General features: G+C 37.9%; 3 protein-coding genes across 3 annotated transcripts; all 3 read right to left on the reverse strand.

The window, feature by feature from the left end:
• Nucleotides 1–3,165: 3,165 nt before the first annotated feature.
• Nucleotides 3,166–15,748, reverse strand: LOC139726559 (uncharacterized). Its single transcript, XM_071637551.1, has 3 exons — nt 15,288–15,748; nt 5,211–5,438; nt 3,166–3,758 (listed from the first exon to the last, which is right to left on the reverse strand). Exons 1-3 carry the CDS (start codon nt 15,746–15,748, stop codon nt 3,560–3,562), a joined length of 888 nt encoding a protein of 295 aa, XP_071493652.1. The 3' UTR covers nt 3,166–3,559.
• A 22,372-nt stretch (nt 15,749–38,120) lies between these two features.
• Nucleotides 38,121–44,982, reverse strand: LOC139726530 (lithostathine-like). Its single transcript, XM_071637512.1, has 3 exons — nt 44,843–44,982; nt 39,471–39,668; nt 38,121–38,315 (listed from the first exon to the last, which is right to left on the reverse strand). Exons 1-3 carry the CDS (start codon nt 44,980–44,982, stop codon nt 38,129–38,131), a joined length of 525 nt encoding a protein of 174 aa, XP_071493613.1. The 3' UTR covers nt 38,121–38,128.
• Nucleotides 44,983–53,423: 8,441 nt separating this feature from the next.
• LOC139726531 (lithostathine-like) lies at nt 53,424–58,004 on the reverse strand. The gene is made up of 3 exons (XM_071637513.1): nt 57,877–58,004; nt 55,990–56,187; nt 53,424–53,610 (listed from the first exon to the last, which is right to left on the reverse strand). Exons 1-3 carry the CDS (start codon nt 58,002–58,004, stop codon nt 53,424–53,426), a joined length of 513 nt encoding a protein of 170 aa, XP_071493614.1.
• Between the last annotated feature and the right edge of the window lie 14,085 nt (nt 58,005–72,089).

Below are 72,089 nucleotides of genomic sequence, written 5' to 3' on the forward strand. Positions count from 1 at the left end.
ATTTCTCTCTAATGAAAGGAGTTTACCGATGATGATAAGCTTTTATTTTATTCTAAACTTGATGTTGACCTTGTGTGTGTAAAGGTCCTGTGGTAGCGTCCTCGTCTCTATTGCATCTTCTGGTTTGTCACCAGCGCATTGCGAAACTTAGAGAAGATTAAAAGTGTAGTATGTGTATGGCATCAAAATATTTTGAATTGAGAACCAGGATGACACAAATTGATAATTTTTCAGAAGGCATTGATGAAGTAAATCACTGAAAGTTGACAGACACGCCTGGAGATAGGGAGAATGTCAATCAAAGTTCGACCGGAGAGGACAAAAAGTCAAACAGTGTGTGTGCTGCTCCCCTATTCCCTGTGGAACCAAACTTTTCCCTCGGTTATTAAGTTTCTCTCGCCTCGCTTGGGGAGCTATCTTTCTTTTTCGGAGTTACGGAGATGCTTTATTCGACGGTGCTCTGTTTTTGTCAGTCGGCATCTAGTGTGAGGCCGCGAGCGGGCGGAAGATGCATTTTGTTGACTAGGAATTAACTAATTATCTGCCTCCTTCGCTCGTCGCAGCTTCCACAAAATTGTGCCTGTCTTTTGTCGCCTATCGACGACTCAAGATGGCGTGCTACAACTTTTTGTGGTTATTTCTCGGAAAGACATGAAAGAGGATTTTATGATCATTTTTCTCTGCTGAAAAATCTCATGTGTTCGAGTTCTTTCATTGTTTCACCACCTCCCAGGTTTCACACGTCACATTGGGCGTATAGTACCGATTATTCGTGTGTGATATACCGTTTTACTTTGTGTTCCTGTTGATGGTGCAGTTTCAATTATGCGAAGGTGATTCGCCTGCTTATGTCGATACCCAAATGAACTGTAATTAGACCTGGAAAACTGGATTTCCTTGTCCATCGGTACAACTTCCCGTAAACCTAAGAAACTCAGCACGAGCACTCCGAAACTGTTTGTGAGGTTACAACGACTGCATTGCCCTTAGACATATCTAACGCACAATATAGTGATTTTTTTGTAACTATTCTAAAAGCATGTTAAAAATAATGTTTCTCTAATCATACTTTGGTTCCTGCCGGTCAAAGTCGAGGAACTATTTCATTTGGAATAAAGTAAAATGATTGAGGATTTTATATTTCATCAAAAATTTGTATGAGACAACTATTTCAAAGATTAGTGGAGATTTTTTTTTGAATAAGATATTACATGTGTTAGACAAAAGGCTTATACTAAAGATTTGAAATATTCAGTTGTAGGCAAACCATAAAGCCACAAAGCAGAACATTTAGCGATGACAGTAAGTATGTACAATTTAATGATTAAGCTTCATTTTGTGTGTGTGTAATCATTTACGAGGTATATAGAAAGTTTATCTTTACAAATTACACGAATAGCCTGGAAATCCTTACTAACTCATCCATAGAATACATGAACATTAACATACAGATTCATACTTGCGTAAATGCATTAAATATGAGATATTAATGACCAGATAAGTAGAGATTTTTTTTTTTGAATAAGATATTACATGTGGTAGACAAAAGGCTTATACAAGTACTAAATTTTAAAGAGAAGAATGTTTTCACATGTAGATGTCGGGACTTCAACACGAATTTACTCATCTGTTGCCCATACTATTCCTCAGTATATGTAGTCTTGTGAAGAAGCGAGGAGACCATGTCAATCATGCATGTCATGTATGTCCTATATGAGTTGTATCTGTGTATCTCTTTATATGTGGGTTGTTTTTGGAAGGCAGTAGAAGAGGAGGGGGCTCATGATATGAGCTAAAAATAATTCGTCCAAAACCACCTGTTACCCTGGTGATGGGAGTATTAGCATGCACATGATTGGATATCCGATTGGATCAGTCAGTGATTCAACAACCAAATCCACCCTGGCTGCCGTAGGCTTTGGTTTGTTGTACGTAGTGAAAAAGTGATATTTCCTATAATTCGAAAATATGTACTGTTAGACATATGGTGGGGTATGACGTGGCGATGGCATTTAAGGTGTTCAGGTTAAAACAAGCGAATAAGCAATGAATTTAAACTCCCATACTTCGACACATTCACACACAAAAGACAAAAGCACACACACACACACACACACACACACACACACACACACACACACACACACATCTAAACACGTTTACTGTCGTGGAACAAACCGCCTCAACAATGACTCAGCATCAATTTTTGGCTTTTTGTCGAAATGAAAATGATTTCTTTTCAATATACAAGCGCCAATTGATTTTCAATTTTGTCTCTTCATGGAGTGTGCAATTCTCACCAATTCTTGTTCTACGTATCTCTTTCACGGCCCTGCATTGCTGATGTTTTATTTCGATACTCGTGTATTCAGCATTTGATATAGATTGTTAGATGTAAAATAGCTAGATGTATCATAATGATTGATATTAAAAAGCCATAGAATCACGACCTTCGGCACTTATTGATCAATGGCCAACATTGGGGTTGATTTCTGTATATTTTGTACGTACCGCTAATGTGGCTACTATAATAGGGGCATTAAGTTAACGACGGGAACAGATACGTATCTCTGCTATACAATCATGACAATCAGTGTCCAGTAAGAGTCCATTGGCTTAGCTAGATTGAGAGGAAAACAGGAGATGATTACATATTAATTTTTATCACTGGCTGATTTTATGTGATTAAACTCCACGTTTATCGATAAGTCTTGTGAAATGATCGCAAATTATACATGATATCTCGGGTGTGCAGTGGACGCAGGAAGAAGGGAGCACACAACATCGGTATACATTTCAACATCGTTTCCATTTATTACCAAAATGCAATGCACCGATAATTATTTTGCTGATTAATCCGTTACAAAAATTTATTTCACATACCATTTATTTACATCGATATAGACATACCCATATGCGTAAAGTGCGTAATGCGTAAAGTTGTCCAAAGTAGCTAGAGAAACTTTTGAATAAATGTTTGTATGAAGAAACCACGAGTTATAAGTGGTTCTATCAAGAATCTTTATTCCAAACGAATCCAGATTAACTTCATTTCTAAAGATCAGGGGTTTTTTTATTTCGGTTTTGAACTGAACGTTATTTTTCCAGCATTTTGAGTTGCAGATATGCATTTATGAAAATTCCTTTTTTGGATATTGCACATCTTGCCTGATTTCAAACACTCACTGACTGGTTACCTGCAAATGGTCACAAATGCAGAATTCAAAAAAAAAGGAGTAGAAAAAAAATGCTTGCGTCGAATAGATTTTGCCGGGTAGAGCAACACAGACACAAGGGGCTCCTGAACGAGTGTCCTCTTCCAAACTCGCAACCAACCACGAGCAAAACTGCAGAAGTTCACAGAATTGGATTCAAAAGCAGTAATGGTGGAAATGAGCCTTCAGTGCGGTTGACAAAGATTTTCGGTGTGCCAAATCCCGGTTGATCAACAGAAGAATGTCTTTCTTTTTTCCTCCCTGTGTCTAATTAGATATTTTCATTGCATATTTCGATAGAAAGACAGTTCGATAGTAGCTGATGGCGGCACGGGGTGTTCCAGTTAGACTTTGTATTGATATTGGCAGATGAAAGACACCTCGGTTTCTACACTCGTCGTCACCCAAGTGTTGTCTGGCCGGTTGTTAAAGCTATGCACTCCCTGTCGGTGTGCGTTCTGCTGCGGTTGGTCGGGCTTGAAGCGGCTGAAAATTGGGTACCCGCGTGTGTAGAAAAACTCCGTTCCGTCAGCCCAGAAATAGCTGCAGAGGAGATGCAGAAAGTAACGCCAAATCGTTTAGGCCTGCTTTACATGATAGAATACAACAGTTATCTTTTCCAACAGAATTGAGATATCATGATTCCGTGCATCAAGTGAGATATGCATAAGCTTTATTGTAATGTTTGCTGTAAAAACAAAAACTTAGAAATGTTAGCTACCGTAAATTGTAGTTTGAGCTTAGAAGTTATCGATAGAGTCTTCATATTAAAACTTGCTATTATTTTCTGTGGTGTAAGAAAAGGTAATGTGGGAAGCATTTATGTACATCATAACTACAGAATTATGTAAAGCTCCATTGCCTTATACAATCTGGGACTTTTAATCAACCAAATAAAACTGTACAGTGATGTACAACTGCTGAAAACCAGAGACTATTAATGTTTGTTTAGTGAAATACAGACATACGATGTATTGTCTCATATCTTATCTAATTGATTTGCGGTGTTCAGAGTGCATTATCATTATTATGCACTATATATTACTCGTTCTGCGGAACGCGAAGTAATGTTTCAAATTGACTTTTTTTGGTAAATACGAAATTTCCAAGTTTGACTGTATAATGATGATTGTAGTTGCTTTATCTCAAACTTGTGTTTATTAGCTAACAGGCCTTCTTGTTTCTGTGGTTCAAATCAAGTGAGATGAATCAGTATGGAAGGCTTGGAGTATGGAGACTTTATGGTCATTACCAAAGCAGAAAATCTGTATTGATATGCAACTTTATCAACATTTCGTGATTATGGAGTCACAAATTTGAACCCTTCCCCTTCTTCTTCTTCTTCTTCTCCTCCTCCTCCTCCTTCTTCTTCGTCGTCGTCTTCTTCTCTTCTTCTTCTTCTTCTCCTTCTTCTTCTTCTTCATAATCTTCTTTAATTCATGACGGTGATTACAATTAAAAATGATTGAGTAAGATTAATGGCAATCATTTGGAGTCATGGGGATGGAGTAATCGTAGAACTACTAGTAATAGCGTGAATGAATGAAGCATGTGTATAGAAGGACTGGATGTCAGCAATGGTGACGAAATATTACGCCTAATGACGATTGAGTATGAATAATGGAGACGAATTCTGAGTAATGGTGACGAAGGGGTAACAGCAGAGAAGGATATTGTATGAGCAATGACTATGACGTAAGTGAAATGAAGTTGATGTTATGGGTAGTGGTGCTGATTTAAGAGTAATGGGTGTAAAATAAGAACAATAGCAATGGATAGCTGTGAGTCATTCGAATTTAGAGTCTGATGGACGGTGATGAATTGCGATTCGTGTACACGAGTATACTGACGAATATGACGAGTCGCGTCGATTGGATAAGACATCACGAGAAATTACAACCAGGTTCAAGACAAGACAATGAAGCACATGAACCACATGTTACGGCAACAGTGATCAGCTTTCCTGATAAAATCGAGATCCTAGATGCGGCTTACCGGTTGCTCTCCGGGTCAGATGGCAGCTCTGCTAGACCCATCCAAATTTTATTGTTGCCACCGCCGGTGTACCGGAGCCAGTTGTGTTGGAATTTGTTATGCTGGATATCCTTGCTAACGATGAGGTGACCCGGGGGTGGCCGAATGTGACTGCCCTGGACTGCTGTAGCTGAGAATCTTTGGCAAACCCTGTTGGCCTGATCGTAGGGAAGTCTCTGCCAGAAGTACCTGAGACAGACATACAGAAGGACGGACAGACAGACAGATAGATAGATAGATAAATTGAAAGAGAAGGAGAGAGAGAAAGAACAAGGAACTCGTCATTTCACGTAACACAACACAAACCATAACTAGTTCGTTTTCAACGCCTAAATATTTCGCTCAGTAAATAGCAAAAATGTCTCTGGTAAGAAGTTTGTCCAAATTTGTAACATAAGTCTGAACACTTCTCTTGCTTATACCTTCTTATAGAAAAGCATCTATCATAACTATTTTTTTTTAACCCGGATCACACTATCGAATGAGCAATAACCATTAAAACGAAAATAAACCCTTCAAAGGGAACTGTTAGTATCATAAAATCAAGGTTTAAGATGTAACATCTCATAACAGACTCCAACTTGCGTTCTTTGCGTACGTTCCCTACTTTGCAGGGCTTAATGCGGATGTCAGAATTTTCCGAAGGCAAGGTAAATGATCCCGACCTGCAGAGGGCGCTATAATATAGGAAGTCGCGCTATTGATCGGGGGAGTTGTTCTTTGCGTCAAAGACATAATGATGCTATATTCATTAACAAAAATCGATTTTAAAAATATCAAAAGACATAGAATTCGCTGCAATGGAGATGGTTGTAAGAGAAATAGGAAGCGGACATCCATTGGCATTTGTAGAAAAGACTACGAAAAGTTGGTATAAGAGGGGAAATTAGGACCGAGATTTCGAGGACGAATTCACGGAGATCGCAAATATCTCTGTCTTTCCATTTAATGATGAAGATCCCTGTATCATTTTGCATCGACACAAAGATTAATCACCTGCAGCAGTTCTTGACTTGTTTTTTTTTTTCTCAACTAAAGAGCACAGACTGCATTCTGGTCTACGTTACTTTTGTACATAAACAATAATGCAATGAACCAGTGGGGTCCCTTTTCGGGAATTCTTCACCAGATCTTCATAATTTTTGTAGATGTGTGACATCGGAAAAAGAAACACAAACACATGTATAAACTAAGCGAAGGGTTAGTTACAAGACTGCCGGTGGTCAATTGACTACAATTAAGAATACAAATCAACAACTGCCTCTTGAAAACACAAAACCGTTGGAAGCATCGACCGTTTTACTGACAAGTCATATGTGAAGAGCGCCATCTACGTTCGTCAACCCGATGGCTGCGTCGAAACTTTCAAGAACATACATCAGACGTGATTACAAGAAAACAATAGTGTTCAACAGAGACAGAAGGTTAATCGCAGAGTAAAAACTTAAGAAATGATTCAGTGGCAAGTCTTATAACAACACAATGGCTTCTCTAGCGACTGAATGTTTCAAATTACGATGTTGGCATTATTCTTAAACTTAAAGGACAAGTTCACCTTCATTAACATAAGGATTGTGAGAATGTAGCAATATTAGTAGAACACATCATTGAAAGTTTGACGAAAATCGGACAATCCGTTCAAAAGTTATGAAAGAGGCAAGTCAAGTGCTCTTTTATTATGCGAAAAAAGTGAAAATATGTTGAATTTTCTTTACATTTTCTTTATACTGTTGTACGCATATGACTCACAAGCTGTAGTAGTCTCCTCATCCAGCGGTTCCAACACAAAAATTTTAAAAATTCATAACTTTTGCATCGATTGTCCAATTTTCCTCAAACTTTCACTGATGTGTTCTACTAATATTGCTGCATTCTCTCAATCCTTATGTTTATGAAGGTGAACTTGTCCTTTAAATGTGAAGTTCAGAAGTTTACGGTAGAAAATAGAACATTTGGTGCGACTTCTTTTTGTTATTATTTCATTTATATTATTGGCCTTTATTTTTATCTCAATCTTTATCTTTATCTCTTTTTTTTCAATGATGACGGCATAATGTTCTCTTGTGTTTTTTCTTTGCATCACAATATCGTCAAGTTTACATGAAGTGTTTGGTTAATAAATCGTCTAATTTCTGACATTTTTTAAGATACCAGTGAATATTCTGATTAAGTCATTAACAATCGTGGGGAAATTTTGATACAAGTGGGCTGGAGGGATTCTGTCATCTGTAGAACATGAGGCAGACGAGTAATCTTAATCATCTCTGAATTCGTTTTTAAACACACGATACGCAACTTCTTCAGCAGCCAGCATGATCAGACACGCAAATATTATTCCCAACACTGGTAACCATGCAGTAATTACCTTTCATAATATGTATTTATTTTGACAGGATCAGTGTCAGAATGATAACCAGTTGCGTTTTTTGCCGGAAATAGGTGAAGTCGTGAAGACATTTAAAAAAAAGAAATATCGGGAGAGAATTTATCATTCATGCATGGATGCAGTAGCAGACAAGAAGGTTGCACCATTCACACTGGATAAAGTCGACTCTGACTACAGATCCAGGGTGTAAACCTATCAATTCCTAGATCACTGCACCTTTAATTCATTTATGTTTAAATCTTGTCTACAAAAAGTGCGCTATGGCGCCAGGCTTGGTTCGCATGAGTCACGCACGCCTAAGTTTCCTAATAATCCCCGAAGGTTTGTATGATCATGATGATACGCGTTGATAATATGTGAACGCCGGCATGTGTTTGATTTGGTCGAAAGTAAGAGGCGGTTCAAGATATCACACAAGGTGAAACTTTCACATTTATCATAACATTTGGTGCAGAAGACTAAGTGGTCAGCTAATTTTCATGGGCAAATCTTTTCATCTTTCTTTAAAGAATAGTAAACGCCACAGCAGATTCAGGCGAACCAGACGAGTCCGGCTGCTTTTGACCACGTGTGTGTAGCTGGACTATCCTGATTATATAACTATTATATTACTATTTGCTACATCATGAAGAACGCCATACCGTCGAAACAATAACTTTACGTTGTGTAACAAAAAGCAGGGTGCGAAAGAGTCAGTTAACAAATAGTGACTTGCATAGATGACTGCATAATGGCACTTTCTTATTAGGTCCTGTGAGTTTTTTTTTTTTCACATTTATTTTCTTATTCTTGTAGCACTTAGTGTGACGATCTACGCTTTGTCGCATGCCATAATGTACACCGCCTGTGAAATTCATCGTAGAGGGGGTGATTCCTACTCTCGATCCTCCCGCCTTGAATGTAAGAGTGTTCCAACGTCCCTGATATAATCACAATTTTGCTTGCTTAGAATGAAACAGACTGAATTTTAATCTGATATAGCCTTACCCCTCCCCCTCCATTTCTATGGTCAACCCTTGTTATCTGTTTCAGATTGAGAAAGTAATTCATGTCCACTTCTTTCGGAGACGAATTCCTTGAAAATTTAGTCACGTGGCTTCATGTCATCATCAATCAGTAATCAACGAAAACCTGTGTTATGCTAAGCAATACTGAGCATAAGGAATGTAGAGACACAAGTTCAAGTTTAACATTACAGCTTCCTCACTATGTGTATATCTAATTAAGTTGAAAAGCAGTTGACTTATGTCACACAATAGATGAACGGAGAGCGTAGTTAGCAACATGGTATTACAGCCAGACGTTTTCCTCAATCAGAAGACTATCAAATCGTTCTTTCATTTCAGCAGAATTAATTTCAATTTTCTTTACTTTACAAATCTGGACTCGGTTTTCTTCTATCATATCGCACCTCGAGATGACGCATGTTGGCGCTTTTCATGTGTACTTCAAAACATTTTCCAATATCGTATTCTTCGACTTATGGAGTCGTACATAGTTGTCTTAACCTAAGTGCATTTCATTTATTATGATGTATCACATTCTTCGAGTTTTGTTTTCTTTGGATTATTCTCCAATAGTGACGCCTGAGTGTCTAGTGGCCTTTGCCTTTCATCGATGCTTTCAGCAGCGTAATCGGAATGTGCGAATGAGATGTGTTAGCAGCAAAAAGATCAGAAAATTATGGAAACTGGGGTGATACGATCGCAAAGAGAGAGGTCGGAAGACTGTGTCTAAACCTGCTATCAACCATCTCTGAGATTACAGGGATGTGATTCTTATCGCCGACGAAAGGAGAATAATGAAAGACTTGTCACTTTAGGCATGGCAGAACCCTTCAAAGGTGCAACCATTTGCTTGTCTCCTGTACACCGCCACGCGAACCTGTTTCCTATAATTTTTCGACAGCTAAGGATAGGTCGCGAAGATGAACCCCTCGTATGTCATTCAAAGTTCCACAAATACGTCCTGCAAAATGAAATATTTTAGGCACCGCTGTAGGATACTGTGTCCCATGTTTTCGCGTCTTCATCATCATCACGCGCCGTGAAGGAAGTAATAAGCATCGTTGGAATTTATGACCTCGGATGTGGCTGATTTAGGGGGAAAACATAAAAATGCCTTTCTTAGATTATAGATTGTGAAAGATACCTGTTCAAGACGCTGTGTGTCCACTGAGTAGACCTAACGAAAATTTACGCTAAAAATCTACGCATCGTCACCATTATCCCATTTTCTTCTTTTCTTCTTTTCTTCTTCTTCTTCTTCTTCTTCTTCTTCTTCTTCTTCTTCTTCTTCTTCTTCTTCATTTTCTTTAAGTCTTTGTAAGTCTCTGTTTGCCTAAATGAGTGCCTAATCAAAATCATGACCTCAGGATAAATGAAAACATGACACGTGGTAAGTACTGAGGTCTATGACGTCCCCTTTATTACTTTAGTTCTATGATTGTATGGAATGTTATATAATCATTAGGTTACATTGCCCTTGTAGAGGAGATATCTGGTGACACTGTCGCGCTACTTTCTCTCTGGGAGGAATTACAAATAACATAACCTTCCTCCTATAATAGAAATGACGTCTTAAAATCACCTCACAAAGTTGGGAATGGAAAATTCGAAGGAAACAGTTTCTATTTTGGCAAGTCAAATCAGGAACTGCTCTCACAGTGTGTTTCCCTTGATTCTTGGTGAAAGATGTTTACCCTTGGGCTCTAAATAGCAATATCTCGGCATAAATCTTTGTATGACATCATGCTTTTGTACATGTATCTTTTGCAAGCACTGTGGTATGGCTGAACTATGTGTAGCGTGTATAAGTGCAAACTAGAGTAATATGAACGTTTTTTTTTTTTGATTCGCATAATAGTTCTGTGCATGGTAATGAACATTGAACAAACATTATCATCGTGAATGCAAATTGTTACTCTGCCTTGTTCATTCCTCGTAATGATAGAACTTAACGGGTAATATAGTACTGAAATGCAAGAACTGATGACCCTCTTGTATCACACAAGTGGGCTGCTACTAGGTTGTTCTTACAGAACATTACAGCAAGAACTTTGTCATGTTCTCACGTACTCCCGCCACCCTCGCTCCAGAAAACGAGACCTTATCGACGTCAACCGGGGGCTCGCCGCCTCGCGGAGCTGCCTTCATTGCATTGTGCCTTCTATTCTAATCAACATCATGACTCAGGCACACTTGTCAGGGGGAAAGGGGCCACGGAGTTCGGGAGGTGAATTTTAGTGGTTAGAACTTTGGGCAAGTGACAAATATTTCATTGAAAGCCATTGCATAACTTTAAGCTTCAAAATCCTCCAAGAAGCTCTGATAGGCACAAGTAGTGATTGACTGAAATCAGCAAATTTGAAGACTTGGAAAAACAACAGGGTAAAAAAACAAAAGAACTCTGGTAAATTTGTTTGTAAGAAAAAACAGCCCAAGAAAAGAAAAAAAAACAGCTCAAAGAGTGGAGAAAGATCAGACTGATTTCAACGTTGAAAGAGGGAGAATGATAAGACAACGGATAGGAGCTGCGTCATTGGCCTTGAATTAGTCATATTTTTGATGCACCTTTGGCCTCTATATTACTGTTTCAAACTGAAACCGCATGCTGTGATTATACGTATAAGGCAGGGGCCAATGTCACTATATTTGTCTCCTTCAATCCTTGGGTCCAGTTACCCCATGTTGGTGTAGTTAGTGACGCAGGCCCTCTGCATTCCTGCCCCATCACACTTCACATACCAAAGATATTAATCCGCTTAATGTACCATACATCGGGTTCAATAGCAAAGCTAGCAACGGCATTCCAGTCTATTACATTATGACATACAACACCGTGACAAAAAACAAGAGCATTGACAGATTTTCTGAACTCGGTGTGTTATCTTTATCGTCATTTAAAATCGTTGTTTTGCAGCGTGTAGTATGATTTGCGTGTAGTGTTTACAATATGGCAGCGACATTTCAATAATTAAACCGTCAAAACGGGTGCTGTTCGTTATTCCGAAGGTTCGCTATTCCGAAGGGTCGTTATTCCGAAGGGTCGTTAATCCGAAACACGCAAATTTCCTATACCTACAGGTTCGTTAATCCGAAAATGAAAAAGGGTTCGTTAATCCGACAATTTGTGGCGTTATTCCGAAGGTTCGTTATTCCGAAGATTGGTTAATCCGAAAATGAAATTCGGAACAATGAACCTTCGGAATAACGAATCTTAGGAATAAAGAGCCTTCGGAATAACGAACCTTCGGAATAACGAGCTGTAACTGTCAAAACTGTCTATCTGCAATCAGAAATTTCGATGACTCGAAATGTTTGGCCAATGTCATTTTCTTGACTCATCTATGTCATCTAATTTATGCAAAGGACAGGATACGGATGTCGTGCACTTCTCTTTTTGGCGAAGGTTGTTGTATGTCAATCTGGACAGGGAGTTGTCAGCCATTCGTGCAATTTTCATGGGTTAATGGCTTAATCATAATTAACATTGGTGGTAATGAGTTTCAATGATTTACCCGTGCTCTCGCATGCAGTTCAAGAATATTTCCCTTCCACAATTACTTAAGATATTGCATGTACATCGGAAAGAGAGAAGAGTAGAAAATCAGAGATGGACAGACAGACCGGTAGACAATTAAGAGGAGAGAAGAGTGTAAGAGGGAGCTTTGCGTTCTTTTACTTACATCATGGAGGTTTTATACGAAAGATCTACTCAATTAAGTGTAAATCCTCTTCAAGGAAACACTACGCAATTCTTCCAACCCGGGTATTAGAAGTGATCTTAGCACCTACGCTATTTCATGGACACTTGTTGAAGAGAGATTAACAAGCAAATGCTGTACGTGACTCAAACTATCTTAGCACAGAATATCAAGGTAAGGGTAAAACAAACTTTTCCAAGAATGATAATGTTCAATTCATTTTTCATAACAGTAATAGTAACTGTAACTTTAAGATTGATAATAATAATAATAAGTTCAGAAAGTTGTTTTATCTATGTGTTTGAATGGACTTTCTAGCTTACAACAACAACAACAGGAACTGATTATTCACTACGTATTAAAAAAAATCGATTATGGTAAAAACTACAGAAAGAATGTTGATCTAGCGCAGAAACTCACAAATTAAACTAAATTTTCACTCAAGCCTTGCAGGCTCTGGACGATATCCAAAGGTTATTAAACTGAATTCTGGACAATATGAGGCACGCGCTGATGTCCTATTACCCAATAGTCGCCTCAAAACCTTGTGAGTCAGCGGAACAATGCAATGGTCTTGGATATTGCAAAGTCTGCTTGTGGCTAACCAACCCTATACGTCTTGATCTCTACAGCAGTAGACTGACACAACGAGGGTAAACTAAAGGTAGTCTTCTAATCCCTCTTCCTCTACCGCAAAAAGAAAAGAAAATGTCTTAGCTAAAGCTGACTCTAAACAGCTGAGTGTTGCCATTATGGGATGTCGGTAGCGCGTCTTCCTCCAGATCCAATGGACCCGGGCTCGATACTCAAGTCTAACTGAGCAAGATTGTGTATAATCCCCTCTAGTAAGAGGCAAAACACTTTGTCCCTCGGATAGGACATAAAATTGAGGTCCCGCCTCTGAAAGATCGAGTCACAACTCGAGCACGTAAAAGATCCCGCTTCATTCAGAAATGGCGAAGAGCAGGGTACATAACCTGATAAAGTTGTCCCACCTGACATCCAGCTGTATCCCATGTAAGAAAAGTTATTGCACCTAAATATGGGCTATCCAGCCATCTTCTCAGATGAAAAATGAAACCAACAACGACGGCTACAGCTTCTATCTTGCTCCTTCTGTCGTTTCTCTAATTCATATCATTTACATAATATCATCATACAATACCGTAAGAAACAGTTGAGTTTTATACTTCTAAACGGTCCCAAATAAACCCTGACAGATTGCACCTGGCTTATGGGAAATGCGGACAAGACAAACAACTATCCAGTTTCATTCACCAGAAATTTTAAGAAACATAATGCCGTGAAACGTTAATTTGTCAAACCCTTCTCGGTGTATCAATACAAGATTATAGCAATGCTGCAATACCTACACTATAGTCTTGCAGAATTCATTTATGATATTGCGTGTAAAGTTCATGAGTTGTCACATGGAATCGATTTGTTGTTGTTGTTGGTGGTTGGTCTTTTTTAAGATAAAACGCGTACAATTTCTGTTTGGTATATAATGCGAAGGCAGGGTGGAGAATAATCAGTCATTGCATTTACATTCAAGTCATCCGTTGTAGTATTAAATACGTCACACTCATTTTCATTACCGATGATGTTACAGCATCAGTGTAACGATCTCAGGTATGCCGTAAGGAGAAACAACACGTGTTTGATATTTTCTTGTCACTTAACTTTCCCAAATGTATATATTTCTTTTTTTCAGGGGATCAAAACTATTTAGTCCACGTACTATCACTATCAGGGCAAGGAAGTGAAATGACGAGAAATGATGAAAGTTTTTATACAGTTAAGAATGTTGAGATTGTTGAGAATGTTGTCATAGTTCAAATCAATGAGCGCTTTTGCAGTGAGTGCCAGAATCGTCCACACAGACATAAGGTTATCATAAAAAAAATGCTGTTCCCTTTGCGGAATTCCCCCAATCACAATGAAAATCCAAGTGAGAATAGCCGAGTAAGACGTGAGTGTCTTAAGGTCTTAAGAGGAGTCTTCCTACCACTAATTGGTCTCCCGGAAAGTGTAGTGTGGCATCCCCAGCGATAGAGGAAAGAGTTGCCATCTTCCCGCCGTTCAATCTGGTGTTCGTGTGATTAAACTTGTCTGGCACCCCATATAATGATTAAAGTGAGAACCATGACAGCGACCCACCGCGCCGCGGAGCATGACTCATGAAAAGTGATGATATCACAGACATTTTCTTCTTTCTACCACATGAATGCAAGGGCTCCATTTATTCTGAACATTTCAACATTGTCCATGTTTAGCGATCTGTCCTCCCTATTTACTCCTCGCGCATTTTTTCTTTTGATCTATAGGCCTAAATTTCTTTCATTCAACAATCTGATATCATGGACTTGCTGAAGATGTTAATTTCACAATATGATTCAGGGTTTTCATATTTACTATAGGAGACTGCGGGTATTTTTTTTTTTTTTTTGAGCATCAGATTGGATTTTAAGATGCAAGTGCAAACGTGCATCGTGGAGGGATATTCCCTCCAGTACGGGGATCTGAACAATTAAAATTGTGGGCATGATCTGTTAAATAACCACCTCAGATTATTGCACAAGCAATGTTCTCGCAAGATGGGAGCAGAGTCGGTTCAAGCTCTAATGCGGTCTAATTCACAATTTAAGTTAAAATCGAGTTCCTTATCTTATACTATACGAAACTTTTTATTTTAAGAAATATTTGACATATGAAAATGAAATATATGACAAATGCGCAATTCCCAATCCAATAACAATTATTAGTCATGGCTGCTTCGAGATTTTTTGGTTAGCAACTGCCACGCGATCCCTTCCCTGTAGGCCTAACTACTAAACTTTTTTGCTATTCCTTTCATGGAATTTACGGAGCTATGTCGATAAGACTTTGAACAGGATGTGATGATACGCGTCCAAAGAACTTGAAGATTAGTGCAATATAGACTTACTTGTAGCAGAAATTTCCAAAGTTAGTCCATCCTGGTCTGCAGCCGAGGAGCGGTGGGTTGTTAGGTCCGAAGCCAGGTCCTCCTGGACCGCCGCCTGCTGGGAATCCGGGTGCTCCTGGTCGGGCTCCTGGGAAGTTACCTCCAGGATTACCATGTCCCGGAAAGTTTGGATTGCCCTGTCCGGGGAAGTTGGGATTGCCCTGTCCAGGGAATCCACCACCTGGGTTTCCTTGCCCTGGGAAGTTACCACCGGGACCACCTTGTCCTGGGAAGTTACCTCCAGGACCACCCTGTCCTGGAAAGTTTGGATTGCCCTGTCCTGGAAAGTTTGGATTGCCCTGTCCCGGGAAGTTGGGATTGCCCTGGCCAGGGAACCCGCCTCCTGGGTTACCAGGAAATCCTTGTCCAAGCACATGACATGCTAAGCTTCCAAGTAACAACGTTAGCACAAGAGTTCCCATGACTTCTGCAGATTGTTCGCAGGGGTATGCCAACTAGTACGTTTGACTGAAGATAGTCACCGTGTCTTCTGAGATACACAAGTCCTGTCTTGGGTCTAGCTCCTTCGGTCTGCTCCTACTCGCGGTAGCGATCCAGACGTTATGAAGTTCGAAGCCTTGTAGCAGAGACGCGAGATGGGGATGGTTGACTCTTCGCGAGCTGGGAGGGGGGACAGTCATGGGGAAACAGGTGCGTCAGAGTGCTGCGCGAGAGTTGAAATTTTCACGACTTATTAGTCTACATGAGTAGACCCTTGTGAATGCAGATGCGCGCACCATTGTTTGATAAATTGTACTTTAAAAAAGTGATGGGTGTAGGAAGAGAGCAACCTCTCTTAGATACTATAGATGACTTTGCGAGGTATGTGCCTGTATATGCCCATATAGAATGCATGATTGCGGTGTATTCTAAACTTTCTTTTCTGAAATCGACTTATTCTAATGCAGCATTCCATTTAAATGTGACACAAAGATTTGTCCCAACTGTAGACCAACATAAGTGACACATTTTATACTGTATGTATATTATGTAATCATATTGGGAGGGAAGTAGATTCCCAGCGTCCAGAATTCAATGTGCCTCTTTCCGAAAAAAATTAACACTGTTCTTGTGGTCGTCGATAGGAGAGCAGTTATGCCTTTAAGGACAAAACCTGTGTAATTCATTTGCAGTGTCTGAACGATCACATACGCCATTTGTAATAGTTCAACAAGCACTGACATTTTAAACTCTTGCTATAAGGACTGTTAACTATAATGGACAAAAATTGAAAAGGCACTTACACGGTCTGCTCTGAGAGACTAGCTGTCCGTTCCCGGGGAGGAGCGTCGGACTCCCTAATTGGTTGACGGAAGGCGTGTTTTGTGAAGGGAATTCGCCAATCATTGCTGCCGATTTTGTATGAATATATGCAGAAAACAAATGAAAACTTTAGACTTACCATCGGTACAGCCCAAATGGCTCGCCATCAATACCCCTCCCCCTTCCTCGAAACCAGCCTAATATTCTGAAGGAGCTAATCCCCGCCATTTCTGCATTTCGATAGATCGCTTTTCTAAGTTTTGGTTACTAAATTTAGCATGGACAGGGCCACATCATGCACGCGACATATGATGCAGATTATGTAGGTCAGGCTGTGTCCTTTCGTCTCCTTTTCCCTTAAAATCTTCTATCGTCAGATTTTCTTGTCAGAATAGAGACTGTATTCATTTGGACTATCTATCCCAGCACCTGAATTTTAATCTCGCTACGAAGTTTTTGACGTTTTTTGCAACCATTGTTTGCAGCTATGTTTCAGGTAGTAAATTTGTGCAATTTTGCGAAGGTCAAAATAGGAATGAGTTTAGGAACATCTGAGTCATTATTCAGTGTGATACAAATCACCTACTGGATGCAGGTATTGTTCAAAGGACTCTTTAGCACTAAGACACTATATAGGTATCAAACTCAAAGTCATAAAGCAATCAAACTATTTCATAGCCGGAGAATGTACAGAATGATGATTATTAATGTGGGCGAAAATACAGACAAGTTCATAGTAAATATTCTATGACACCACATTGTCTGATCCGGATACTGGTGCTGCTCTGTATATGTGGCACCGAGATTGGTAACAGTTATACTGTTCTTGATGATTTTACTACTGTTATTGCTCTCTCTAAGAATGAAATTTGATTCGGAAATCAACATACTATGGAAATGATTTAGAACTAAACGTTGGGGTGAATGTTATTGATTATACATCAACTTCCCAAACAAATTAATGGAGCTGGCGTTTGAAAACAAAGGACAAACTTATTTTACTCTTACTTTTATTTTGATTGTCATATCCCATTCAACGTGACATCATGGATAAACATAATCGAAAGGGAAACCGGCCTCTCACGTTTGCTAGTAATATGCATTTCTCTGTCCGTAATTGATATTCTGCCTATTAAAAACAGCTTCATGAAGTAGTCATATTCAGAAGTGAAGTTATGAAAAACTCCCATTTTGTCATGGATAATTTCTAGTAACATACAAAATAACTAGTGAAAATATGAAAGAAAACCAAAAATAAATAGATAGGCCGACTAAATACAGTATTTTGGCAACATTGTATATTCTATGATAATTCCATCACGAAATGAAATTTGGAGTGTTGTATGCGTAAATTCACAGTAAAAAAAAAAACGAATGAAAAGACGAAAGTATTCTTACCGTGTTGAATAGAGTAACCATGGTGACGAGGTTCTTGAAATACACACTGCTTAAAGGTCTCGGCAAGGACATCATCCTTGTTATAGAAAACAACTCGATCAAAACACGGGTAGGGATTGGAAGTGCACTTATATAGGTCATTGTGCTCAATTTTAGATGCTCTAGCGACATTAATAGCATCTAACATATAATTCGATGTAACTCAGATACTTCGAAAATTCGATTTCCGGATGCCAGCGATGAGCCAGATTGGGTATAATTGTTATGATACACCCACTGACGATTTGAATGTTTTTCCGCTTAGAGGACTGGACTGGAAAGTGAGTGCACTTTATAAAACACTGCCAGTATGAATACCCCCCCCCCCCCCAAATATGGATTTCAAAAGTGTTCCTAGCCTGGACCCTTGACTCTATTAAAGGGGCTTTCCTCTGAAGTTTCTACTTCTCACTACCATGCTACTACCAAGACAATGCTTTCGAATCACTTTTTTTTTCTACTTATCTTTTTGCTTTAATGCGTTCCATATTTTGAAGTAGAACTTGACGCAAATTATCATTTAAAGATGATTAATCAATTGAAGCAAGGTACGGTTGATAACAAATGCCCCTGTTCAGTGTCTTTTTCTCGAATGCACTGTTGCTACCCCTGTTCAAATTAGCACTTTCTTATAGTCATGTTGTACGCATCAAACCCCCTTGAAAGATACACATTGATGCGGCATCATTATTGATGAATTTAAAATTGTCGTTTCTTGTCGGAAAATACAATGAATCGAGTCTACATGTTACGAATATAACTTATTGCAATTCATCTTTGCGCATTGGGAAGGCGAAGGGGGGGGGGACAATGGGATAGGTCTTGAAATGAGTAAGTGTAGTTCTCATATTGTGCTGTATCCTACATAGATTCCCTCATGACATCACAAACACCTTGAGTCGTTCGTAAGCTCTGACTCACATAGAGACTGTCTTATTGCTACCCTGGCTGAATATGGGATTACTCAATCCAACAGCTATGCTTTAACCTACGTGACCGCCACCAAGTCAAAAGAAAAAAAAAATGTTAGGAAACACAAAGTTTTGTTCCTGCGTTTTCTTCTCCTCTCTTGGGTGTGTCTGAGTAAGTTCTGCTTTCTCTTCCTGGGCCCGATGATATTCATGACATGGTGATGGAAATGCACTGATCAGCCTATCTTCCATGCTCACACTCACCATACAAGCGTCATTCAACAACGATTCGACTGACTTTACGGAGGGAACTCAGCTTATAGCAATCGAAGTACAGCGTTTATAGACCCTGCTTCTTCTGTTTTTTTAATGCTATTCCTTATCTCTTGTAACGAACTTGACAATGGCGTGTGGAAGACAATTCTCATAAACATTCACAAAGCCTGGATAGCCCGTGGGGTTGGCAATATCAAGTGAGAAAAGAATCAATATTCTTCAGCCCTCGTTGAGTTTATAGTATACGGTGCTGAAACATCAAATGAGAAAAGGGGCTAGGGGCTTTAGTCCACAGAATTAAGACAAATCAAAAGAGAACAGGGATCAAAACTACGGCTGATGTTTAATCATTCAAAGTAATGAATAAGGAAATGTATACATGAACACATTTGAAGATGGTATACATGGATAAATGGATATGAACAAAACCTACCTCGGATAGAATACGTAATGAAATATTTTCCTCCAACAGACAGACTCTTGCCAATCATTCTTGCCCATACAATTCCAGACACTGTTATGCCCATACTCCGTGATCAAGATGGACATACTGGGGAAACCATTTTGCCAGAGTTTTCTCTGTTCCTCCCACCTCTACCCCCTCTGTCTTTATATCGTCTCTTAGACTGCCTACACGATTAATATTTTATCCTAAAAGCCAATTGCCTATATGAACGCCAGCAACGTGTCATGTACAAACGCTATGGGAAACTACAGTTCGAGTCTCAAAAGTGTTTATTTTAGAATGACACACGTTATAAACTCACACACACATACACAAGCTCCTATATAATAAATATGTATGTGCTTGTTATTGCTTGTTTGTGTTGTGTGTGTTTGTTTGTTTCATTACGTCACTGATACGAATATGTGCTTTTCAGAATACATGGGTGCAGCACTGGGGAAGATCAGCTACAAAGGTGTATTTTCATTTTGTTTTGCTTTAACCAAAATGCACTTTGCAGGGGAAAACAAGGGACTCCCCCTATACAGTCTGAAAACCCCAAATAGGTTGCCTCACTACACTAATATCCGTGGTTTTATGGTAACCCTTTTTTGTCATTAGCTGGTATCCTAGTCTGTTAACCCACGAACGCCTTAATCCCCTCATTAACACTTGTCGCTTAGTGTGCGATTAGTGTTACATCCTGTAAAATTCTGTCAACCTGCTTTGCTTTGGAGGGGAGGGGGGAGGGGAGGGGATGTTACACAGGCAGCGGTCACTGTCACTTCAGGAAATTACGTCATCCTTGTTGTCTGTAGTGTTATTACTGACTTTCAATTTGCAACATCTAAATTGACTTCTCTAGACGCCGATATAATCTCACTTCAATAAATTCGAATTAACTTTGACTGATAACTTCCTAACTATGCGAATACGATTGCCGGTCAATTATTAGTCTCGATTTGAAGATCTCAGAAGTACCTCAAACCAGACGGATAAGCAAAATGAACAAAGTGCTAACAAAATTTAGAGCAAACCACATGAATCAGATTTAAGTCCCAACGCTGAAAAGGAGAATCCATAACTATTGGAGAAAATCAATGGGATACTGATTACAGCAAATGCATAGATAAATTCTAAGTTATCCATATAAGTATTTTAAAAAAAAAAATCCCCAGAAGAGAATTTGCCATGCATGTGAACCACTGATCACACATCAGCTGTGTGACTAGTTGCAAACCATTTCAAACAGTCGTATCATGATTTTGATCATAAGTTGTTTCTCGCTCCATGAAGAAAATTCCTCTTTTTACGGGGTCGATCTGTACATTTGTGTTCGTGAGATCTCCTCAAACATTCAATGTACAATACCGATTTGTGAAAAAAAAAGTTATAAAAGAGAATAGATGTTGCAGACCGGTACCACTTGTACTTTTTGCAGAAGAAGAACAGATGGGCCTTTCTTTTCCAATAACACAGGTATTTTGAAAAATTAGTTTCACATGTATATGATACGTATGCATATATAATGTTGTATACGTTGTACTTTTTCCCCTTGAACTTGTATCAACTAAAATGTGCTATTGGAAATAGAATCTCATTTGAATTGAATTGAATTAAATTTAAAAAGAAGAACAAGCATTTTTGTTCTCCCTTTAAGAAGCAGCTCTCCCAGAGTGAGAGACCTTTGATGTTCTTCTATAATAAGCTCATTCTATTACCTTGTCTGATCCTGCCATCGTCCTGTAACACACCATGGAGCTAGAAAACAAGTAGCGCCATGAACCCACCATGTTACCCTACGGGACAGTCTCCAGGCCCTGCTGGGAGAGCCGATCCCATCGCTCCAAAGTTCCGTTATCGTGGGGCCAACGTACGCAGTTCCGGGCCAGTCTGAGCTAACTATTGCAAGTTGTGATCAACAGGATAACTTGGTGACCCGTTCTTGAGTCTATACGTACATCCCTTTGCTACCTTGACGAACCCTTTGACCAATATAATTTGTTCGTCATTTTTAGGCCCTACATCAATGAACCATTATTGCCTGAAATACACAATACTGTCAACAATACCGATCCATTTTATTGATGGGGCATTCAAATTTTCGGTAAGCATGGAGAAAACTAAAACCCTAACGTTAAATTACTAGTTACTGTTACTATCTTTAGTGTAAGTTTTGTGAAATTCTAAATTAATGAGAAAGTATTTGTGCAAGATTGGGGAAGATAATTCTAGCAATCACCTGGAGGTGTTCCATCAATTTAGTCAGCGCTGACAATTTGTCAGTCTCTGACAATTTCAGCAAAATCCTTGGTTTTGATGGCTGAGATGCTCTGGTCACTGACTGTTACTATGGTTATTGTCAGAGACTGACAACTTGTCAGCGCTGACTAACTTGATGAAACACCCCCAGGAGTCAAAATTTGCGACAAGTTGTTGTTCTACATATGAATATTTTTTTTCAACACTGTTCAATTCGTGTTTATTTCATTCAAACAGATAAAAAACATTCAGACAAGATATCTGAATAAATTCAAATTGACAATACAAATGTAACAGAATGTGGAGACAGCAAGAAAAACAAAGTTTTATGAGCAGCTGCCACCATAACAAAAAGCATTCATGATAAAAGTCATATTAAGTCGAACATATATATGTGCATAGAAATTAAAACCATATCGATTACTTTTCTCGTCACTAAAGTAATCTCATTTAGAATAAGAATAACACGCGATGTATTCTTCTGTGAAGTTAATTACATTTAAGTATAAACTCAAAAACTCAAAAAATATTTGTTTTCTAAATATACCAGTTAATTCTGTTCAATGAAAAAACCCGTCATGTTTCACTTTTCCTTGAGATTTTGTAGTGTGTCCACAGACCTTTTCCATCCCTCTCCTTTTCCTTCTCTTTTCTTCCCTGCTCCTTTTTCCTCGTTCTTCGTTGTCCAGTGTCTGTCTGAGTGCATTTCCTCAACTCTGTTATTTCTGTGTATTGTGTTATTGTTGTTGTTGTTGTCGTCGTTCTGTTTTTTGTGTGCCGATTGCATATCTTCCTTTCCGTTCAATTTTCCTGGCACACCTGGCCCCATAGTGTCTGTGCCACAAATGTGATATGTTATATAGTTTATATGTTTGCATCCTAAAATCCTAGTAAGTATTGTTCATAGTATCAACATCATTATATCAATGAATAAAATGTACAATAGTATATAGAAGAATTTAAAATGAATATGTCTTATTGGTATAACAAATTGGTGCTGTTGTTGTTTTGTTCCAGTGTTCCACGTTCTACAAGCGTGGCTTTTTTAGTGGAACACTGTTTTCCATCATTGTGATTATTTACTATTTTTGTTGCCATGACAAAGTGCATTGTTTTTTTTTACGACATCATTCGTGTATAATATACTTTATATTGTATTGAAAAAATCCTTTATCGGACGAGTGTAAGAGAAATGAAAAAAAAAATGTATCACTTTGGATTATGTCAACTTTTTCTTTTCTTTTCTTTGTGATGATGGAAATAAATAAACTATTGAATTGAATTGAATTGAATTCTCATGAACAGACAATTGTCACCATGGAAACAAATGGATCAGAAGAAAAGCAAACCTTAAGAAGGTTTTGTGTGCACAGTGGATGAATCTGTCCCCAATTGGAACATTACCCTCTCGCGATCGCTACACAGTTATTAAGCTTTCCCGATATTGTGCAATTTCTAGCTGATTCATTTAAACTTTAAAGCATTTATATAAAAGTAACTCGAAAGTGGAGTTTTGATGTTGACGTATAATTCTTCAGAGCAATTGAAGTACACTGTGATGAACAAAGATCAAACATTCATTGATCTGTTTGTTTCGATTTCTTTGTTTCTTTTTTTCCTAATATAAAAGTAGGCTTATCATGTAGCAATGACGCATGCTGCTGAAGTTGAGTGCATGTTTGCATGTCGTCTTTCGTTTTGGGCTGAAAAACGTTACTTTAACGTCTTTCATATATAGTCCACTTTGTTTTCAGAAGTGTGTGATTTGTTGTTGTTGTGCCCAGCGTCCTCGTTGCCCAATGTCTCGATTTGAGTGATTTGATTTTAGTATGGGGAAAGTGTTTGGGCAGGAACACATGGACATTTTTCCCGTCTCCACAGGAACCTTCCCATCTGTGTAATAATCTTGTTTTCTTATGTAGTGTACTGTGATATCTCATGTTGTCGTTTTCTGCCTTTTGTCGAAATGTGGAATAAGAGATGATCTATTATTATAGAAATTGATACGATAGAAATATGATGGTGTTTATTGATTGTGTTTGCATTCATTAAAAAGTATTATCATCATTGATATGATAGCACTTCTTCTTGTTAGTATAAGTATTAGTATACATTAGTATTAGTATTAGTATTAGTATTAGTATTAGTATAAGTATTAGTATTAGTATTAGTATTAGTATTAGTATTAGTATTAGTATTAGTATTAGTATTAGTATTAGTATTAGTATTAGTATTAGTATTAGTATTAGTATTAGTATTAGTATTAGTATAAGTATTAGTATTAGTATTAGTATTAGTATTAGTATTAGTATTAGTATTAGTATTAGTATTAGTATTAGTATTAGTATTAGTATTAATATTAGTATTTTGTTTTTGTATTTCATTTGTTCCAATAAGGTATTGTATTCAATTTTCTTATGGTTCCATAATGCATAGTTCATGTTGGTTATGTAAGAGCTCCAAGAGCATCATAATTGATTTTATTTATAAGAGACCACTATTATGATTATTATCATTATTAATATTATCATTATTATTATCATTAGTAGTAGGTCCCTAGTAGTAATAGTACCAGTAGCAGTCGTAGTAATATTAGTATTAGCAGTAGCATATGACATTAACATTAGCATGTGTACTAGTATTAGTATTAGTATCATTATTGCAATTCAGTTTGGCCATGCAAAGTATTCATTCCCCTACCCAAGCAAAGCTTCCATTGATGTGTGTTCACTCACCTTCCACAAGTGCAATATATTAGTTGACAGGTGGTAATCCTGCACATTTAATTTTGCGCTCACAGCTTTCTATTGATTACCTATAGGTGAGAGAGTCTGGTGAAGCTGAAACACGAGTTGGCGCTCGTCTCCAATGTTGCCAGGTATAGGTCTATACATGGAACATGGTCTAGAATGCTTTGACAGAACATAATGAGGGGGAGCCTCTTCGTAGTTCCACTTTGCGCATGAGCAGAAAAATGTCAGTTACCATTATAGTAACAAGCATGATGGTTTTTAAACTCACCGCGATAAGCATCTGTGAAGCGATAATTATTCATGTAATCCTCGTGTATACAGCTTGCAAGCACATACACTAACTAGCAGCAAACAGTAAATGCCATATATGCCCAGTATTTGGCAATGATAAAAGGAAAAGTTTGTTGATGCACTCAGTGCTAAGCAATGAAATGGATGCTTTCTAAAGTGTTTATTGACCGGCCTTTCTGGTTACTTAGTCTACGAAAGTTCATCGTCTGTTCAAACATGAATGCGACAAATCGTTACGTCGGGCAAGCCTTGGCATTATGTTGCTTTTAAATCGAGTGAAGTGCCAAACCAAAATGAGAAAAAAGGAAGGTCATTTTCCGAAATGAGCACATGAGCTAATTACGAAATGGTCTATCCTTATGCAGGGACGGAAGTCTCTGTTGGAAATTTTGCAGTAAAAAGACAGAGAAAGAGGGAGCTAGGGAGGGAGGGAGGGAGAGAGAGAGGGAGGAAGCAGATCACAGAACAGGATGACGAAGATAATAGATAAGAATGGGAGAGGGGGAGAGAGATCTTGGTTTTATATTACATGCTGCCATCTCCGGTGAGTTATCGGTCCATACGCACTTAAAAGAATGAACCACGAAATACATATATTGAGTGAATGCAGGTTTTTTTTTCACTCATTCTTTTTTTGTTTTTCATTCCCAAGCAACGCACATGTCCATTACAAATGTCAAAATACTAGAAAAGTCCGTGTAACATATAGTATTACATATAGAAAGGTACCTTGTTTCATTAAAGACTGGAAATAAGAAACTAAGGGCTGCTAAACAGAACGTAAATAGTGCAGTCCTATTACTTTACTACAATACATAATTCATACAAAGCTTACAAAATAAGTAACCACAAAGTAAATTAAGCATGCAAAAATACACTTGTCATTAAAGCATTTATAATGTGGCACACACACGCAAGAACGTAATGTGTAATTGTGTGGTTCTCAATCCCTGTTGTTAGCTCACGAACATCTTCTAGTTGAAAATTGTGCAGCTTGTTGTGGTTATTGAAACTAAATGAGATGGATACAAAATCAATGAATACAGACTTGCTGTCGACGAATGGAAATAAATCAAACAAATGACTTCACGATATATTTACTCGTACTTAAACAATTAAAATCTAGATTGAATGACAAATAGTTTATTTTCAGTTTATCTTGTCTATACTCTGTCCAACAAGAGAGGATAAAAAGTTAATACTAATTCTTGGGAGGGCTTCCGATATATACTTTAAATGACGGATACGTATTCACACCTGTGCTTGATTCGGTCACAGTTCGCTTAGGTTCGTTATCTGAGGGTTCATAACTCCGAAAATGAAGAAATGTGCGTTATTCGGAAGGTTCGTTAATCCGAGAATGATTATTGTGATTCGTTATTCCGAAGGTTCGTTGATTCGAAGCGAAATAAGGTTCGTTGATCCAAAAACGAAATAAGGTTCGTTATTCCAACGGTTCGTTAATCCGAAGGTTCGTTAATTCTGAATTAGCCTTATTTAGGATTAAATATAGTGTTGTAATTTGAACAAATTGTAGGATAATACGCAATTAAAGTTGAATGAAAACACACACACACACATAATAATATGAACACACATAGTAATATAAACACACACATAGACATGATACGCCTACCCATCACCGAACCGGAATACGATGGCAATCTGTAATTCTATCATTGATGAATAAAAGAAGTATTTTCTCCTCTTCCTCAGTATGTCACAATTCCCCCTTGTCTCTATCATAACCATGATGAGCCATCAGGATGCATGTGACGTAGAAACAATTATTATAAGCAGCTCGAGATTAAGAGACATAAACCAACAACAACACAAAAAAACCCACACACACCCGCATGTGTGTACATATACTGATAATCCCCTTTGACAAGATCCTGCGTGCTCCGACAAAACTACTCGACAGAAACGATGAATTCCTCCCTCCCTTCTCCACAGACTGTTCGATCTTCGGTTATTAAACGAACCTTCAGAATAATGAGCCCTATTTCATATACGGACGAATGAATCTTTAGAATACCACAGTAACGAACCCTATTTCATTTTCGGATTAACGAGCCTTCGGAATAATGACCCTTATTTCATTTTCGGATTAAAGAACCTTCGGAATACTAAGCCTTATATTATTTTCGGATTAACGAACCTTTGGTAACGCCACAAAATTGATGTTAGGATTAACAAACCCTTTTTCATTTTTGGATTAACGAACAGAATAACGAACTTTCTTTTCATTTGATGTGTCATTATACAGTCCTGGCCATTAAATTTCTTGTCATCATCTCCCAACTGACTTTCAATCACGAGACGTGACAAAAGCTTTAGAATACAAACATTACATCAAGATATAGACACTTTTATGGAAATAAAAACAAGCTCTTATAGTACTAATATGTGACTTAATAATTGTTCGCTGGCGAAATTTCAATCCATTACGTATAGATTGTGATAAATCTTGATTCATTTAAAGCCAGGATAATTTTCGGAAAACGTGACCCTACGTCATACATTTTTGTTTCTCTCTCCCAAGTGAGAGAAACATGGAATCTCTGTAGATCAACATGAACTCAGTGCTATGAATAAACCAGTTCTTCCTGTGGCAGACCAGGGTTGGCACAAAGGAAGTCTACGCGGGAAAATCCGTCCCTCCAAACGGCTGCCAGTGACGATAACAGCTCGCCATCAAGTATATACAGTTGATGAAATCATTTCGCTAGATGGGTATACAGCAGTCTGGATGGAAGACATTCAACCAACCGTTATGATACATCTCATTTGAAAGACATAACGATACTACGACCTTTTCAAACATCTTTGCATTGTCCCTGTAGTATTTGTAGTATTTAGAACAAAAATCAGTTCGCACCAAGAGGATGGAAAACAGTTCGACGCCACAGGGGAAAACTTGACTCAATTTTCCAACATACGAAACTATGAAATTCAACACTGTAATTTACCTTTCATTTCCTCAAATTAAAAGTCAACTATAGAATCTGGAATGAAATATCATTTTATTCCTTCTTATATTTCTTTGTTTCCATCCGGCAGGAATGGGTCGTCTTCAGAAATAATCAAATGAAGCTAAGTAAAAGAAGTTCATTGTGTAAATTCTTAATGTTTAACTTGATATTAAGGACTGTACGTGTGCCACATGCGCTTGTGTGTGTGTTTTTATCGTGTGTGCGTGTTTTTGCTTTGTTTGTTTGTTAGTTTTTTTGTTTGCTTTTGCATATACGAAATGGTCGAATAAGATTAGTTTCTTATCCAGGATCAGATCAAGATTTGTTTCACTCTCTCTGTTACAACCCTAAAGAGCTACTTATCCATTAGCATTTTGAAGTAAATAGAGGTGTGTGATAATGCTGTAAACTATCGTGACTACTATTCGACAAGGTAAATACTGCAAAGCTGCCAAATCTTACGCATTTCTCACAATCTCACGTTTGACACGAACAGATACAAGAATATCCGATGTAGATAAAGGCCGTGTCACACCATTCCGGGCAAGCTACGCGGGCTTGTGGCGAGGAGGTAGTTTCCAGCACGTAGAAGATTTTCAGCGGGCGAACAAGAATGTTTGCAATTTTCATTCATGCCTTGTCATACCGTACGGGGGAACTTCTGCGGCTTGACTTGCGGGGAAACAAATTTACTCCCCGGAGCTCTCCGCAGTTGGTCCGCACCTGACAGTATCTAGCGCGTAGTTGCCCGGAGGTGCTCACGCAAGTCCGATTTAACCGCAGCCAAGTTTTGAGCATGACCAAAACTTTTTCCGGGTGAGTCGCGGGAATGCCCGTAGAGGTCCACGCAGAACGTCAGTAGGAGGCCCTTAGCGGCAGTACTTCCCAGGCAATTCACACGCAGGTACTTCGCAGTCCCGTATGCAGCCAAGATAATGAAATTCTGTGAGATTTCAGCCATTCCATTAGAGGAATTCCTTCACTGAGTTGTCAGCCCCCACGCGACTGGTACAAAGGTCACACAGTATACTCGCAAGTATAACGCGTCCAGCAAGTAAGACATATGCGCTGACTCGCACAAATCCTTTTCCGCCCTCAGGAATGTCCGGTATGCTAGAAAATCCCTACACGTAACAAGCCCGAGTAGCTTGCCCGGAAAGGTGTGACAGGGCCTAAACACGGTTGCGGGTAAAAAAAATATGCGTGCACACCTCCGGGCGACTACTTTTGAGATACATGCTAGGTACTGTCATGTGCGGATCATCTACGGGGACCGCCGGGTAGTCAAAATTGTTCTTTGCAAGTCGCACGCAAGGCTGGTGTGACACGGCCTAAAGGCCGTGTCACACCATTCCGGGCAAGCTACGCGGGCTTGTGGTGAGGAGGTAGTTTCCAGCACGTAGAAGATTTTCAGCGGGCGAACAAGAATGTTTGCAATTTTCATTCATGCCTTGTCATACCGTACGGGGGAACTTCTGCGGCTTGACTTGCGGGGAAACAAATTTACTCCCCGGAGTTCTCCGCAGTTGGTCCGCACCTGACAGTATCTAGCGCGTAGTTGCCCGGAGGTGCTCACGCAAGTCCGATTTAACCGCAGCCAAGTTTTGAGCATGACCAAAACTTTTTCCGGGTGAGTCGCGGGAATGCCCGTAGAGGTCCACGCAGAACGCCAGTAGGAGACCCTTAGCGGCAGTACTTCCCAGGCAATTCCCACGCAGGTACTTCGCAGTCCCTTATGCAGCCAAGATAATGAAATTCTGTGAGATTTCAGCCATTCCATTAGAGGAATTCCTTCACTGCGTTGTCAGCCCCCACGCGACTGGTACAAAGGTCACACAGTATACTCGCAAGTATAACGCGTCCAGCAAGTAAGACACATGCGCTGACTCGCACAAATCCTTTTCCGCCCTCAGGAATGTCCGGTGTGCTAGAAAATCCCTACACGTAACAAGCCCGAGTAGCTTGCCCGGAAAGGTGTGACAGGGCCTAAACACGGTTGCATGTAAAAAAATATGCGTGCGCACCTCCGGGCGACTACTTTTGAGATACATGCTAGGTACTGTCATGTGCGGATCATCTACGGGGACCTCCGGGTAGTCAAAATTGTTCTTTGCAAGTCGCACGCAAGGCTGGTGTGACACGGCCTTTAAAGATACCTAATCAGAGCATGATCTCTCTCTCTCTCTCTCTCTCTCTCTCTCTCTCTGTATGAATTGTTTCGTAGCTCTTTGGACAGTTCTTCTTCAGATAAATTGACTCCCATTTAAAACATGAAGAAGTCTACAAGTATGCGCAACTATAACTAGTCTGGGTGCTAAAGTCAAACTTTGGGCCTAACCTTGTTTTACCGTCTGCCCCATATTTTTTGATGATTTTACCCAATTTTGAGGGTACGAAATCCGAATCTTGATGATGCAACTTCTGCATCCTTGAGGGTTTATGAGATATTCAAAATGGCCTCCAAGATGGCCGCCAAAATCTGAAACTCGTATAATAATCTTTATTTCCTTATTTCATTATAATGGTGAAAAAAGGATATAAAGATTGGGTTTTACCGCATTTCTAAGGTGCTGATTCTTCAAATTCATGAAATTCTTCCGTCAAGATGTTTTCATTGCAACTGATTGACAAATTGCCCTACATCGACGTAAATAAGCACTGAATTGATCAGTGTTTTAGTAGTAGCCATGATAAAAAATCATGGGCGTACATACTCGAGCAGGATTCGAACCCACGACCTCCTGATCACCGGACAGGCGTCATCTCCACTAGACCACCGAGCTTTCGCCCGACAGCAAGTGTTGGTTCTAATCCTTATAGCATGCAGCAGGGAGTGCTTTATTATTCAAATTCATGAAATTCTCCCGTCAAGATTTTTTTTTTTTAATCATAGCTACTACTAAAACACTGATCAATTATTCAGTGCTTATTTACGTCGATGTAGGGCAATTTGTCAATCAGTTGCAATGAAAACATCTTGACGGAAGAATTTTATGAATTTGAATAATAAAGCAGTACCCGCTGCATGCTACAAGGATTAGAACCAACACTTGCTGTCGGGCGAAAACTCGGTGGTCTAGTGGAGACGACGCCTGTCCGGTGATCAGGAGGTCGTGGGTCCGAATCCTGCTCGAGTATGTACGCCCATGATTTTTTATTATGGCTACTACTAAAACACTGATCAACTGAGTGCTTATTCACGTCGATGTAGGGCAATTTGTCAATCAGTTGCAATGAAAACATCTTGACGGAAGAATTTCACGAATTTGAATAACAAAACAGTACCCGCTGCATGCTATAAGGATTCCCTTATTGAAAGAACACAGTTTTACCACACTATGTAACACAGTGTGCAACACAGTGTGGCACACAGTATCGAACACAGCGTGGAACACAACGTGTAACACAGTGTCGAACACGTGTTTAATATGTGCTTAATATGTGATTTTGGGATGTGTGGTAACACTGTGTATTCACCACAGTGTGAAACACAGCGTCACCACACTGTGCAACATAGCGTTACCACATGGCCCAAAACACATATTAAATACACTGTGAATCAAACCACAGTCTCTCACACACATAGTCCATTACACTCTGGTAGTCACCACATAATCCACCACACTATGGTATTCACTACCCACCACACTATGGTATTCACCGCATAGTCTACCACACTGTGGTAGTCACCACATAGTCCACCACATTGTGGTAATCACCACATAGTCATCAGGTGTATCAATATTTGCAATGCATGAAGGCACGGTTACTGACTAGATAACACTGTTATTGAATATGGAATTACCTTTTCATAACAAAATCTATGATATTGGGTATAACATAACATTATTAGATAATAGTTCAAAGGAAATCCCATCATAAATACTTCGAATTTAGAAGTATTTTATGAATTTTCTAAAATCAAGGTTGCTTTTTATGAATATTCATGAGCTATGCAAAAATCTGTACCACAGGAATACCACAGGAATACCACATGAAGTATCACATGCTGTACCTCAGTACTCCCACTTAAGCGGGGTTCCCACTATCACGATTGGCGCCACGATTGAAATCGTGGTCTTAATCGTGAAGGAATCGTGGTGATCTTATCAAATCTTATATCAGATCTTGAGGTCAGTCGTGGCAATCGCATTAATCGTGGAAAAATTTTGGACGGTTCAAAAATTTTCTACGATTAACACGATTAATTGTTGATCGTGATCATCGCATCAGGTTGTCTTGGATCGTATCAAAACGCAGCAAATCTCATCTAATCGTGCTTCTTAATCGTGTTGATCGGGATCGACTTTTTTACTTCCCTCCTACTTGATGTATATATATATATATATATATATATATATATATATATATTTCTTTTTCTTTTTTATGTTTGCCCTTATTTTAGTCCAAGATCGTACATATTTTTTATTCCGCGAGTATTAGATATTTTTATACATATCATTATTATTACTATACATTGTTTTACCATAACACAGACGCACAAAAACGGAGTTTCCCGTAATCAATTTGGGGTAATTTGTAAACGAAGAAAAAAAATAGCAAAACTAAAATGACTGTGGCAAGTCTGCACGACGTATTGACTAAGGTCAGTATAAAAATGAGAATGATTTCCTGAATCGTGCATGAGTGAGCACACATCAAAGGCAAATTTGATTACTTTTTAGAACTATACAACAGTAATTGTTGTTGTTGGGTTGCTGTTGTTTTTTCGGGGGGGGGGTTAAAGTATTATTTCTTGTGTATTGTATATAATTATCAATCGCTGTTGTTGTTTCTTCATCCATCATTTGACCTCTTCACATCTATTGTAACAATTTTCATGTTTTGTTTTTTGTGGTTGGGTTTTTGGAAGAAAATAGCTTTGTCTACTCTCATTAAACTGCAAAATCCATTTAGTTTAAGATTGTTGTCAGATAATGCAGCCAAGATCTAGCAGCCCATATCAAGTGAGCATAAGAAAGAGTAGTTGTGTCTTCATTGAGTTTGCATGTACACTTTAAAGATGGAGTAAAAACTGCAAAACTGTACTGTTGATATTGAATAGGGGAGGGCTGGCACAATAAATCCTAAAATAATACCACTGAAACATTCACCGGAAGCAGAATGTTTCTCATACCCCACGAAAACTTTTGTGACTTTTGAAAAGTCACCATTGTCACGCATACATGACTATAAAGATCACTGTCATTTTTCACATAGAGGTTAGTTAACAAAACGTAGCCCCTGCGAAATAATTTTGCTTCAAACTTATTTTGTGTTAAAAAGTGACATTATTTTAGGGGAGTTACTTTTTTGTTATGTGTATATCGGTTTTGTTAAACACTGTTGAATAAAACTATTTATCAAGCCAAGCCCACCAAACTTTTAATACCCCATGAGATAACGACATTTTGAAATAAAAAGGCATATATACATACTATGCGAATATGAAATCAAAGACATAAGCAATACTATAAGTTCGGTCAACTTTCTTATACTGAGCCTATAACACATAATAATGTCAGCATTCAAAAAGATCCAATCCTCTTTTTTAGCTTCCATTTCATCATATTTCTTCACGTGTTTCAAAGGAAGGCGAAAACATTTGTCTTTATCCTTTTTTTTTGTGGGGGGGGGGGAGGGGGGAAGAGGGGGGCAATGATTTGATCTTGCGTATGCAGTTTGAGGGGGGTTTTGAGGAGGGTTTTTGAGGGGGGGTGTTTAGGCCGAGCATGTCGATTCAATAATCTTTAGGTTGAATTAGAAGAGGGAATTTCTGACGTTATGGGTGGCCTAGGCGCTGCTTTCTCTCTGATGATAACGTAATCGTCATTCGCAATATTGCAAAGGTCACGTTGTCATCATCCTCAATCAGTCAACCCTTGCCATCATCAATGGTTGTGGATAAATAGGCCTAATCACTCTTCAGAAGTTATAGAAATAATGAAAGACATTGTCAGTCGGACTATATAATTCCCATTCGGGTCCAATCACGCCTTAAATCGAGTCGCTTTTGATCCCGATCGTGAAAGATATCGTCTCTTATCTCAACAGCCCGCATTGCTTCGCAGTATTCGTACTGGAACGTATCAGAACATAGCTGCACGCACCAGATCGGGGATCCCGATCGTAATGATCGTGTTAGATCGAGACCAATCGTAGACTCAATCGGGACAATCCTATCGGGTCATATTTGAATCGGAGACCACATCATGACAGATCGTATTGTTTGAAATAGACCAATCGTGACCATGTCGCATCCCAGCGAACCAACACGTATTGACTCGCATAACCTCGTATCCAAACGTGAAATGTCAGACGAGTTCAACAAATTTTCCACGATCAGTTACGAATGTCCAATCGTGGCGTTCGCAATGAATCGCACGATAGTGGGAACCCCGCTTTAATAGGTAACACTGTGGGAGTATATAGGACAGTTTAAGTACTGTTTAGATCAATTGTCATAATTCACAGCATAACTCAACTATTAATGAGATTCTGGAATATGCGTTTTGTTTTGTTTTTGCTTTGTTTTTTATTCCAGTTGGTATTACTGTGTGATACTGCTGCGTGGTATTGTCCTGTGATAGTCTTGTGGTATAGCATGTCAAGAAAAAAACAAAACACAAGAATATCCTGTGATATTTTTCTGTAGTAGGCCCTACTGTCTATTGTCTTTTGTGCGGTATTGCTATGTGGTACTGCTGGGCGATATACTGTGTGGTTTTGCTGTGTGGTACAATTTAAGTTGGTCAAGATAAACATGCCCGTTCTCCATATAATTTCACGCTTATAAATTCGGGAACCTACAGTTTTTACAAGCATCATTGCTTTTATGTAGGCCCCGTCATATTTCTGACATTGATTTGTGATATCCTCAGATGATAATGACCATTTATGTTTGTGTTTAATGTTTGTTTGTCTTTTTTTTTCAAACATAAGATATGGTTGTATATATTTTGTACCTTTGTTTTATTGTCAATCATTTTGTAATCCCATCACTGAGAAAGTGGAAATATGAAATAAACTTGAAACTTGGTACTCCTGTGCGGTACTGCTGTTTGGTATTGTCCTGTGGTAGTCCTGTGGTATATGTGACAAACTACCACAGAAATATCCTATGATATTTTCTTTTATCGTGTGGTACTTTTATGTGGTACTGCTGTGCGATACTATGTGGTTTTGCTGTATGGTACTCCTGTGTGGTACTGAAGTGCGGTATATAATTGTCCTGTGATATGTGTCCCAAAATACCACGTAAACATCCCGTGTCCCATGTAAATTGTGAATGAATGTTTTTCCAAGCCATACACTTTATATCGTACATTGCACCCCCTCCCCAATCACTTTTGGGTCGGTCTGCTGTGACAAATCTGCAACACTACATTCCAACATGCTGCAACATGTGAAAGTTTCTGTGGTTATTTTGTGGTAAGCTGTAGTGTCGAGCCACTGTGTGACTTTTAGGTGAGAAACCACATAATCTAGAATTTCACACTGTTACAATTCAGCAGACACAATTTCCCACATACTGCAATATGTGACACAATTGTGGATTTTGTGTGCCAAGCTGTGGTAGCTGTGATTACTATGTGACTTTCGGTGCTGAACCACATAGATTAGAATTCCACACTGTGGGAACTCTGTGGAAACACAAATTTCACACATTGCAGTTTGTGACACACTGTGGTCATCATATGGTAAGCTGTGGTAACTGTGATTTCTATGAGATTAGCATGTGGTGTACGTCACATAGTCTTTAATAGACACTGTGCACTTACGTGAACACATCTTCCCCACAGACTGAAACATGTAGCACACTGTGACTATTATGTGGTAGCTGTGATAACTGTATACTACTATGTGACTAGTGGGAGATAAACCACATAGTCCATCGTTTCATATTGTGATATCTCTGTGGAGGCACTATTCCCATAGACTGCAATATATTATTATGTGACACACTGTGGCTATTATGTGGTAACTGCATGTCATCATATGATAAGTATGTGGTTAACCACATAGTCTGAAAATTCAAACGATGACAGCTCTATGAACACACCACGCCCACATACTCCAGTATGTGACACACTGTGACCATTATGTGGTAACCTGTGGTAACTGTGTATGACTATATGGGTTGTATGTGGTGAACCACATAGTTTGTAATTTCACACTGTGACAACACTGAACACAGTGTATTTACACATTGTACACATAGTTTACTATGTGAACACAGTGTGGTAACACTGTGTTTGTTCCATAAGGGTTAGAACCAACACTTGCTGTCGGGCCAAAGCTCGGTGGTCTATTGGAGATGACGCCTGTCCGGTGATCAGGAGGTCGTGGGTTCGAATCCTGCTCGAGTATGTACGCCCATGATTTTTTCATCATGGCTACTACTAAAACACTGATCAATTCAGTGCTTATTTACGTCGATGAAGGGCAATTTGTCAGTCAGTTGCAGTGCTCATTCTTGGTGGCCATTTTGGCGGCCATTTTGAAAAGCTAAAAACCCTCATGGATGCAAGAGTTGCATTATCCACATTCGGTTCAGCAACCTAGAAATAGGGTGAAAGCACTTAAAAAAAAAAAAAAACATTTTGCCGACAGCAAAACAAGGTTAAGCCTCTGTCACCCAACTAAACTGGTAAGTATTCTCATTACTGACCACTGATCACGTGAATATTAACTCGATCGGGCAAGAACAAAGACTCCTTGATGTAGATTATGTGTCTCCGACTTAGAATTCGTGAATTAGCTTATAGTACATCTAACCAGTCAACCTAAGCACTACATTTCATGATAGAAATAAAGTTTGCTCTGTCCGAGTCAAAAAGTTGATATAAGAAGGATCCCGGAAAGGATCACTGTCATACATTTTGACTTGTGAATCATTTATTACGAAATAACGAAGTCTAATGACAAGTCAAGGTTGTTGTTTTTTTTTTCAGATGTCAGGATGATTTGACTAGATATTGTTTCTTTTCAACTTTTGCACTATTTAAAATTCTTTTTTGCTGGGACACTACGTGGAGAAGGAAGAGCTTAGATTATTCTTTACATCTAAGAACAAACGACGGTGAGAAGTAGTCAGACAAAGCAAATGATAGGTATATCATTACAAAAATCAACCTCTTTATTGTTACGAAAAAGACATTAACATCTCAAAATGTCTTGAAAATATTATGTTTCAAAATATGACACAAGAGAAGGCCATCAAAAGGATCATGCAAACATATAAATGTATGTTTATTATTATTTACATGTATATGTATATATATGTATATGATTATATGCATGAGTATATAGATATATACATATATATATCAAGCACACACACGATTCTTAAAACAACAATAACAATATTTCACTTTTTTCTTCTCCCAAATTTTAATATCTTAAGCTTTCTTTATCAAAGAAACTTATTTGAGAATCTTTTCAACCTCATATCCTAATGATTATCAACAAGGGGTTGGGAGTGCTTTAGTTAATAAAAGCAGTTATTTTTGAATGTGCGGTGAATCAAATTAAGAAGACTGTATTTGACACTTAACCAATTTGCAAAGGTAATTTATAACGTTAATAGAAACAACAACCTTGTTTGTTTTGCCTGAAAAGAATGAGCCTAACCTTTGGATTTCGGCGCCTTTTTTTAACTTATGTAGAAATGTTTACATACGTTTTTCTTTCACAATAATGTGTCAAAGTACGGTAATCCGGTGTGTCGATAATTTTACTGCTGTTTTTGTTCACAACCTCGTTGCGTGGTGCCCGTTAACTCTAATTCACGCAAGATTGTAATTGATTTGAGTAGTTCGTTTACCATCAAGGTATGAAAATAAGATTCGAATATGCCTTTTAATCTGAATACCAGATAAGACATGTTCATTGTGGCCAAAGTGTCACCATCGTTAATCATCTTTCATTAAATGTCATTAAAAATTTAAGCTAGCTTGTCTTGCTAATGCTACAATAAATTAGGTGATAACATTAAACTTTTGAATCACATTACAAGGTTTGCTTCACCATAGTAGTGACGGCAGCAATTATGATAATAAGTAATATTTTATGACAAGTAGCATTCGATATGTTAGGAGGGCAGAGTTCGTCCAGTAATTATTGTCCAGTAGCCATCGGCATAGCCGTGGATGCAAGATTCTTGTCGACATTTATTGTGACGTTCCCGCTATGGCATGTACTGATACTGACAGATGAAAGAAATTTCTGTTTCGATGCTGGAGGTAACCCACGTGTTGTCCGCCCTGTTGTCAAAGGAGTGTACAGCCTGGATGTGGGCATTTAGCTGAGGTTGGTCCGGCTTGAAGCGGTTCCACGCACGGGGCAGAAAAGGCGTGCCATCAGCCCAGTAGTATCTGCAAGGAATTGATTTGCAAAAAAAAAAGTGATAGACCCATAACGACTTGTCTGACACGTGGTTGTCTGTTAGATTTCCTGCAAGCATTGACCTTCGTAGAAGTGTGATGTCATTCCGTTTTCAATTTAACCTAGCAAATATAACATCAGAGAAACAGAATGGTAGAAGTTTATTTCACTGTAATCCGACGTTACACGATGTAGTTATATATTCATATCGGTTGAATATGGTTCGTTTTTCCGGAGGTCCGCAATTTCGAAAATGGAATAAGGTTCGTTATTCCAAAGGTTCATTATTTCGATGATTCGTTAATCCGAAAGCGAAATAAGGTTCGTAATTCCGAAGGTTCGTTATATAGTATGCACCTTCTTATCATTTTTGGATTAACGAACCTTATTTCATTTTTTTTTTATTAACGAAACTTGGGAATAACGAACCTTATTGCATTTTCGCTCTAACGAACCTTCCGAACAACGAACATAATTTTCGGATTAACAAACCTTCGGAATAACGAAATTTCGGGATAATGCCACAAACGTTCGCATTAACGAACATCTATATACGGATATGTATACGGATTTTGTGTGTCTCGGAATATTGAACCTTTTGAATAGCGAACCTTATTTCATTTTCGGAATAACGAACCTTATTTTATTTTCGGAATAACGAACCTTTGGGATAACGAACATCACTCGTTGTATCGGTAACAAATACATGCGCAAGTTAAAAGATGTAATGTCATTGCCTCACAAACCCCTGTTGACTTGTGCACAAATCCGTTTCAAATGAGGTAGAGTGTACAATATGTTGTGACTTTTGCATCAGAATATTTTGGTTTTGCAATAACTTGGCGATGACCACTTATGAAAAAGAGAAATTGCTAGATCTTAAGTAGATGTAATGCTTACATTGTCTCTTCATTTTCCCTTATAGGTGACAAAACGGGAAACTTAAACACATTCTTTTATTTCTTCTGTTGTGTTTGTCTATTGAAGAGTAGAAATCAAAGTTGAAAGGTTGTTGTCAAGCATCAGCTGAAAAACTGCATGCAATTAATGTGCACTATCTTTATCTATGAGGCATGGACACTTTAGCACCTTCCGGAGGCATTAATGAGATCAAGTTAGGATAGAAAGCCTATCAAATGTCTCACTCATTGTTTCTCCTCTCTGCAAGGCCCATCCAAACTTTATTGTTGCCACCACCAGTGTATCGCAGCCAGTTGTGCTGAAACCTGTTGTGTTGAATGTCCTTGGTAGTGATGAGATATCCTTTTGGTGCTAATGGGCTAGCCTGGTAACTGAGACATTTTAGCTGAGCCTGCAACCAGGGCAGCCTCTCCCAGAAGTACCTGTAGGAGACACACATAAATAGAATTACAAGTAACCATAGTAGTTATTATGACTAAGTAAACGCTAATCTGAGCAACATTACTTTTATTTTCGTTGGAAGCCTTTTAAGAGAAAGACTGCGAACTTTTATTTTCAGTTGAAGTTTCCAAAATCAGGAATACACTTGGATCCATTTCAATAAGTGCATCCATCTGTTCGTGCCTCCATCTATTTATGCAACTTGTCTGTTCATTGATTTTTGGGGAGACATTTTGTCTCTGTTTGAATGAGTGATTTCCCTGAACCATGTGTCCTGTGTGCCAATGCTACTGTGCCAAATAGCGACTTAGCGGCGTCGAAGCCGCGTAAGTCATAATGATATTATAGCCGAAGAGGCCCACGGATATATGTCCTGAGAAATTTGCTTCCATAGGACACTTTCAAATGAGCAGCGTCCTGGTGCCGCCGCGTCCGCCATGGCGCCACATCGGTGTGCTCTACTATATCATGGAGGTGAAACAGGCTGAACTCTCAACATCTGTAGTTTGGAGTTTAGATTGAATTTGATTTTTGAATAACCGCTCTCTGTCCACCTGGTAAGTCTTTATTTCTGAGACATGGTCATTATACCACCTTCCTGAGACGTTAATGAGATCAGGTTAGGATGTTAATGAGATCAAGTTAGGATCTCGTGAGACCTCGTCTTCCTGATTTCTCGGGGTCTGAGAAGACCATGAAGGCAACAGAAAAGACAAAGAGGCGAGAAACGAGTTCTCGTCATCTCAATCTCTAGGTTCCGATAAGACCCGAAGGTTTGTCCGAGATCTCGTCTTCCTGACTTCTCGGGGTCTAAGAGGACAAGGAAGGTACCAGAAAAGACAAGGAGACACGATCAATCATCATTTTCAGCTTTTGTTGTCTTCGTGACTTCCAGGTCTGAGAAGACGAGAGCCGAGAGCTTGTCATTTTGACATTTTGGGTTCGAGAAGGTGCGATGAGAAGGCGAGTGATGAGATCTCGTCTTCTCGACATCTCGGGTACGAATAGGCACAAAGTCATATTCTCCGACCAGAAAAGTTGAGAACAGGATCGAGATCTCACAACTGTCCTTCTCGTCTTGTCCGACCCGAGAATTCGAGAAGACATTTCATATCTCGCCTTCTAGCCTTCTCTGGCCCAAAAATGTGGCGGAGGCGAAGAAACATCTTTTCCTCTAGGTGGTACTTATTAGCTTCCGTATTCAGGAAGACATTTACATTGCCTTGCATGAAACATTATTTCTAGCTAAGTTGATCGTACACCTTGGGCGAAAATCGATTTCCCTTTTTGATGCATCAAACCATCTGAAAGTTTAACACTCAAGGGGCATGTACGAATAAAAAAAGCTTGGACTATTTACTCACATGAACATAAGAGTCGTGCTTTAATCAGGCACTTTGTCTCTTAATGGTTTCAGTAAGCGCTCTTTTGAATGCCGAAACGTGCAACTACAATAAGTATTGTCTCTATTGTCTTGTTGTAAAGTTGTTCATAATGGCATTATAAACTGACTAAAGATCTGTAATCCTATACAGCGCCTCTCAATTATCTTAACATATTTTGTCCCAGGATGCACCCACCTTACGAGTCCAGGGCCGAAAACAAAACCCTACGACACTCCCAACTTGACCTACCAGATTATGATTCAGCCACTGTGTGAAAGACTACGAAACAGGAGAGCTAAATTTAAATAGAGTCCTGCTCCCAGAAAAAAAAAAGATGTCAGAGCAAGTTTTGAGCAACCTGTTAATTTCACTGCCACTTGAACGTGATTTCAAATAAAACTGTTTGCGTGCTATCAGATTTTATCACAAACAAAGGAAGGTTACTCAGAGTCCCGTCTATATTCATCACCGTCGACGTCAGGAGACAGGAAGTGCCTGTAAACATTCTCTCATTAGCAAAAGGAAAAAGAAAAAAGAGAGAAAATGTATCCCATCCCCGCTACACCTCCCCTCCCTCAAATTATCACCCTCTCCACGAAAATTAAAAAGAAAAACAACACACTGGGGACATAGGGGTTGAGTCGATAGACTCACGGGAATGCTTCGTAACGCGCATGGGGTACGTCATATGCAGATAAGTTGCGTGGCTCACCATTTAGGAAACACACTGACTTTTCAGATTTCGTCAGTGCTTTACAAAAACATCACAATATAATCACACTATCATTCCAGGTGGTATTTTCTTATATCCTTTTGAAAATGTAGTCTAGAAGTAGAGAGATAATCGTCTCGTAAGTAAAGATCTTTCTGGAATGTCTTTGCTGCCGTCACTCAAAACATCTCATGGTCATGCTCTCTTGGACGTTCATTCCAGACTGCAATCGCTCTTCTGTGGAGAAGGGGGTGGTAGATTCGTAGTCGGCAATTAACATTGATGCCAGAATGGTCCAAGATTTGAACCCACAACCTTATAATAGTAAACCCATAACCAACGAACCAATGCACCTGAATCTGTGCGAAACAAAGAATGTCAATATGGAACCCTGCATAGCACTCCAATTTGAGAGTCGAATTTGAATTTCATCTGCAGATAAAAATCTGTAATACAAAGCACAGTTTGTTCCAAGTTCAAGTTTGGCAATATGAATAAGGAGAGATATATCATAGGGCTTCACATGTTGTCTGAATAACTAAGGTACCTTTGCCATTTGTCAAAAAAAAAAAAGGCGTGGCTACTTTATTGTGTACATCTTATATGATGATGGAAAATAGGATGTTGTAGAACTCCAGATCGACTTTTTATGCATAAGGCATGCGAAGTCATCTTTGATCAGGACCACTATGGTGGTTTTGTAGAGAACCCTTGGACGGCTTGGAATGATAGAGCAGAAGTAGCTCATTGGGATGGGACCTCCATTATACGGTGACTAAGATGCAACCGACCGATCCTCCTCGCACGTGACTGTCGGATCCAGTTTCCTGTCACTTAGGGTGTACCTTTGTCATCCTCCCTCGGGATTCCAGATTTAGCTGTCAGTTCCTGTTGCTCTCCAATTATAGAATACTTACATGTCTTGAGATCCATTAAATATTTATTTCTAATAACTTGCCCAATGTTCACATGAAAAAGTTAATGCCGTACGAGTTGATTAAACAAAATAATAGCAGCTATACTGTCTTTCGCGTCGAGACCCGCTTGTGCAGCAATAGCATAAAAGTCATGATTTTCGAAAGCATCCTTGCCAAGGGGTAGAGGATTGATAACAGGGATGATAGAAGGGCGGGTAAAAAGGTAGAAAAACAAATGCAAACAACAAAAAGAAAGGACAGACAAGCGGATGTATATGTAGGTACAACCCCGAAGAATAATGAATCTAGGAGAACTTGGTGTGAGTAGGTGGTGGAGAGTAGCAACAGAATGAGATTAAATCAGTGAAAGTGATGGTTGCAGTAACGACTGAACAGGACTGGTAGTAGCACTACTAAAAGTAGAGCAAGAGTGATAGAAAAAGAGGAAGAGGAAGACGTTTAATTTTAGGTTGGAGATGGAAAAGCAGAGGGGCATTTTGCAGCGTTATTGTAATCTCATCAACAAAAACAGGGTTAGATCGGTTGAAGCAGAAATACTTCTCCTGGTGGTGACACAGGTGATGCAGCGGATGCAGATGTTAAAAAAAAATGTTGAAGTAGTATGAAAAGAAGGGATACGGTGGTATTAAAAGCAATGCTAACAACGATGACTATAGTAATAGAAGTAATAGCTACAATAGAGCAGTTGTAGTGGGTTGGAGATGGAGAAGAAGTTCGACACTTTTTATCCGAGTAGTGTAACTGTAAGCCTATTGGTGTATCATACGTATATGTGATATAAGTACATATCAAAGTATATAAGTAGAAGTACAAATAATACTGCTAGAAGAAGTAGCTTTTGCGCGAGTCGAAGGCGTAGTGGTAGTAGCAGAAGTACTAGTGATATCCATTTGCAGATTGGCAATGGTAACCGGGTTGGAAACCCGCATGATCCATCTGAACCCATCGGAAGCTGGATTGATGATAATTATATTTGTAGGTTCTTCTATTCCTTAGCACAAATTATAATTGATTCATTGCTTTTTCTGTGTCCGACACAATCTTCAATTCTCACCCTCGAAAAAACGCAGATTTTAAGCCTAGAATTAATTTCTCACTGCGTTGATTGCTCTTTAGATCCGTGATTACGGTAGAGTTTTCGTAGATGAAGCTTGATGTCATCAGAGACTCCAACTCTCCCGTTTTCGACGGGAGATCTCCCGCCGAAAACCCATTTTTGCAAAATCTCCCGTTCTCCCGTTTGAGATTTAATATCTCCCGCCCTGGCTCTTTGTCTCCCGTTGGGAAGGATTTCTTACATATTTCTATTGTATGTTGAAAAAATAAGCCTTATATAGCAACAGAGACTCCAACCCAAAGTACCTTCTGATCTGGAGATTCTCCCGCCTGAAACCCTTAGCAAACGGGAGACTCAAAGTTGATGTGTGCGAAGCGCGAAATTCCCAGGGTTCTAGATGCTCTCTCTTGCTATATAAGGCTTATTTTTTCAACATACAATAGAAATATGTAAGAAATCCTTCCCAACGGGAGACAAAGAGCCAGGGCGGGAGATATTAAATCTCAAACGGGAGAACGGGAGATTTTGCAAAAATGGGTTTTCGGCGGGAGATCTCCCGTCGAAAACGGGAGAGTTGGAGTCTCTGTAGCAAGAGAGAGCATCTAGAACCCTGGGAATTTCGCGCTTCGCACACATCAACTTTGAGTCTCCCGTTTGCTAAGGGTTTCAGGCGGGAGAATCTCCAGATCAGAAGGTACTTTGGGTTGGAGTCTCTGTGTCATTCTACAGATTAATGAATGAACAGGTCAGGTTCTGTCCACTTTTCTTTGGTGTTGATGTTCTTAAAAATGTAAAAGCACTGATGTGATTGGATGTCACTATACAAAGAGATCTGTCGATTCATCTTTTGTTATAAAATTTGGTGTTTTAATTTCTAGTGCATGTTTACCTCTATAGGGAAATAAACCAACAAAATCCTCAATGATGAAAATATGTGTCACTCTGGTGCCACGGTATTGGGGAAGTCTCTTCTCTGGTGGAACCAGAAAGACATCAGCATGTTGAAGCTAAAGAATATGTCTAGTTATCCACCGACAAAATGGTTGATAACATCCAAACTTACTTGTAGCAGAACTTTCCAAAGTTGGTAAATCCCGGTTGACAGCCCTGCATCGGGTAGATATTTTGTCCCGGTACCGTCTGTCCATACGATTTAACCGCTAAAGCGGACAGTATGAAAACTGGAATCAAAAGGTTCCTCATGGCCCTATAAACGGCTGAGACGAGATGTGCTCAGAATTCTCTTCCGATCTGTTAGTAATATCCTCTCGATCGGTGCACTCTCTTTTCTTCAGTCTGCAGTTTAACGAAGCTTGTTATAGAACGGCGAACAATGTATGCAAATAGTGATGGGCAATGCCTTGACCACGAATCTTGTTCACAAAGTACTTCACGACTCCGAGAGGTTGATTACAAGTAATGATGATAGCACTGGACTTGCCAAGTGGTTAGAATGTGGGAGAGTGGGACGCTCCGCCTTTCGCCTACTCGCACTAGTCACCTTTCATCACCAAAGAGTAAAGCACATCTGCACGTGGTCTCAGCGAGGATCTATTTATAGGGCGCGAAATCTCCTGGTTTAAGCTCAATAGTCTCGGTGAAAGACATAGTGTCTATTTCATTTTCCTCTGCTGCCGCCCCTCATTGCATCTGTCTGAAGATGTACCAATTAGCCGAGGCGGAACTGCTTGAAGGTGGTGAGATTGTCATTAGCATTATAGCAGGGTTAAGACGATGAGCGCCCTACATTGACAATGGACATTATTTGTGTATGTACCAACCCAAAATACGGTGTTCTACAGATGATGATGATGTAATAAAAATAATAATAATAATAATAATTATGATAATAATGATCGTTGAGTGATAATGAAGCTATTGATGGAGGTGTATAGTAACATCAAATATCTGCTGACTGTGCATCTGAGCTCTGTACATTATTCGTCTGTTCTTACATGGTGAAAAGAAAATAAATCGCATTCCTTTTGTACAAATGCGATGGTAATTTTGAAATGATTTTAAGCCATCATGATGACTCAATCATATCATTCTACTGCGTATCTTTAACCCCCCCCCCCCCCCCCAAAAAAAAAGAAGATTATTATTACGATATAGGAACTGTAATTACTGTGTTGTTTGAGCGTGTATATACGGGTTACATACTCTCGTGTTTTTGCCATGTACATGGAAAAAAAAAATGATTTTAAATGCCTGTCATATGCTTTTAGTATCGCGGTTAATTGATTAATTCTATTTGTATTTCTTTCTTTTTGTTCTTATTTGAGGAATTAGTGTTAGAGTGGGAACGTCAAAATAAAATAAAAAATACTGCGCACTTTCTTCTTTCAATCTTTTTTTTTTGTAAATCCAACTCCCTAAATATGAAAAAAAAAGTAAAGTCCCAGAAAATTTCTCTGCTTATTGGGTGTCACAATGTTTCAGAAAAATGCACTTCAATGTAAACATTAAATGCTCAACCTAAATTGATATAAAAAGAATAGACATTTTCAATTTGTAGAATATAGATTGCTGAATGCGTGTTATGCGCATTAAAATAAAGTTTTATAATCCTTGCATATATCAAACAGAATAATGAAAAGATAGTGTGTGTGTGTGTGTGTGTGTGTGTGTTGTGATTGAGAGAAAATTGCCGATTGATATAAGTAGGTTAGTAGAAAAAAAATAGTCTACATAGTTTCTCACACCGTACGCTTGGAGCAGGTGTATCTAGTGAAAATCGTGAAAGAGAATGTGTTAATTTCTCTTCCTTCACAGGTTCACTGCCAATCAAATAATCAAATGAATTTATCAAGTTGGCTAACCAATTATTGTACAGAGACTCACAACCCCAAGGTAACGCCTGTAGCGCTGGGAGGTGTTTATTTTTCACAGTAATTAAAGACTACACGTCACAACTCGAGTGCAGAGGAAGGAGAAAATTAAGTTTATAAGCTCTGTTTAGACTGTTAGACGGCTACGAATTTCATCTACGATCCCATGTCGCTTTTGTTGGGCAGACAGCCTATAGTGACGCATATAGCTCTTGTTGGGCATGTTGGGCAAAAGGCGACATGACGCACTTTAATGTACATAAGATGCTTTTCGGAGAATGCGGAGTAATCGTTTATTATTATTATTGTTGTTATCATTATCATTGTTATCATTATTATTTTAGAAATGTTTCCTCTGCTCTTCCTTAACCGACTCTTTAAAACACCTATGCAAGGAAAATGCGTATTGACTTTTGTTGATTCGTCTACAACTCAATATTACTTATGTGTCCAAATGAATACCGTATCTAAATGCGTGTCATATAGTTTACCATGATTTTTCTTCTACTTTTCTTCCGATTACTTGGACAAAAACAAAAACCTTCAAAACCAAGATTTTATCTGTCAACCACTACAAAAATACTAATATGATTAACAAAATAAATGGCTCACGCTTAATTGATATTCATGTTGCCACAAAAGTGAATTTAAGACTATCTATAATTCAACACAAGTCAGCATGCATTCACATTGCATAGGTCCTTTAAGTGGAGGAGGAGTAGAGGGCCTTTATCTAGACTTGCGTCTTTTCGACCGCTTCCTGAAATCGCCTGCTCCTGATGAAGTCTTGCCCCCAAGTGTTGCTCCCCCCCCCAAAAAAAAAAAAAAAAAAACACCACATGATTTCATAGAACTTGACGTACACTTCCACACTATGTTGAATTTCAAACCACAGAGTAAAATCAGAACAATATAGGGAATGGTAGACGTTCCATCGAAATTGGGACCGAAATAAACGAATGAATAAATAAACAATAAATAAATGGAAGTTAGAGCTTTTACATGGTGTAATCGAATAGCGCTACTGGGCGCAACCACGACACGCAAATTAAAACAGGTGTCTGATATTACTGTTTCGCGAAACCATATGGAACATTATGATTTCATTTCTATTGCAGGTATTATTCTGTTTTTAATAACCACCTTATAATGGATTATGATGGTGTAGAAATGCACTTTATGTAAGACCGAATGCACTTCCAGGTGTTCCTATCTATAGGAAGAAAGAAAATATGTAAATATGCGCAAATATGTAAAATTTAATGACCCTGGGTACTTACACAATATCATATTTTACAGCTGAGGAGTTAATTAGCAAAATAACCATGTATCACGAAAATGTGATTACTGGAAACCCAACGTTGATAGATAACAATTTTGATAAGCATTTTGTTTTTGTCATTAAGAAAAGAAAATCTTGATAAAAGTGTTAAACATTCTGACAAAACCTTTTCTCGTATTTTCAGGCACTTTGTGATTTTGACACAATTTTTTTTTTCAGCCTACGTTTAGGGATGAAATGATTTTATTTTTTTCTCTTGTTTCAAAAATGAAATGAGTGAAGGTTATGAGGAAGTTGATGATATTCTATTAAAAAGTATTATCGTATTATCGTATAGCCGATTCTCCGGTTTATGTAATGTTTCACAAGTGAGTGAGATTGTCCCTGAAGACTATGAAAATTACTCGGGTTAATCCATTTTACATACAAAAAGGAGACACAAAGACATTGCTAAGCATCAACCAATTTCTTTGTTATCTGCTCTATCTAAAGTATCATAAAAATTGATACACTATAGAACTTTGATTTTTTTTTTGGCAATCCCATGAAATATCTTGTAAAGTTGTGTTTGGATTTCGTGAAAAAAAATATATAAACCTCTCATGCAATACAAGGTTTCATAATAAAAATAGCAGACTCCCTCGACAATATCTCTCACATGGCTGGCATCCACCTGGACTTTTTGTTGGCTTTTGTATAACTTGGGTCAGTTACTGCATGGACCTGAGTAATGCAAAAACATAATTTTAATCAATATATTGCCGCAAATATCTTTCTCTTATGTTGGTTATATTATATCGATCCATATTAGTATCCTATACCCAGACAATATATGAACAATTGATGAATATCACCTATCCTTGTCACGGAATTTGAAAGTAAACAGAAAACGTTATGTTTAATGGTCCAAAACTTTGGGTAACCTCCCATATTACATCCAAACATGCCCCTTCCATTTATGCAAAGGAAAACTTTCAAAGTTGCTAAAGTTATTCCGATGTAAAAAAGGAACATAAGTATTTCATTTGAAAAAATTCAACCAATATCAAAATTACCATGTTTCTCAAACGTCCTTGAAAAATAGTACATAAGAGTTAAAATGTATATTTTGTTATATTATAATATTCTATGTAATGCTCAATAGGAATTTTCCACTAATTTTTCAGCTGAAATGGCCCTTGTAGATCTCCGGAATAGCATTCCTACTTCACTAAAGTGATAATTTTCTTGTTATTGGTGTTTTTCTCGATTTTTCCAAAGCTTTGGATATGATAAATCATGAAATATCAATTAAAATGCTTGACTGTTATGGTATTGGAGGTCTTTCTTTAAAGTGGTTCATTTTATATTTAGTAATAGTGATAGGAACACTTAAGTTACATAATATGAAGATACTCTATCGGATACATTGTGATATTTTGCGTGAAGTCCCCCAAGTTTCCACATAATAGCGTCCTTGTTATTTTTGATATTTATCAATGATTGGTGTAATATCGTGTATGGCCAAGTTTATTTCATAAGCTGATTCTGTTCTATTGATTTTTCATTTTGATTCAAAAGAGTTGATGAAAGATTCGAATAATGAGCTATTCAAATTTTCAAAGTGGTTTCATGATAATAAATTGATTGTAGATAGTGCAACGGTGAGAAAAAGATTTCAAAATTTGAAGTTTGTGATGTAAAAATAAATGATGTAAACTTGTCTCGAGTAGAATGTACACACTTTTTAGAGGTTTACACAGTGCGTATCCCAAAAAAAAAGAACTAAAAGGTAAGCCAACTTTGGAGGGCTACTATTTCATAATTGTCAGCTATGGAGAAGGAATAATGAAGGTCTCACTGGATGGATGAGATCTATCAATGAAAGTGGTCAAATTAACAGACCAGCTTGCATGACTGCAGGCTTGCGTTTAGGGTTTCTTCTAACCTTTTATGGTCCATACCCTTCAACATGGCCATGTTGTTGATAACTTGGTCACTCCCACAAAGGTTAACCCATTATCCATTGATACCTTCATATTCAAAACATGGTTTGTCGCTACGAGCTATGTATTGAATATGAACAGAGAAAATGGACTGTGTGGGTTGGCCTTGTAGGAGTGACCACGTTATCGGACAGGTGGCCATGTTGCAGGTTTCATATGGACCATGAAGAAGAAACCCTGAACACAAACCTAAACGCAAACGTATATTCGTACATACAGGCGAACCTGTTAATTGGGACACTTTCATTGACAGATTTCCTCCATTCAGTGAAACATTCATTGTTCCTTCACGTGACACTCAAACTTGGAAAAAGTGCAATTTGTCATTGTCTTTAAAGTTCATGTGCTCAGTCTTGCGTGACATATATGTCAACATAATTAGGCACCAATGGAAAGAAGAAGTTTTCTTCTTTCCTCACAACCAACATTGTGCTCTCCATATAGCTGACAATTAAGAAATGGTAGCCCTCCAAAAATGGATTACCTCTTTTTTGATACGCACTGTATTGACTGTAATTTGAACTGGAAAAACATACAAATAGCCATGAGAAATATTGGAGTAATAGATATGCTAAAGATTATTTCATGAATTAGCAATGAATGTTTTGATTTTGTTATAACAGTTTAGTTTCATCTCATTTGAATTATTGCAACGCTGTATGGGCAAATATTCATCCCTCAATTTTACTTGGCACATTTAACCTTCAAAAAAGAGCGATTCGATACTGCACAAACGCTCATTAAAAAACGCCCTCAATGCCTTTGGTTCTGAAAATGAATGTTTTAAATATATATTAACTAAATAAGTTCAATATTCTTATAAAACATGTATTTATAAAAACATATAAAACATAAAATGCTTTTGTTACGTGAGATGTTTTCTGATATCTTTAAATTCAACGATAAGATTCAAAGTCATAACACACGAAATAGTACCACACATTGTAGATATCATTTGTTTAAAGTAAAATAAGATGTATATAATGCACACACTCGGACATACTGGACCTTCAGTAGGAAATTTTACCAGATACGGTTACAAATTCTCCCACTATCAATATCTTTAAGAAGAACCTTAAAAGATATTTGTTAGATGGTTTGATTTTCCATTATGGAATACACGGTGATTATAGATTGCAGTTTCTTTTTTTTTTCTCTCTTTGGTTTTATAGAATAACTATCATTTAATTCGATAGTTTTCAAAAAATGTTGGGGGTTGTATTTTCTTTCTTTCTTTCTTTTTGGTGATATTTTCATCTGTTTCATGTTGTGATCGTAAAACAATGTTGTTTCACCTACTGGTTTTTCTTGGTAACTTTAAGTTTAAGTTTAAAAAAAAAACACACACACATCCAAAAGCTCGACCCCCCCCCCCATACAGGCTGTAGGTTTGTAGATACTGTATTTATTTTATTTCTTTCCTAGTTATCTATATTGTTCTGTTTATATGTTCGTAAGTTTCATATTTGTTTTTCCATTCCTTCGAGATGTGGGGTCCGCTACTTTATTCCAAGCCAAGCTTTTTAGTGGATTCCTCAATTTCTTTTGTAAATATCAACTTCTACCACGTATTCATGATTAAATTTCTTGTCAGTTCATGAAAAGATTACTGTATTTTTTTAGTTTGTTTGTTTTTGTTCTTCTGCATATTATAATTTTCCTGTATATGGCTTCTTTTTTTTTTCTTTTTCTTTTTTTTGCTGATGGAAATGAAATCAGTTCATTTGTATTCAAATCTACTAAGCACCCCTCTCTTTGGAACGTCAACTGGAATTAAAATAGGTTTAAAGATTTATAAATTGCAAAGAAATGTTTGATGTCGCTGCTGTTTAAAAAGTAGTGATTACGTCCCTAAATGTCAAAAGATATCCATGTTGCATACATTAATATATCATTTTCTTACTATACACAATGGCTTACTGTACATCTCTGTGTCATTTTGTAAGAACACGCTAATGAAAGCTTTCCAGTCCGAATGAGGATCGATTAAGGGAGACTAATTCAGAACTCTGTTCTCTTTTTCTATCTTTAATACTCTGCACACACATACACACTCACGCACACTCACACACACACACACACACGCAACCCACATGAAAATGTAAAAATATTTATATAGGGTGCCTATTGCCGATTGAGAATTCATATGTCATATATGATAAGGGCGTTAAGTTGCCACTAAAGCCATAGGGTTCGAGGCTTCTCAACGTCCTTATCATTCTTAACGGACGTCATAAAGTTAGTATGTGATCGCGCAATACAATCATGGGTTATCTGATTCATGGAAATAACATGTAAATATACAAGTAAATGCATAATTTGTATGATTATTCTATATATGACGGCGTTCTGTCTTTATTATCGTCTCATCAACTTTTTCAGATTTAAATATGCTTTAAAAAATTATTCTACTATTTTGTGTCGCATGACTTTCCTGCAATAATTTCATTCCTTTTTAAAATATTTTTGGTACTTAGTTAGTGTGACAACAAATACCAGACGAGACGACAACAGGAAAGTGTAGGACCATTTTACTCAATATGCCACTTCGAAATGGAGATATGACTATTCTACTGTTTTTTAACAAACTCCTAGAACATGATGACAATAACACAGGCAGTAAGTAAAAGAGGTCATGAATATCATAACAAACTCCTTGTCTTTATTAATAACAAAACTACTGCAAAACCATTGTTTGCCCATTGACAATTCAAGCCACCATCAATGGACTGTTCCGTTTGTCATACTAAACTTTCGTCATATTTTAGCAGCTGAATGGCATAGATCGAACACAAAATTGATAATGATAGAAATAATAATGACAGAAACAGATCATCAGTTGCGATCTTACAAAATTCATTTGAAGAGGGAGACAAATTGAAGAAAATTCACACGTCAACCTTCACCCCTCTGATTAATATCATCTTGCTTTTACTGACAGAAATACTTCAGATTCTAGAAAACAGGAGAATAAATCAGGAATTGGTGTTTTATGGTGTCTTTTTTATTACTATGGCAGCAATAGTACACTAACAAATATTTTGATTTCGAAACAAATTACGTACATATCTCTATTGTCGTTCTCTGTCAAAATATTATGTCAATATTCCCCGAGCGGAAATTTCTTTGTAGACTTAATCAAGCAGTAGAATAAATGTTGCTTATGCGATTGCTTACATTAAGAGCTGCAGGTCCTTTTTCATTTCAATGAAGAGCAAGACATGTTTTAAAGTGAGTTAAATGAATCACAGCCACCTAAATTATTATTACATGGGTCATTCCCGTCTTTGAAAGTGACAGTCATCTTCACGTTATAGTACGCCTATCAGCAATGACTCGTGCGTTTAACATTCTTCATTCCGTTAGTGTTGAGACGCACGTTTATCTATCAGAATCACGTTCCATATCACAAAAATAAGAAATTATATTGTCCGTATTTTTCCTGACTGAAAAAAAAATCAGAACGGCAACAACAGTATTTAATGATAGAAATCATAACAATTATATCCGTATTCTCAGTTTAGCTCGTCCATATTCAAATTGTGACTATGGCATGTACTGATACTGACAAATAAAGGACATTTGTGTTTCGATGCTGGAGGTAACCCACGTGTTGTCCGGACTGTTGTCAAAGGTGTGCACCGCCTGGATGTGGGCGTTCTGTTGGGGTTGGTCCGGCTTGAAGCGGTTCCACGCGCCAGGCAGAAAAGGCGTTTCGTCAGCCCAAAAGTATCTACAAAAACATTTTGTGCAAACAGATATAATATCATTATTTGTCAAATGGCAAAGGAGTGCTATGCTGTTGTCGTTGGATTTGTTCATTTCAAACGGGTTCACTTTTATTATCGCTATACCATGTATACTTCCGACAATGGTATTTGACATTAATACGATGATACAATAATTACAATGCAGTCATCCAAACCCGTTTGCCATGATCCTGTATATAGCCTCGTTCCCAGACAGGACGGGCCCAGAGAGAGAGAGAGAGCGAGAGAGAGAGCGAGAAAAAAAACACGTGAAAACAAAACAAAGTAAAAAAAGCAGACAATGATAATCGGCCGTTCAGACTAGCTTATGAAAGTTTTTGGTAGTTCACATCTCAAATATTACAAGAAGACATTTGTAATGATCATATGTTATACACCTGTTCTGACCGGTGACACGACGTTTGCTCCTGCGGCAATTGCTCCGGTCCTTTTTTCTTCAAGGAATTAGGGTTAGAGCTAGGGTTGGGGTTGCGATAGAGTTTAAGGTTAAGTTTGATGTGAGGATTAGGATAAGGGTAAGTGTTAAGTCTATGGGTAGAATTTATATCTAGTTTGGTGGGCAGATATTTCAAGGGAGCAATAGAATTGTCGCAGGAGCAAATGTCATGGAACCGTTCTGGCCAGTGTAACACTCGCAGTTGTTACCATGTTTAATACCTGAAATTCTTGCAAGCTATGATATATTGTATAATGCTTGGTAATGTTTACTTAATATTAAAAAAAAAAAAAAAATATATATATATATATATATATATGCGCCCAGGTTGTTCAATTCATCTTTGTTCCCAAAATGAGATGATAAGGAAAATGAAAGACATATGAAGGAGTTGCCTTTAATAGTTATACGAGGGTTTGGGTCTTAAAGGTACCTATATGTTGTCTTAAAGGTTACGTAAAGGGATGGTAAAGTATTGGTTGAGATGGAGATTGGGCTGTTAACTTTTTGCGAGATAACAAGAAAACACTTATGAAATAATTCAAAGTATACCATTCTAAGAGGAATGCAAAGTTTAGTAGATGAAAATCGGTTTCGGAATGGCTGAAACATCCAGGAACAAAGTAAAGCAAAGGGATCCTAATGAAAGTACATTTCATTAGGATTGCTCTGTGTTGGATATCTCAGCCATTTCAAAACCAATGTGCATGAAATAAACGTAGAATCCGTCTTGGAATTATATGCTCTTTCATATTTCATACAAAGGTTTCTCATTATCTCACTAAAAATGTTAAAATCCTAAAGTTAGGTCTCAACCAAAACTATACGATCTCTTTAAGACATTAAGTGGAGATACGGTGTGGTTCCTGATAATGGCAACTGTTCATAAGCTAATGATAAAAGATAAAACAATATTTCATAATAATGGTCACGAGGGAAGAGAATATCTGTTATGTTCGCAAATAAGAAGAACATTTCGTTGCCTTCCTTCACTGGCTGTAGCATTATTTGTAAAAACCAAGTGGGGTTGGTAGCAGTCATTACAGCACCACAAGGACGATATACTCAGTATTGGCAGTAAAGACAGAAGATAGCAAGCTCTAGTTCTGCGACACAACGTTAAGACTACGCAGCGCCTCCTCCCGGGTTGGACGATGGAAATAGTTGTCCCTCGCAGCATGAGTAGAGCACCATTTTTTGCCTGGCGTCGTCTTTGCGTTCACGTCGCATATCTAAAGCTCACTATACCTCTATAACGACCCAAACCTACGAAGGCAGCGCAACCGGTACATAATGATGTACTATGTACTGTATAATTATAGAGAATTCAAGAGGGTGGTTTGTGTTGCATACCTATGGGTATTCCCCCGTCTGTAGCACATAACTGATTATTTGTAATTATACTGAATGATCCAATCTCTGGACTTGACATGCTACCTCGTTTCCATGGTAATTCCCGTGGCATTATAAAGCATTACTATTTACCATTTGCAGATTAAACAAAAACCCAACTTTAATGCCTCAACATAGTTCCAAAATGGGAGTTAGGGATAGAAACAACCAATGTAAAATGTAGACCATCATGATTAATGTTAAGTATTGTTAATTTTTTTTTTCATGAACAATGGTTATAAAAATTGTTCCTAGCATAACCGTCTTCAGTTATGGTTTATTGAGAAAAATAGTGATATCTCCTTACATTTTAGGTGTTATTGCGAAATCTTTATAGGTATATAGGATGTTTGGTAATACAACTGACCTACACATATGGCTGAAATATGATAATTCGAACATATCTTTTTTTTTATCACTGCTCCCAATAGTAAACAATACCTTTAAGCTTTACGGATGGAACAAATGGAAGATGGAATGTTCTGTATGTTTAAATGTTATCTATATGACTTACACATCGTTTCTTTTCTCATATAGTCCCATCCAGATTTTATTATTGCCGCCGCCCGTGTATCGTAGCCAGTTGTGCTGAAACCTGTTGTGTTGGATGTCTTTAGCAGTGATGACATATCCTTTTGGTGTGAGTGGGCCCGCCTGGAAAGTTGCGCATTTTGCTTGAGCCTCATCATAAGGCAGCCTTTCCCAAAAGTACCTGTCAGGAAGGCAGAAAGAAAGAGAGAGAGAGAGAGATTATAATTCAACGATATCTAATAAAACAACAACAACAACAACAACAGCAAACTTAAATGAGGACCCTGGTTTCTCTACAGGGTGGTTTGTGGCTGGTAATGCCAGTATTTCAAATTTGGTAGGAAATACTTTTTGCATTATATAGGTTAATAACTGGAAAGTAAAAAGTATTTTTTGTCCAGATCTTTCCAATTGGAAGGCAGTGGGTTTTTTTTTTCTCTCTTCAGATGCAAACAATCCACTGGCATGGGCTTTCTTGTCAATATTGCTGAGTTCTATTTTTATTTCTTTTTGTGTCCATAGAATATTTTTGCATACATACATTTTTCTGTGCTCTTAATTTGAGTATCCGCCATGCAATCTATTCTCAGCATCATAAAATTTACCCTATTAACTGCAATTAACTGCTTTATCTTAATCGAGCGTTTGGTATTTTGCTTTCGGCCTTATTAATTACCTTCTGGGAGAAATCCTCTCCTGCCAAAGTTTGTAATCTCTCAACAAAATAGAAGTATTGCCCTTCTTTGTGTTAGTACTTCAGTTCCCCTTTTTAACGACCGCTGTATGTTCCATTACTTTGCATTTTCTTTTTCTGTTCTCCTTTGACCATGCGTTGAAGTAATTGTAGATGTGTTACCTGTGTGCATATAGTCCTACACTACATGGCCCTGTACAAAAAGAATATACCAACAAACAAACAAAAAGGTAAGCTGCACCAGGTGTCATCCCTTCCTAAATAAGTGATGATAAAAAAAAGAAAACTAGATAGGATATCTAATTGGACATCTAGTTTGAGTAGTAGGACATTTTGTCTTTGCGCGTAGGTCAAATGCGCATATACAGGGTAGATCCTTCAGATGATATATTTTCAGGACAGAATTTTGTGGGTTCTAGGTTATGCTTTTTGCTCTTTATGAGGGTTTCTTGTAGTGATTTTAAACGAATGTCAATGGCGAAACTCGCCGACGAATTTCAGCGCAAATACAGAAAAGACCAGAATTAGTTTGCGTAGAGATACAATCAATCGGAAACGTTCACCTCGTCTTAGATATCTCCTTTTTACATTTTTCTCATCTTTTGAAAGTTTCTTTGCTGATGATCTTCAGTATTTCCTAAATCACTTTCTATTGTATTTTAAGAAAACTGTAAGACAGTAAAATGTAAAAAAAAAATCTGTCAATGTAATACTTCTGTAATAAACGTTCAGGGGTGAAAAGTTTAAAAAAGAACCAAAGATTCCTTTATTTTAAGTGTCGATTCTAAGTTCTGTTATCTCTTAAAAGATGATTTTACTTAACATTGCATTTGTATAACGTATGAACGTTTAGCTGCCATACTTTCACAAATCATTTCAAAACAGGTGTAAAGTCTTGCATGCTTCCCCCATTTTGATATCAAGGATAAAGTACGCAACGTGAAGAATTCTATAGTGATATATCTTTTCTATTCAAATATTAAGAAATACGTGGCATCTTGGTAGTAAAATCGAAACCTCATTAACAGCAGTAAATTATTAATATATTCATATTAACATCTCGTCAGAGACATCAGAGACATAGCAAACTACTTAGATCCGTGTCATCATCCAGGTAAGCAAGTAATGATGGATTAATATCACTAGCACACTAAGAGAAGAAACAAACGAACTCACTTGTAGCAAAACTTTCCAAAGTTGGTGAATCCTGGAATACAGCCACTCATGGGGTAGACATTCTGACCCTGTACGCTCTGCCCATGAGACGAAACAGCGATAAAGATTGAAATCAGTAGGATCTTCATGGTGTAAAATGGCCAAGATGTAGACAAGACCTTTCAAATAGCAATACCATGCAGTTCCGGTTAAGCTGGTTTTGATACGCTCCTTATCTGCAGGCTGCTTTTCGACTACTATAACGACGAAACGTAGATGGGGAAGTCGACCGGAAAGACAGAGTACCTTTCAGGTGTGATGACACAGAGCATTTTGCTTAAAAAAAAGAGTACACGAAGGCTCTGTAAGCTGATGTAAGTAAATCATGAACAGGCACCGAACTTTGCTGACACTCACCCGTCACTTTTCATTAGCACAGAGTAAAATAGATCCGTGCTTGGTTTTGGTGAGATCCTTCAGTAACAGTATGAAGGGCAGGATATCACCTTGTCTTAAAAGCTTAACAATCACTGTGCAAGACATCTTTTGTTGTTGTTGTTGTTGTTGTCGCAGAATGTCTGTTTAAAAACATACCAATTAGCTGAATGATTGAAAAACAACAACACTGTGCAATACATGGAGGATATGCGAGGCCATTGAAGTGTTTGACTGAATGATGGAACATTTTATAAGGATGAATGTAAATGAATCTTTTTTAAGTATTCAACTATTTTTAAGTAGATGAAAGAATTTAAAAAGAAACTATACAGTCAATTCCTTTGGTATATCGCATATCAGTGAATACATCATGGCCCTAACCTGCAACATCGGAAATAACAAGAGTTCATATATATACATATGGTCGTTTGTCAAGAATCTTCATAAACTGATAAATTCGTAACTATAAATATATCAAGTACCAAGGAACGTCTTCCATGCAACGTTAATCTTATAGCGGTATGCTTGCATGAAAACGTTTATATAGAGAATTTGAACATTACATCCTGATTGAAAAACAAGTATTTTGCAGTTTGGATTGTCATGTATACACTGATACATGAAATCATTAAATCAATCATGTACTGTTGCTAAGCAAACGTGAAAATGTGATGCCAACGCTTCAGGGATTACAAACAGCTTAATCACACCAAATACTATCTAAACGAAACTCTACAAGAAAAATGTTATTCCTCATTATTTTTTTTTTCAGAACAGTGAAAGAGCACGTTTGGATTGATAGTATTCTCGATTTTCATAAAATGTACATGGTTGATACTCAAATCATCAAGGGTCCTTTTTCGACAGAAAAATTGGTAATGTTCTTAAATCCGAAGATCCTTTAATCCGAAACTTAAATGAGGTTCGTTATTCCGAAGGTTCTTCGTTCCGAAACACACAAGTGCCGTATATCTAGATGTTCCATAATTCAAAAATGGGATAGGGTTCGGTAATCCAAACAGTTGTGGCTTTATTCCGAAGGGTCGTTAGTCCGTATATGAAAAAAAAAACCCAAAGTCGTTATTTCGGAGGTTTAATCCAAAATGAAAAAAAAAAAAAATCATCATTCCGAAGGTTCGTTTATCTGAAAATGAAATCAGGTTCGATCGTTGATCCAAAAGTAAGAAACATAAACAAAACAACAAAAGGTGCGTATTGAGGAACCTTTCTTATTCGCTTTCAAATTAATGGAACTTTGGAATAACGAACCTTCGAAAGAGCGAACTGTAACTAGAAAAATAGCTCACACCGATTACTTATACATAATTTTCATGATGATATTCATAATACTTATGATAAATAGTCATTAATGTTTCACGTCTTCACATCTTGTTTGCCCATTGTATTTCGTTAGTGTAAAACAGCAAGGAAATAAACTAAAAGAAATCAACCTACTTCTACAATTAACTTTACGAATCGTTCAATATACAGCGTCTAGTCACTGTTAGTGGTAAGTTTTCAATCAATAACAGTAGATTGATAGAAGCCACCTGTTACTTGAATTATCACCCTGTTTAGGCGTTATAAGCGTATGTGAACAATCTTGCTACCTGCATTATGTCCGAGAGGAAGTTTTATCCTGGAATTTTCCTGGAACCTTACGACTGAACAGGCTTACTTTTACCAAGGAGATATTAGAAGAGGTAATCTATCATAATATTATTTCAATCAAGGAAGTATACTACAAGTGAGCTCGGCTAGTAGCAACCTCCTTGGTCCAATACTACTGTGAATAGATCTATGTGTTTATTGAGAAAGTTGTATTTTGTAATTTTGGTCTTGCGAAATTGTATTTTCTTTCTTTGTGACATTTTCATGAGAAATATGAAAATAAGTTTATATTGAAAATTGAATTTGAAATAGAAACTCAAGCTGCATATTGGCGCCACTTGGTTTGACAGTCCTAAAGAATCATATAGAGCTATATTTCCATTACATCTTTTGACATTGGACAGACAGGCTTTATTGATAGATTGTGCTCTTCCGATATTACATTTGATTGATATGATTGAGATATGATATGATATGACATCATGTGATGATATCATATCATATCATAATTATATCATATCATATCATATCATATCATATCATATCACATCATATCATATGATTTGATATGAATATAAATTATCTCTTCATTCGTGAAGATACATTTGTTTCGAACGTGTGACGTTAGTCGCTGGAAATAGCTAGATTGTCTTATACGAATGCACGAAACGACGCTGATGATTGAAAGTATGTATAATATGTATGCAATATCATATATACAGTATGTCCCCCCCAAAAAAAAAAAAAAAATACAATCAGATTTTCGCATTGATAACACCCAATATGATTAAACTGTCTAAATGCTACTTCAGGGTCTTAAAATATAACATCTTAGCTCTATTTTGCAGAAAACCCCATTCAATTTGGTTAAGCGGTCACAGAGAAATGTGACAGTTGTAAAGCATGTCATGAGTCTGATTCTTCCAAGTTTAGCACTTTGATGCTTTTGTGTGTGAACACAATAGACAGAACTTGGAGGGAAGAGATTCTTGACATCCTCTACAAAATTACTCATTTCTCTTTGACCCCTGAAGCAAATCAAACGGGGCTTTCTGTAAGATGTGGCCAATGAGTTGTAGTTTCATACCCTGAATTTGTATTTGGATTGATTCACCATTTTTAAAGATATCATTGCGGAGGGTCCCATTGTAATTTTTTTTTTGGGGGGGGGGGGGACATACGGTATATGTATATATATATATATATATATATATATATATATATATATATACAATGTATTATATTCTTCCTTATGGCGATATGAAACATGATGTACGCTGTTTTCTAGAATTAAACATGAATTTCAGGGAGAAATGATATTCTGATATTCTTCATCAGTACATGTATTCCATATAGCGCTATGATAATCAATTTATCACCATCAATTATGTATTTATGCAAAGGATAAACTGTAACCAGCAAAATGTAGAACACGTGCGTTCACAAACGAAACTCATTCGCCATAGACATTTTCCTCAGATGACACGAGACAATTGCACAGGTATTGAGGGACACTCGTCAGCAGACATACACTATGGGTATCTGACTATCTGACTATAGGATACAGTAGATGACTCTGTAAAGATGAATGCATTTGAATTGAATTAAATGCATTTGAACCGAATTGAATTCAATTCAACTGAATGCGTTTGAATCAAATGCGTTTGAACTGAATTTGAATTAACTTGAATGCATTTGAATTGAATTGAATTGAACTGAATTAGGGATTTTTTTTCAACCCTTTGAGGAGAAACAAAAGAAAGCGTTCAGAAAAAGGAATTTACAAGCACAAAAACACACACTCATGTGCACACATGAATGTATCCTCAAAATAAAAACTAACGCACTAACATTGAGTATACCCAACGCAGCCTTACATAAACCCCATAAGTGCTATAGAGTGGTGATGACCGGTGTCACCAAGTTCTTTGGGGGAGTGGTTCCTCTTATCCCACCTGTCTTCCGTAGATTTAGAACACTCCATTAAGTAATCTCCGACTGATACAGCTCCAAACTACTGACTGACACTTTTTCGACACTCATTGCAAATTTTGTCAGGAATTTCTGAATCGAGTCAGGAAGTTGTTCTTTAGCCTTGCTAGATTACATAACGGTTCGAGTGAATTCCTCACCGAGTATTTAAGCTGATAGCGAATTGTCCATTTTCGGCATTTTCCCTCCCATATTTTGATAGATGAAAAGACATTGGAACACCATATTCATCAGGGATAGCGTGGAAATAAGTATTCTTCATGACACTAACTGTCAATACGGGGAGTGTGAGAGTTGTGTTTGTAACAATAATTGCGTCTGTCATGTCACAAATAACATCTGAACCCATTTCATTCTCATCGGTGAGCGAGCTTTTGTGTTATCAAGGAGGAAGGAGGTTCGAGAGATGGAGTTACAACTGACTATAATTATTCAATCAGCTGTCAGTTTTTTTATGAATGGACAAAAGAATTCAATAGGTGCATTTGTGCCTTTGATGTTCGATGCTTGAAGCCGCCATCTTTCTGAGCAAGCAATCTGAAGATTCATTTTTTAACGCTCTGAAGATTCATTTTTTAACGCTAAAATAATATCGGGTATATGCTGCTCGTTTATATATCAAATGAAATGAAATTTCACCTAATGATAAAGCATATAAAACGAAAGTCAATTTCGTTTTCGAAAATATGTGCAAAAGTGTAAATCTGAGCTGTATTTTGTGAAAGTGTTTGAAATTTTACCCTCATGGAAAGCCGGTTTTATCACTTTTCTCCTTATTTCCGCAAAATGAAACTAATATGGTATCATCTTCAAGTCTGCATGGTTCTTTATAAATTACAATATTCCAGATTAGCGTACAGACACGTACAGTCGAGTAGTTTTGATATCTATTTCAGCAATATTTGAGCAATTTCTATTCGCGCACCCCCGTGCCTTTACCATTGTCTACCGCCCATCGTTTGTAAGTAGGGATAGCGAAAAGTAATCACCATCACAAAGACATATCATCCTTGGAAAGTGGCTGGTGATTATGCAATGAGACACGAGTCAATTGTCTTCGCATCTGAGCGGCAGCTCCAGTTTGACACATACTTCAAATATTTTTGAGTGGCGGCTTCGAGCATGGGATCAAAGCGAATAAGATTGTTGTGACTCCATCTCTCGAACCTCCTTGCAAGGAGGTTCAAGAGAATGGAGTCACACCCGTCGCTTATCCTTTGCTAAATGTTCGATGCCGCCACTCGAAAATATTTGAAGCATGTGCCAAACTGGATCTGCAGCGCAGATAAGAAGACAATTGACTCCTGTCTCATTAGGCGTTTTCACATCAGCCCGATGTTTCGAAATAGCGCGCTATTTTCTGACTTGGGAAATTAAAAAATATCTCGAGCTTGGATTTTTATCGGGCTGGTGTGAAAACGCCTATTGCATAGTCACCATCCACTCTCTGGGGAAGATATGTCTTTGTGATGGTGTTTTTAAAAAGTAAGGTTTTTTTTTGTGAGGTTTTAAAAGTAATGGTAATTACTTCTCGCTATCCATTCTTATAAAAGATAGGTGATATTCATTGGTAAAGACACGGGGATGCGCGAATAGAAATTGGGCAAAAAATAATGAAATAGAAATAAAAATTACTCGAGTGGGGATGACTGGGCACTAATCTGATATAAATTATCTATCAATAAAGAATTATACTTGAAGATTATTCCATATCAGTTTTATTTGTGGGAATTAAGTGGAAAAGTGATAAAACCGGCTTTCCAGGATGGAACAGTTTCAAACACTTTCCCATGATACAGCTCTGATTCACACTTTTGCCTACATTTCTGGACGGGATTGACTTTTGTTTTATATGCTTTATCATTAAGTGAGATTTCATTTCATTTAATGAATAAACAAGCAAAATATAGCAAAAAAATATGCTAACGTTCAAAATGAATCTTCAGATTGCTCAGCAAGACGGCGGCATCGAACATCGATCACCAAAGGCACAAATGCACCTGTGGAATTCTTTTGTACATCAATAGAAAACTGACAACTGTTTGAATAATTACAGCCAGTTGGAACTCCAACTCTTAAACCACCTTGGTGTCCAGTGGCGGATCAAGAGGGGGGCGCAACCGGCGCACGCCCCCCCCCCCTTTATTTTTCGTTAAAAAAAAGAAATAAAAAGAAAAACAATGAAATGAAACCCGGAAGTGGCACCAGAAATATTAGTCACGCCCCCCCCCCCCCTTTACAGAATTCCTGGATCCGCCCCTGGTGTCATTCAAGTAAAGAAGTTTCAAATGGCCCGGCAAAAATACCTCTTGTCAGAACGCAGTCTAATTCGAATAATCAATATTTCATTTGCGGTGTCTCGAAATAACAATTAGGCCTACTTGAACATTGTTTACGTCTGTAGTAACATTAACGTTGTTTCTGTGAGGATATTGCATCTGATGGGTAAGAACGTTTATCTGTACTCTCTTTATGTCTCGTAAGGTATCAACTCAATTATTGATAATATCTGGCGCTAAGAAGTTCTTAATTGGGGAAAGTTGTGTTTAAAGAATCTTGCAATCTCAAAGCATAGAATTGGATTTACTCTTCAAATACTTTATCAGCTAGTGCTTTTGAGGTTTTTAAAGTTTTTTTTTTTTTTGTTTAATAAGCAGAGTATGTAATAACGATGATTTTCACAACTGTTTTCAGTATCATTAAAATCTATGCCGAAACTTGTTTGGCCGAGTCCCCATAGGCCTATCGTGCACTATTGAGTCCAAAGTGAAAAACGTCTTATATGATTTCGTTCCATTTAACTGTAATTTACCCAATTTTGTTGCCTGATACGAAGTCATATCCCAGGTGACGATATAAGTTTGATTAAATCCGTTCGAAGTTTCTTGTTAATGTATAAGAGACGCGTATTGACATGCTATAATGCATCCATTTTCACCTGTTATTTAATCAGGCTTTGTTTTCTTTAAATGACTAGCAAGAGAACACGAGCGGTAATAGATATGGCAAGGAGGAGATGTACGAAATGTATCAGTAACTGTTCGGAAAAGAAAGATACCGCCAAACATTTGGAAAAACAAGTTTGATATAAATTATAAACAGACTGTAGACTTGTTACTGTTTAGGTATTCAATATGTTATGTAGATAGATAGATAGATAGAAAGATAGATAGATAGATAGATAGATAGATAGATAGATAGATAGATAGATAGATGGATGGATAGATTTAATCTATTCATCATTATTTCTTGGCAATGATTAACATAAGAAATGTCGGCGTTTCTCTAAAGGTCGTCGCTGTGTTCTACATTCGTTCTAATAGGAGAAACGCATTTATCAAATCACTGCGTAGACTCCTCCCTCCGCCCCCTTCCCTTTCTGATGGGTTCAAATCTAAATTCAAACCACCTCATGGACGTCATTCCAATATCCGGTTGACCCCAAACGAGGGGGCAACTTCCTCTTCCTGAGGCAGGCATGGGTCGGGCGTCTTCCGGCAAGTTGACTCACGTGAACACTTTGGGAACGCAGGGAAGGGGTGTAGCGACGTTTTATCACGTTTTCTTGCGCGGGTCTTCCTTTCTCCCTACCCACGAGTCGCGCCACGCAAGGCCTTCACTTTAGGGGGAGTTCCACAGTGCTTGATGGGAGGGGAATCGGAAAGTATGGGGGTGATGGGTGGAGCTAAAACTTCTAGTGAAGAAGGGTCAAACACACGTAATAGAACTGACAAACAGGACTGCTTATCAAACGACCGCAAATGGTCAGAACCATGCATGATCTTTCGTAGATGTCGTGCCGTATCATTTCATCAGCTCATTGAGAGGGGAAGAGGGCTAACCAGTCATAACAAGAAGATAGGTGTTTAGGTTCCAATTAAAGTTTGACGACTGTTTATCTCTACAGCTGCAGCAACCATTTCACTGTAAAAGGTGTATATAATATATTTAATTTTTTTCAAACTTTTCCCATTTTGTCATTTCTTCTCTGTGTGTGTTCCCTAGGGGTCTTTAAGGGCTGGCTTTTTTGTGTGCATTAGTGTTTGGAACTCAGTTATGTCACTGCTTGTTGAAAGGCGGAGCACACATTTGACTGAACACACAATCATCACGTGACTTCCTTGCATTTAGTTGGATATAATATGTCAAAATATTCTACTTTGAGGAAAGATTTCTTGCAGGAAGGTCATCTGTATCAGCGACAAGTGCAAAATATTTCCCCGTAGTTGATGAAAACACAGTCATGTGATTGTATCCAGGGTTTAATTGATATTTTGGACTCAGGAAATGCAGGTTTGAGGGCAACCTCGTATTCCTCAAGACTTCATTTGAATACTAGGCAAACAACTCATTAAACGCGAGTTCCAAGATATGCCGTTGGTACTCTCCAATTTCCGTCAACTTTGATAAGTAAGACTGGGACTGCTTCATAGCCGGGGGATGTTGAGACTTTCCTTTAGTCTTGATTAATTCCTTCTGAACGTTTAAATATGAAGGGGAAGCCAATTAGGCGAAAAGACATAGAGCCAATTAAGGAAAGAGAAATCAATGTACACATTTCTCCACGTCATACACTAATGAAGGAGATTTCTTGGCAAGCGAACGTGTCTCAATGTCGCTGTCATATGGGAGATGAGATTCTGATGCCTGTCACGACATAACCTTCATAAAAGATCACGTTCTACCTCAGACTTAATCTTGTAAGTTTGTTTATGTATGGGTGTGTCTTTACGTGTGTGGAGACGTGCACCCAACAAAAATTCGTCTTGTGTGGAAAACAAAACACAAATGTTTCTCTGTCGTGAGCCTTTGTAAATGTCAGTGAGAAGTTCACGCAATATCCCTTCATTCGTAATGCCATTATATATGTTTATACTCTTTAAAATCATCTATGAAGGCTTTCCTGTAATGTTAAAATCATTTCAAATTTTTAATGCTTAAGCGGCATAGTTTTTCCTTGGCTTATCAGTTCATCGTCAATATCCTCGTTTGAAATTAGATTAATTTATAATGATGCAACCATTAAGCTGGTCAAAAGGGACGGAAATAGCGGCCTGGAGGGATTTGTTTATTAATAGCAACGTGGTGATGAATCCTAGTCGACGAAGGCATAGCGTCCTATTAGTTCTATATTATAGTTCCTTATCAGCCCATCCAAGCTACACCATTGCTGCTGCCCAATGCGTATGATCTTCTGTGCAAAGTTGACCATAATTGTGCATAATTGTGCATAAGTGTGCACACACACACACACACACACACGCACACACACACTATTGCGCAGGGTCTCGTCGCTAATGAGTCATTCATTAAACCACAATGAAATAAATCCCCCACTTTTTGTAATTTCGCCAATGCTTATGTAATATCTGTAAACTTTTCATACGCAAGTTGCAAGCCGCTGCCCCTTCGAAAAGTAATCTCGCAAACATTGGAGTGTAAGCCCTTTTGAAGAAGTTTGAGCCACCGCCATGTATATCAGTGCAGTCAATTAGCTTGAAAAACACGCATAATTGCATTGAAACTGCAAGTAATGAAAATGATTATAATGAATTGAATTGAACATCAGATTGTGGATTATACAAAACATGTGTATGTCGTGAAAATAAAGTTTGTTAAGTTAAATGTTGTTGCTTTCTGTTGTTTGCTTTTATGCAGAAAGAAAGAAATCAAGCCGCAATAAAACTTAGAGATAAAGGTTGTAATTGTCAAATCTACAAACCTCCATTTCAACTAGTTTTTGATAGACCCTACATACATTGTATAAATGAACTATCTAACCCGATGATATTATCGGGCTATAGATAGTTCATTTACAAGTGTGGTGGCCTATTGTCCACACTCAGATTCACATTTCATTGGAATTTACATTCCTTGTTTCATCAATCATTCAAAAGCATAGAACATTTTCGCTGAAAGCACTGTCACGTTACCAACTACACATTTTCCACGAAATCATCTCTCTCTCTCTCTCTCTCTCTCTCTCTCTCCCTCGTTTTTCTATGAAAACTACTTCCGGTCAAGTAAATATCAAAGACTGAAATAGCTAACCTATGATTCTAGATATCCATCCCCTGATCTGCTGATCAAAGTTGGGGTGCGGGTATTCAGTGCAGTTATAAATATTGCCGTCGCCTGTTCTTTGGCATGAAATGTCATTTGGAAGTCACGAGTGTTGCCCAATAAACTTGACGACGTAACTTTCTCCTAATTATAGCCTGGCAGGAAAACTGAAGACCCCTCGTGACTGATGCACTATCTTTCACGATATCAAATCAGGTGGAAATTTGTGCGTTTCAGCAGATATATCTTTTGATTCTTGGTGATGAAATACTTATCAATTTTACCCCTCGACGAGTGAGCAATTTAATCTTTCAAGATATCACAAAATCGCAAGTGAGAATATTCACGAGTGCGGAGTGCGGGAATATATTATAAATATATGAAATGATATTACGTAGATACCCAGGATTCCGTGTAAGTCAATGCTATAAATGCTATCATTACGAACTCGCTGAGATATCTGCATTGATAACTCAGGGTCAAACTCTTAGAATCATCTGAGATACTAGGATTGAGATCATAAACATGTATATAAACACATATACAATTTTTGTGGTATATATATATATATATATATATATATATATATATATATATATCGAATAAAGAAGTAAGTCGTCTATGCTTAACTCTTAACGACTCGAGTCAAGGTTACACAGTCGAGGAAAGGCACCTGTTGAATATGTCACCACCTACACAATACCATTCGCGACAGTCTGCTCTCAGCTCTGAATGCTGTCGCCACCGCAGCAATATGACTTGTAGGAGTGACTATTGACATTCAGCGTATGTCACACCACCAAACAGATTAAGAATATTGTGACTAAACTTGATTGTGATGGCTTTATGCACATAAGGTTATGACATTGCTGTCATATCAGTGTATCTTCAGATGATTTTAGATTGTTTCATTTGTGTAATTGTAATGTCATATATGTTATGCGAATTCTATAAATTTTAGATAAATTAAGGTGTAACATGGAGAGGTATATGTGATGTAAATCCATGGTTGTGATGTTACGTGCTTTTGAAAATCAGAGAAAAATACGGTTACTAGGTCCTATTATAACGTAAAAGCAAAAGCTGAATCTATTGGATGCTATAAACGTTTAATCCAATACATCAACAAGACACAATGTTATTTTTCTTTCATCCTGTATTTTTTAAAGATAGAACAGTCATAAATATTGTTCATTTTGTGAACCTTCTAATCAGACTTTGGCTCTCATGGTCTCAAGGTCAGTTTGACATCCACGTATCTTTGTATCTTTGTAACTTGAAAGAAATCTGACTGATACTATCATGGTTCATGATGCATCACAGAGTTAGGAGCTGTTGCTAATATGTTGATTGGTTCAATCCACATCAGAATAATACTGCTCGACAAAAATTCGAAGTTTTATGTATTTCACTACTGTAAGAGTTTCTGCGTCTTTTCTTTCTAAGTTGTGGAGAGTTAAGTAAACTTTTGGCATTTCCTGAAAGGGTCCATGCTTAGCGATTTCAGAAAAGGGCACATGTTCTGTATCAATGTAACGCTAGTAGATTTCGCTCAAGATTAGATGAAAGGTTTTGACTGCTCGTAGAGGGGTGAGGCCAGGCCCTGTGAGCAGGGATGACACCTTGGCGGACTCGGCGTTGCTAATTTTGACTTTGAAGAGGAAATGAGACATTTGTGATTGATCAGCGTACGTCCGGCCTTCCAGAAGTCTGCGCTGACTACGTCGAGGTCACCCTATTGAGGCTGCAAAAGGGGACACGGGGGTTGGGTCTTAATGGGGATCTAAGAATAAATCGCACACAAGAACGTATTAACCCTCTGAATGCTATAACCACTTCTTGTAAAAACTCCCTTTCCATATAAACTTGGCGAGATTTATGCATGCTTTGGACTCTGGTCATGTCCAAACTGCACATCCCTCAAGGACGTGGCGACTTACACATAACACTGTTGGCAGCAGGCAAACTGCGTAATTTTTAAAAGCAATCGACAGACAGCAACCTTCAGTTGCGAAGTGTTTTGAGTGTCGCGTAGACGTTTTACTTGTATTTTTGATAAACCACTCCATATTGTTTCCTTTTGATTACCATATAAGAGAGTATTTTAATCTAAACTGTGCAGAGTATTTCATTCTTGCTTTAACATCAATATCGTTTCGACATGTCCGATGAAGATATCCTATGCAACTGCCCTTTTGAATGAATATCTCTGCCATGAATGCTAATTATTAAACGTGTTTACTTTTTGGTATACTAATCCATAAACAGTTGCTGTACCCCTCCGTAGACCATGAGGACAAAGCTGCAAATATGAACCTTGTTTGATATAACATAATATTATATAACATAATATGATATCATATCATATCATCACATCGCATCATATCATATCATATTATATCATATCATATCATATCATATGCTAAGATGTAATATGAAATGATATGATATATGAAATACCAAAACATTGGCCAAAATAAACGGCGATATCCCGTCAGGAGTTAGCCAAAAACTGAATTGTAAACAGTGGTAAATGGGCAAAACAGGTTAGTCCCATGTTTCTTCCATTTCCAAATATAATATAATATGATATAATATAATATAATATAATATAATATAATATAATATAATATAATATAATACAATTTCATATAACATAACATAAAAGAATATGATATAATATTGTACACATTATAAATGTATGATTTTGTTTATCTAAGCCTCAACTGCCTTAAACTCACGAAATATATTTCTTCAATCTTTTTTTTTCAAATTTCTTCCCATCAAAATAACAACTGATTCTAAACTGTCTTGGTTGACAGCAGGTAATAATAGGGGAAAAAAGGCCCCTGCAATGAATTAAAGGGACTGTACAGTACTGGTTGAGGTAAGGGATTCATGTTTTGAACATTTCTACGTGAGATAATGAGAAACCTCTTATGGAATATGAAAGAGCATGTAATTTTAAGAAGGATTCAATGTTTATTTGATGAAAATCGGTTTTGAAATGGCTGAGATATAAAAAAAGGTGATAATAATAAAAGGCGACATGCCACAACTTTATTAGGATCTCTTTGTTTCACCTTGTTTTTGGATATCTCAGCCATTTCAAAACCGATTTTCATCAAATAAACTTTTGATACCCTTTAGAATTGAATGCTCTTTGACATCTCATAGAGTGGTTTCTGAATATCTCGCAAAATGTTAAAAGCTAAATCCTCACCTCGACCAGAACTGTACACCCCCTTTAAGCTTTTTTTACGGATGAATAGAAATATAAACATTTCTTTAAATTTCTATACATCTCGAATTTCACTGTTAATTGTTGCAATGTTATTGTCTTTTTTTTTCAGCAGGACTCTAAGCGAGTCACAAATTCAAAGAAAACAATGAATTAGGTGGCTCGATTACCAGTATTGACAATGTAACGAATCTTCTAAACTGTATAAGCAAAAATATTCGGATTGAGGACCCTTCGGAATAACGAACCTTCTTAACTGTATAAGCAAAAATATTTGCTTTCATTTAGAAATATGCCCAGTGTGACCCTTGCCATGTTTATTTTTTTCTACATTCTGCCTTCAGTGAGACAGATTCATTGGTCCGAATTCACGAAGGTGGTACAATCTTTGTCCATGGTTTAAACCATAGACAAAGACCGTAGTTTGTATGGGGCGCCAAGTGTCGCATGACCCATTTCGTTACGAAATCAGTGCGACATTTGGCGCCCCGTACAAACCACAGTCTTTGTCCATGGTTTAATCCATGGACAAGACTGTACCACCTTCGTGAATTCGGGCCATTCGGTTCAGAGCGAAATTATGTATTTCTCATGTTCTTGTCGTGCGTGTATGGCATGTGTCAGTTGCTGGATGAGCCCTCGTCAAACTATCAGAGAGCAGGTGACATAATCATGCACCGCGTATACACGAAAGTGGATGGATTACGGTTCTTCTGAATAACACGTGACGAATCGAATTTTCTGACAGAGGTGGCAAATTCCATTCTAGAATAATTATATGACAACCTCACATAATCAAGTGTGATCAATGTTGGTGCAGAGTACGGAGATGTTTTGACATCGTTATGAGGCACTTTTTGCTTTCCATGTTTAGAGAAAAGAAATGGAT

The sequence above is a fragment of the Diadema antillarum genome, unplaced genomic scaffold, assembly GCF_040938485.1.
Source record: "Diadema antillarum isolate AM-2024a unplaced genomic scaffold, OU_Dant_1.0 seq00000089_RagTag, whole genome shotgun sequence".
In the NCBI taxonomy this organism is placed as follows: Eukaryota; Metazoa; Echinodermata; class Echinoidea; order Diadematoida; family Diadematidae; genus Diadema; species Diadema antillarum.

Excerpts from the sequence above, each read along its gene's own strand:
- LOC139726531 (XM_071637513.1), bottom strand. The coding sequence starts at position 58,004 with ATGAAGATCCTACTGATTTCAATCTTTATCGCTGTTTCGTCTCATGGG. Across the intron at positions 56,188-57,876 it reads TTTGGAAAGTTTTGCTACAA|GTACTTTTGGGAAAGGCTGC; the intron begins GTGAGTTCGTTT and ends CCTTCCTGACAG. Across the intron at positions 53,611-55,989 it reads TATGAGAAAAGAAACGATGT|ATACTTTTGGGCTGACGAAA; the intron begins GTAAGTCATATA and ends ATGTTTTTGTAG.
- LOC139726559 (XM_071637551.1), bottom strand. The coding sequence starts at position 15,748 with ATGGGAACTCTTGTGCTAACGTTGTTACTTGGAAGCTTAGCATGTCAT. Across the intron at positions 5,439-15,287 it reads TTTGGAAATTTCTGCTACAA|GTACTTCTGGCAGAGACTTC; the intron begins GTAAGTCTATAT and ends TGTCTGTCTCAG. Across the intron at positions 3,759-5,210 it reads TCTGACCCGGAGAGCAACCG|CTATTTCTGGGCTGACGGAA; the intron begins GTAAGCCGCATC and ends TCTCCTCTGCAG.
- LOC139726530 (XM_071637512.1), bottom strand. The coding sequence starts at position 44,982 with ATGAGGAACCTTTTGATTCCAGTTTTCATACTGTCCGCTTTAGCGGTT. Across the intron at positions 39,669-44,842 it reads TTTGGAAAGTTCTGCTACAA|GTACTTCTGGGAGAGGCTGC; the intron begins GTAAGTTTGGAT and ends TGTCTCCTACAG. Across the intron at positions 38,316-39,470 it reads GCAGAGAGGAGAAACAATGA|ATACTACTGGGCTGATGGCA; the intron begins GTGAGACATTTG and ends AATTCCTTGCAG.